Source organism: Phascolarctos cinereus, unplaced genomic scaffold (assembly GCF_003287225.1).
Source record: "Phascolarctos cinereus isolate Bilbo 61053 unplaced genomic scaffold, phaCin_HiC Scaffold_9;HRSCAF=440, whole genome shotgun sequence".
NCBI classification, from domain to species: domain Eukaryota; kingdom Metazoa; phylum Chordata; class Mammalia; order Diprotodontia; family Phascolarctidae; genus Phascolarctos; species Phascolarctos cinereus.
In genome coordinates this window covers 187,942,881-188,014,969 of record NW_027556402.1, presented here as the reverse complement: position 1 = coordinate 188,014,969, position 72,089 = coordinate 187,942,881, and the positions used below count along the sequence as shown (strand labels likewise).

The 72,089-nt window shown below is 39.4% G+C and overlaps 2 protein-coding genes across 3 annotated transcripts; one reads left to right on the top strand and one right to left on the bottom strand.

Annotated features, from left to right (window-relative positions):
- Positions 1 to 12,022: 12,022 nt before the first annotated feature.
- Positions 12,023 to 54,070, bottom strand: ZBTB49 (zinc finger and BTB domain containing 49). Its single transcript, XM_020992087.2, has 8 exons — positions 53,927 to 54,070; positions 41,481 to 41,651; positions 39,148 to 40,259; positions 36,565 to 36,611; positions 26,458 to 26,531; positions 24,916 to 24,998; positions 24,660 to 24,821; positions 12,023 to 19,068 (listed from the first exon to the last, which is right to left on the bottom strand). Exons 2-8 carry the CDS (start codon positions 41,630 to 41,632, stop codon positions 18,392 to 18,394), a joined length of 2,307 nt encoding a protein of 768 aa, XP_020847746.1. The 5' UTR covers positions 41,633 to 41,651; positions 53,927 to 54,070; the 3' UTR covers positions 12,023 to 18,391.
- On the top strand, positions 53,775 to 70,300 carry LYAR (Ly1 antibody reactive). 2 transcript variants are annotated; one of them, XM_020992089.2, is made up of 10 exons: positions 53,775 to 53,868; positions 57,653 to 57,770; positions 59,584 to 59,755; positions 60,939 to 61,053; positions 62,752 to 62,859; positions 63,780 to 63,863; positions 65,273 to 65,720; positions 65,893 to 65,976; positions 68,637 to 68,722; positions 69,813 to 70,300. In XM_020992089.2, exons 3-10 carry the CDS (start codon positions 59,634 to 59,636, stop codon positions 69,945 to 69,947), a joined length of 1,182 nt encoding a protein of 393 aa, XP_020847748.1. In that variant the 5' UTR covers positions 53,775 to 53,868; positions 57,653 to 57,770; positions 59,584 to 59,633; the 3' UTR covers positions 69,948 to 70,300. The 2 variants fall into 2 exon arrangements, with proteins under 2 accessions (XP_020847748.1, XP_020847747.1); XM_020992088.2 differs by lacking the exon at positions 53,775 to 53,868 and adding an exon at positions 54,121 to 54,308.
- Positions 70,301 to 72,089: the final 1,789 nt, after the last annotated feature.

The following is a 72,089-nucleotide window of genomic DNA, read 5'->3' as shown; positions in this document are numbered from 1 at the left end:
GACATAATCAGCCAACAAAAAGTGAGCTATCTGAGATCGAAGCAGAGAAATTATTTTTCATGAGATATCCACGTCAGCAGCTTGAAGATGCTTAACAACCAAAAAGATGCTTATTGCTCGTGAAATATCATTTCACCCATGACAAAGTCTGAGCGCAGGCTTTGTCCCCTGGAATGAAATCAGTACTTGTTCATTAAAAGGTAGGAAGCATTAGAAACAAACATTAGCTCTGCACAGGGGGGCTGCAGATCTGATGTCAGAGCTCTCTCTCACATTTGGGCGAGGTACTTCCCTTCTCTAGGAGTCAGCTTCCTCATTTGCATAATGAAAGGGTTAGATCCCGAGATGCTGATGTCTAAAGAGAGGAGGGTGGTGAGCACACTGCCAGACTTACAATCAGGAAGACCTGAGTTCAAATGTCTCTTCAGGTGCTTATTAGCTGTGTGACCCTTAGCAAGTCACACAACCTCTTCTAGCCTTTGTTTTGTCATCTATAAAAGGGGGATAATAATAGCACCTACCTCAGTGTTGTTGTGAGGATCAAATCAGATAACATATACAAAGTGCTTTGCAAACCTTCCAGCTCAGTATAAATGCTAGCAATTACTATCATCATCATCATTAAAGTTACACTCAGCTCTGACAATCTGTGGTACTTTGAAATGTAATTCACAAGCATAAAATCGAATGTGGTAGGAATTTCAAAAGTCTTCCCTGGAGAGTAAATTTGAAAGTATCTGTGCCTCCAGGAAGCCTTCCCTGACTAACCCTACCTGTCTTGGCTCACCTAGTTACATCCAGTGCTCTCTCTTTAATAGTATACTGTATACTTTAATATTGCATGTTATTATGTATCATATGTGTTATTATGCATTATATATTACACAGTATATAATATATAATTCTGTTATAAACTATTTTATAGGATACTGTATACTTTTATATTTTATATTATTATGCATCATATATATTACATACCATATATTATACAGTATATGATATATTATTCTATTATATACTATTTTATAGGATACTATATACTTTTTTTTTTTTGGTGAGGCAGTTGGGGTTAAGTGACTTGCCTAGGGTCACACAGTTAGTTGTCAAGTGTCTGAGTCTGGATTTGAACTCTGGTCCTCCTGACTCCAGGGCCAGTGCTCTATCCACTGTGCCACCTCGCTGGCCCGATACTATACACTTTTGTAATTATATATTATTTTGCTTCATAAATTCCATAGGATATATTATTATGTATTGTATAATACATAATACATTATGTAGGTATTATACGCTATTTTATAATATATAGTATGCTCTGTTTCTGGATACTTGCTTATATTAGTTTCTAATAATTACTCAGTTGTTGTATGTAGATAAAAACACAGAACCTTGCCAATGGGGTACAGCAATGGTAACAATGCTGGATGTGGAGTTAGGAAGACCTGGATCCCCAGCTGGCCTTCCTCACTCCACTCACTCCTCTGTGTGATTCCATCCAAGTCACAACCTCCAGTTGTCTCAACAATAAAATATGTTTGAAACCAGAAGATCCAGATTCAAATCTTGGCTCTGAGACTGCTCTGTGTGTGGCCTTAGGTTGCTTTAATCTCCCTGAGCCTCAGTTTCCCCCACTGTGAAATGATGAAATTGGACTTGCTAATCTTTGAAGTCCTTAAATCCTACATTGAATGAATGAATTACTTGTGTAGGGTTATAGAATCATAGTATGCCGTACAGTTCTTCCTGGTTCTGCCCTGAGGCAGAATGGGCCACCACAACTGGGGGGGGGTGAATGGAGGGGTGAAGAATGGGACAGATGAGGAATAGGCCTTTTTTAAAAAAATTAATTTTTAGTTTTCAACATTCATTTGTATAAGATTTTTATTTGTAAAATTTCTCCCTCCCTCCCTTCTCTCCTCTCCAATTTGATAAAGGCTATATATGTACAATCATATTAAACATATTTCCACATTAGTCATGTTGTGAAAGAAGAATGAGAATGAAAGGGTAAATCACAAGTAAGAAAAAAAGAAGAGAAAATAATATACTTTAATCTGCATTCAGACTCCACAGTTCTTTCTGGGGATGTGAATAGCATTTTCCATCATGAGTCTTTTGGAGTTGTCTTAGATCACTGCATTGCTGAGAAGAGCCAAGTCTATCAAAGTTGGTCATAGTACAATGTTGCTATTACTGTGTACAATGTTCTGGTTCTGCTCACTTCACTCAGCATCAGACCATATAAGTCTTTCCAGGTTTTTCTGAAGTCAGCCTGTTCATCATTTCTTATACCATAATAGTATTGCATTGCATTCATATACCACAACTTGTTCAGCCATTCCCTAGTTGATGGGCATCCCTTCAATTTCCAATTCTTGGCCACCACAAAAAGTGCTGCTATTTTTGTACATGTAGGTCCTTTCCCCTTTTTAATGATCTCTTTGGGATACAGACCAAGAAGTGGTATTGCTGGGTCAAAGAGTATGCACATTTTTATAGCCCTTTGGGCATAGTTCCAAATTGCTCTCCAGAATGGCTAGATCATTTCACAGCTCCACCAACAATGCATCAGTGTTCCAATTTTCCCACATCTTCTCCAACATTTATCATTTTCCTGTTTTGTCATGTTGGCCAATCTGATAAGTGTGATGTGGTACCTTAGAGTTGTTTTAATTTGCATTTCTCTAATCAAGAGTGACTTAGAGTATTTTTTCATATGACTACAGATAACTTTAATTTCTTCATCCAAAAACTGCCTGTTCCTATCCTTTGACCATTTATCAAGTGGGGAATGGCTTGTGGAATAGGCCTTTAATTAAGTACCTACCATTTGGCAGGCACTGTGCTAAGTGCTTTCCAAATATCATCTCATTTGATCCTAACAACAATCCTGTGAGGTAAGCTCTATTATGATCCTCATTTACAAAGGAGGAAATGGAGGCTGACAGAGGTTAAGTGACTTCCTCAGGGTCACATAGCTAGTAAATGTTTGAGTCTACATTTGAACTCAGATCTTCCTAACTTAAGGCCCAGTGCTTTGTCTATCCCCACTGTACCTAATCCACCCTAATTATCATGTCCCATATTTTAAGTTGAAGCTGGGGGCATGGGAAGGTGAGGTGGGTGGGGAAGAGTATGGCTGAAATTCTTGTTAAGGGAGATACCAGAAATGTGTAAAATCCAGAGGACAGTGGTTCTGATATGCGGTTCTGAGCTTAGGGGCCAGAAATTAGATTGTAAGCTCCTTGAGGGCAGGGACTGTCTTTTGCCTCTTTTTGTATCCCAGAGCTTAGCACAGTGCCTGGTATGTAGTAGATACTTAATAAATGTTTATTGGTGGATCAAAATGGAATTAATCAGCAAGCATTAATTAAGACCCTACTATATGCCAGACACAGTCAGTCAGTCAACAGGCTGCCTTAAATCCTGGAGCCTCCTCATCCTGGAACTGCCATCATCTCCTACAACCTTCTCTGCCCAGAACATCCATTTCTTTTTTCTTGTATTTCTATGCCCAGCACTTAGCACAGAACCTGGCACATAGTAAAGGCTTACTAAATGCTTGTTTTGCCTTTCTTTTTCAACTGCTCTATGGGGATGGAAGGAAATTTTCTACATGGATGACAGCTCCGATGCTTCTCTCTTCCCTTACCCAGTATTCCAATATTCTGGTGCTGGTTTTCTTCCATCCAATTTACTCATATATCTAGGCCTCATCATCATCAGAGCTGTAGAAAATTATCTGAGGCAAGGCTAAGGAAAACACTTGCATATGAAAGTAGGTGGCAGACCTAGAACCCTGAGCATATAAATCCCCTTGTCTCCTTTTGCTCCATGCCTGATGCTCCCCCCCCCCCGCAGGTGACTCCTCCATGTTGGAACCTGATTCCAATTCCCTAGCAATGATGCTTGGTTCAACATGGTCATAATCCCTGCATCTGGCCTCTCTTATTCCCCTAGGATAGACCTCCTTGGCACAATTCAACCAGAAGTAAGACTCTTCCCAAGTGAAGATAGTTGGCATTCTCTGAGTTACTTTTGTTGGCCTTGGACACCATGTTTCTATGAATTATTGTGAAGGGTCAGTCATCTAAATTCAAACAGTATGGTTTTAAGAATAATTTAGAGCTGAAGGACTTCCTGTCTTCTTGTTAGGTGACCGTGAAAATGATCAAACTGCAATACTGATGCAATCATACTTGATTCTTTTTATTGGCTATTACTATGACTCAGAGAAACCCAGAGTAGCTGGAAGTCACATTTTTATACTGCCCAGTCCAATGTGGCTGAAAATCTCATGCCCTCAATTTCTCTTGGAAATCTTTTTTAGCTTTGACTCATCCGTCATACCATGCATCCCTGCTGGGTGTTTCAATTATTCATGACTGGAATATTTATTGTGGAGCTCACAGTAGCTGCTTTCCGTTTGCAAGCTGAGCTTTCGCACATGATGAGAGTCAAAATGCCAATTTTATGGTTTAAGTCCTCTTTATTATCTGTTTAAGCAATCATATCATGGGATACAGCAGAGATGTAAAGGATGTAGCTTCACTGTAAATATTAGGATTCCATCTGTGAAAAGATCTTGGAATCACTGTGTCAGCTTATAGAAGACAGACTCTGTCCTCATGGAAGGTGGATGAAGGAGGAAGGAATTATTTCATAGTATTTTCAGCATAAAGTATTGTAAAACTTGTGATCTATAAAGCCAAACTCTAGGAAAGGGGTGAAGGCATGTGCGGGTGAATCAGTCAGGAAAACATCAAAAGCCAGCAATTAATGAACCCAGAAAAAGCATTCTTTGTTGGCCTGGAGGCATGTTGGTTACTCAGCTCAGCCAATGTATTGTGAGACAGGGAATTCAACAAACAGGAATATGGTAGGAGGGTTCTAACATTCTATCAGAGCTCGCACAAGTAGTCTATGTTCTAGAGTCTCTTCTGTGTCCATCATCCTAAGGTCCATTCCAGCTTTATTATTAAAGTTCATCAATCAATCAATGAGCATTTACTAAGTGCCTCCTAGGTGCCGGGCACTGTGCTAGGCCCTGAGGTTACAAGTAAAAAGCAAAAATAGTCTCTGTGCTCAAGGAGCTTGCATTCCACGAGAAAGATAAATATAACTATGCCTAATATTTGTGACATATTTATTATAATGTATTTTAAAGTATATAAATATATTTGACATGTAAATATATTACATTTTATGTATGTATGTACGTATGGATGGATGGATGGATGGATGGATGGATGGATGGATGGTGGCACAGCAAATAGAGCAGCAGGTCAGGAGTCAGGAAGATTCATCTTCCTGAATTCAAATTTGTCCTCATGCATTTACTAGATGTGTGACCCTGGGCAAGTTACTTAACCCTGCTTGCCTCAGTTTGCTCATGGGTAAAATGAGCTGGAGAAGGAAATGGCAAACCACTCTATTATCTTTGCCAAGAAAACCCCAAATGGGCTCTCTAAGAGATGGCAGAAAAACAGCAACAACAAAATTGAATGAATGAATGAACGAACAAATATACAAATCTATTAAGTAGAAACAAAGATAGCATTTTTTTTTTGAGGAGAAAGACACTAGCAGCTAGGGAAATCAGGAAAGGCCTCATGTCACTTGAATAGAGTAGAAATAAGGAAGAAGTGCACTGAAAGTCAAGGGAGTCTATTTGGTTTTGACCCCACAAATATCATGCATCCCCCAGAATGAGCTGATTGCCAGAAATCTCATCACCTTGCAGTCTGATTCAGTTTTTGACACTCAACAGCTTCTCAACAGCTCTCTGTTGCTTCTCCCTTCCAACCGCAGGACTAGAAGGTGGAGCTCTCCTAAAGCTTCCTTTATAAAGGGCTCAGAACTTTCCAGGTGACTTTCCATTTTCCAGGAGTAGTTCTGCTTAGTAGTTTTGACTCCACAGAACATCATTCTCCCAGGCCAAGCACCCCTAGGTGCCTCCCACCCAAACCCCTCCTTTCAGCTTCCTTTTATATATTTCGTTCCCCAGTTAGATTGTAAGCTCCTTGAGGACAGAGACTGTCTTCATCTTCTTTTTTTAAAGCACAGTGCCTGGAACATGGTAGGTGCTTAACAAATTTTTACTGAATTGAATTGCGTTTTGGAGCTGGAGCAAGGATGCAGACATGGGAAATGGAGTGTTGTGCATGAGGAACCAATTTGTAAAGAGCTTTGAATGCCAGGCAGGTGTTTATATTTGATCCTGGAGGCAATAGAGAGGTACTGGAGTTTAATGAGTGAGGGAAGACCTGGTCACAGCTCTGCTTTTGAAAAATTATTTTGAGGGGCAGCTAGGTGGTGCAGTGGATAAAACACCAGCCCTGAAGTCAGCAGGACCTGAGTTCAAATCCAGCCTCAGACCAAACACTTGGCACTTACTAGCTGTGTGACCCTGGGCAAGTCACTTAACCCCAGTTGCCTTAAAAAAAATTACTTTGGTAATATGGAAGATGGATTGGAGTTAGAAGAGGTGAGGTAGTAAGAACTATCAGGAAGCTGTTGAAATAGTTCCTGTGAGAGGTTATAAAGGCCTGAACTAGGGCCATTTGGGTGGAGTATACAAGACATAGGTGAGAGATGTTCTGAAGGTAGAAATGGCAAGACTTGGTAACCGATTGGACCTGTGGGGTTAGAATGAAAAGTTGAGGATGACATAGAGGTCGAAAACCAGGGAGAATGAAGGGGCCCCTCAAAAGTAGTAGAGAAATTCAGAGGAGTGGTGGGTTTGTGAAGATACCTAATGAGGTGTTCTTATTTTTTTGTAATTTTTTTGTTTGTTTTAATATACTGAGTTTGAGATACAAGCAGGACATCTAGTTTGAAATGCCCAATAAGCAGTTAGAATGCAGAACTGGATCTCAGGAAAAATACTAGGCTAAAGAAGCCTGGATATTATCTGCAGAGACATTATTTAATCTGTGGAAAGTCATAAAGTCACCAAGAAAAAATAATTGTATAGAGAAAAGAGGGCCTAGGACAGAACCTTGAGGTATACAAACAGGGGATATTATAGGATGATGAACCAGAAATGGAATTTGAGTAACTGACAGCTCTCCTTTGCTGGATCTTCATCCGGGCCACATTTGCTAACTTTGGGAGTTCCCCAAGGTTCTGTCCAGGCTCTTCTTTTTTCCTTCCTCTACATTATTTCACTTGTTGATTTCATCAGCTCCCCCAGATTCAGTTATCATCTCCATCTTTTTTCCCCCATGTATCAGTAATCAACTTATTAACTAGGCTAGCCAATAATCAATAAATTGATGGTCAGTGGTTTTTCTTCATAATCAAAGGAGACTCTGATATCAGAGGTGATATCAGGTGATGGCTCATGGAGCTACTCGTCCAGCCCTAACCTTTCTGCTGATCCCTAGCCTCAAATTTCCAACCATCTATTAGACATCTCAAACTGGAGACCTTAAGGTGTAGACATCTTAAACTCAGCATGTTCACAACTGAACTAATTTCATTTCTTCCACAAGCCCTCCCCTCTTCCTAAATACCTGATTACTGTAAAGGGGACCATCATCCTCCCAGTCCCCCAGGCTTGTGACCAGCTCCTGGTTACTACAAGTCCATTTCTCCCCTTTGTGGGGGGATCACACTGTCCCTCTTAGACACGGAGTAGCTTTCTGTTAGGCTCCTGGTAGAATCCTAAAGCTTCTTCTTCTTTCTGTTCCTAGTTTATCTTCATTTTCCAATGAAGACATTTCCATCAGCTGTTCTAGGACAATCACTGGAAGTTCAAAACCTTATGACCTTTTGAAGTTCACAAGGACATCCTTTGGTCAAGTGGAGGGAGGAGACAGAAACTCTGCTCTCTTCTAAGATCTCTTAGAAGCTTGGCTGGAACTACTTCCCTTCAACCGGTCTATATTAGACTGTTGTCTTCTCAACTGGTTTACTAGTTATCCAAAACTCATAGGGTGGGACCAAGTCTCTTCAGACAATTCCATTACACTTCCTGTGTGGCATTTAATTTTATCCAATGACTTTTACTGCTTCCAAATTGCTTAACTAGGTTGTTTCTTCTTAATTTAATCCCTTTGATTGATTGATTTAATCTCACATGATGAAGTTGCTGCTTTAGGTAGGGTAGGATGATTGATTAATTGAGTTGACCTTCCCTCCCCCCAACCCTTATGCCAATATCATGCATATATTGTGTTGTTTATCTTTTTAGATGTCTGCAAGCTCCATGAGGGCAGAGACTAAGTGTTACCTACATTTTGTATTTCCCCCAATGCTGCGCACAGTAGGTATTTGCTTAAAAAATATTGGTTGAATTAATGTTAAATCCATGATATTCCATTACATAAGGCAGAATAGAAATATAGGTCACATTACAGGAGAACCTTTCATCATTTTTAAAGGAGCTAAAATACACTGTGTATGCCTTCTTCCACGCTTTAATAGATCCATGATCCATCAAATGGATATCATGAATGCACGATCACAGGTGGAGATCACAATTGCTTCATGAACTCTCCTTTCATGTTATTTTTGCCCATGTGTTTCTGTAAACATTCCACAGAGGATCTATCCAATGTGCTTCTTCCAAGGCTTCCTCTGTGGATGGTTACTTGCAGCACCTGGACTGTCATCTGTTATCCCACGCCCCTTCTGTATGACTTACTCTCCCCCTTTTCTGCTCATTCATGCATGGCAGTAGTGATGTTGTTTGTGCCACTCTATGGATGTCATCTTGGGTAATATGGTATAGTCTCATTATAGCTACCATGCCTTCATTTCCAATTCTTTGGTCGTCATGATGTTCCACAGATCACAGCTTCATGGTATCATAGGAAAAATGAATGGGGGTGGTTGGGGAGGGGAAAAGTGATTTAGTTGATGCAGAGAACTCCTGGTGAGGAAATTCACTCTACACATTAAGATAGACCCCTGTTCTGCACTTTGTACCTCGAGGAATTAAGAAGTTATTCTTGAGATATCAGTGCTTTTGGACTGCCAATCATCCTGTCGACCAATAATACAAAAGGAGACAAATGAAGTAGAAATCCACTTCCCTAGTCCTATTATGCTCTGCCCTGGTCAAACCATATGTGAAATATCATGTTCAGTTCTAGTTGTCACATTTTAGGAAGAGCAATCATAACCACAGAATTATAGAACATGAGAGTTAGAAGGGACCTAGGTGGACATCTTGTTTTATTCATACTCAGAAGTAATCTCTACTACACCATATCCAACAAATGGTTATCTATATCCTCTGCTTGAAGACCTCCAAGGAGGGGGAGCTCATCACCTATCAAGGCAAGCCATTTTGATTTTAGATACCTTGAATTGTTTGGTCTTTGCAACTTCTACCCACTTTTCCTGGTTCTACCCCATGTCAAAATAAACAAATATCATCTCATCTCCCCATGACACTTAAGATAGTTATTATGTGTCTTCCCCTACTCCCTTCCCCACCTTCTTTTCTTCCACCTCCTTCCTTCTGATCCTTCCACTGATCCTTATATGTCATGGTCTCAAGGCTTTTCATCACCTGGTTTCTTTCAACTGAACACTCTCTAGCTTTTCATTATCTCCTTTAATTTGTGCTGCCTAGAACTGAACATACTACTCCAGAATGAGGGCTGATAAGAGCAGTGTACAGGAGGACCATCTCCTCCCTATTCCTGGAAGCTATGACTCTCTTAATGAGCCCAAGATCACATCCAGTGCTCACCATGATGCCTGGCACATAGTAAGTGCTTAATGACTGACATTAGCTTTTGGGGCTGTCATATCACACGGCTGATTTATATTCAGCTTCCATTGGTAAAGCTCAGGCCTTTTTCCAGAACAACCTCAGGGTATCCATGCCTCTGCCATCTTGTACTTGTAAATCTAGTTTTATGGCCAAGTACAATCTTTTAAATTTATCTCTCCTCAGTTCTCTCAATGGCCCAAGGTTCAGGCCATTTCTTATATGTCCGGATCCTAATTCTGTCATCCAGCTTATTAGATGTCCCTCCTAGCTTTGGTTTATTTGCAGATTTGGTGACATTAATGGTCATTAATTTCTGTAGACAATGGTGACATTAAAATGATCAAGCTTGGCCCCAGAGAAGAAATGAAAAAAAAAATAACTCCCTGCCTTCATTGAAGAGGTGGGGGACAATGGTGGGGAACATTTCACCTATTATCAGACACAACCGTGCTCATTTTGACAAAATGCCTTTTTTTCCTCCTCCCTTTCTTAATCTTTGTTACAAGGGATGGTTCCTCGGGTGCAGAAGGGATATATTCAGAAATCAATGTTATGGAAAAACAAAAGGCATCAATAAAAATTAAGATACAATTTCTAAAACAAAAAAAGCAATTGATTATAAAAGACCCTGAAGCTTAGCAAGATCCTTTGGAATCAACAGAGATGCTATGTAGAAATTTGACTTAGTCATCTCTACCTGAATTTTAATTCCTCACAAAGAGTTTTTTTAAGGGCATTTTTGGTAATTCAGGTAACTAGACTATTTAGATTACTAGCCAAAATGGCCTCTCTCTATCCTGCTGGGAAGTTACTACTGCATTTTGTATAGAGTGCAATATAGTGGCAAGTGTACTCCATTGGCTGTTTGCAAGGCCTGACTCTGATGCCTGCTAGCTGTATGAGCAAGGGAGGGACAACTTCAGCTCTCTTGGTCCTTAGTTTGCTTTTTCTATAAAATAAAGAGTTTAAAGTAGATAACATGAAGTCAGAGGACCTAGGTTCAAATTCTACATTGGTCACTTACTAGCTGTGTGACTTTAGTCATGTCACTTAAACTCCCTCTTCTTCAGGGGCAAATCATTTGCATCATTTACAAAAGGTTGGGGTTTCTAGCTCTAGATCAAGGACCTGATGACCTCTAAACCCCTTCTTGCTCTATTAATTATTTCTCTATTATTTCATAGTTCTATGAAAACATTTGAATAGCACACACCACTACTCATTATTCAAGGTTATACTGCCACCTGGTGGCCAAAATCAAGCTTTACAACAAGCCTTTCAGTATTTGTCAATTCAGCTCAAAAGTTCGAACTGCTAGAAAAGACTTTAGAGCTCAGATGCTAAATGCTCACCTAGTGTAACACACTCATTTTACACATGAGAAAACTGAGTCCCAGAGGGGGAACCATCCTCTCCAAAGGCACACAGCCTAGCACGTAACAGAGCCAAGTTTTAAACCCAGAACCTTTCATCTTCAGAGCTGTTGTTTTTTCCCCCCAATTCACCACTAGATTTCATAAAGCCTTTGAGCTGAAAAGTCTGTGAATCCATACAGTCAACTGTATAAATATTTCTTCCATCAAACCAATTCTTCAGTAGAATGTGAATTTTTTAAAAAACTCAAATTGTTTCAATGTTTTTGTCATGTTCAGTTCAATTCCATAAACATTTATTAAGTGCCTACTATGTCCCTGGCACTCTGCTAAGTGCTGGGGATACAAAAAGAGGCAAAAGGCAGTCCCTGCCCTCACAGAGCTTGCGATCTAATATCCCTAGGCCAGTGTCTGGCCCAAGATAGGCATTCCATAAATAACTAAATAATTATTTAATGTCTGTGATCCCTGCTCTCATGGAAATTAGTCTAATGGGTGCCATACAACACACAAATAAAGATAATACAAAATATTATGCAACATGTGCTTGAAAATGGGATCTAGAAGGGCCTGAGGACTTTCACAAAGGAAACTTAGTCATAGAGTCATTGGATACAGTATGAGTACTGCAGGAGCCCCCCTTGAGATGAAGGGATGAAACCACAGACCAAGTCAGAGGAAGGCAAAGATTGTGTTTGTGGCAGGGTGGAGTAGGGGGGTGAAGGGGGGTGGGTGCAACTCAGCCTTTCCCCTCTGGTTTCTGGCATGAGAGGCTGTTGACTTGCTGTTCCATTCCATAGGGTTAGAAGGAGAGAACAAGTAAAGAGCTGCTAGCCCCCTGCTATTTGCTGCTGATGGCAACCAATCAGAGTGTGCCCTAATTGCTAAATTTTCTGTGTGAGCATTTACACTTCAGAAATAGGCAAAAGGATCCGTTTATTGTTTTCTTGATTGTCTAGACTTAAGAAAATTATGGAGAAAATGTTAATAATGCACATTAAAGTTAAAAATGTGTCCTGAAACATTTTTTTCCCGAGGAGCTGGTTGTTAAATATTTACCATCATACCCCTAACCACCAATAAACTTCTTCAGCCCCAAGCTGGGAGCCATGAGAGAAGGATGGAGACAGATCCTGTAAAGCAGAGGTTCTTAATCTAGCATTCATGGACTTGCTTTAAAAAAAAATTTTTAATAAACATTTTTCTAGTATAATTGGTTTCTTTTGTAATCCAGTATATTTTATTTTATGCATTTAAAAACATGATTCTGAGAAGGGGCCCTCACCCAGAATGCCAAAGGGGTCCATCACACACAAAATGATTAAGAACAAGAACTCTGCTTGAGAACATCATTGTGGAGGCAGAGAGACCCTGGGGCAGAGAAGAGACCAAGGCATTTCAGTGGGAGGAAGACCATGGAGCAGAGGCTGGAACTGAGGAAAGGCTGGGACTGAGCAAAATCATGCTTGTAGCTGCTATGAAACCACAACAACCAATGGGATTGGTCTGGGGAACCGATCTCAACTCCTGGAGCTTTGCCCTTCTGGTTTTTATTTTTGTTTTTGTTGAGCTAAGTGAGCAATCCCATTCTTTCATCTTTCCTAGGTGCAGGTGAAAGTGGGGTAAGGAGATAGAGGTAGGAAATGATTGGGTGATGTGATCCAGGAGAGGGGAGTGCTTGACAGTTTCTTTGAAAGTTTACTTTATTGGGTTTTAATAATTGACTGAAAAGCCAGTTGACTGAATCTTAGAAATGAGATTTCTTGGCAAAGAGTGGGGGATTTTCTATGTTAGGAATGGGGGGGGCTCTAGAAAAATATATAGATTGTCCTGTCTTTTAATATTTGAAAATGGCATTTCCTTTCCATACAGACCATTTGTAAAATCTAGGCGCCACCATGGCAAATAGAATGGAGCACTGGGAAGGAGATGTGGGCAGTGGGGATATGCAGCCTTTGGGGAGGTTTTCATTTGGCTTTAGGCTTGAGTGTAGCTGGACAAAGGATTTATTACATTCTTTTTCAGGTTGGTTTGACAGCCAGCTAACTTGGAAACTATGTCATCTGGATACACACCAGGTATGTGCCCTGGGTGTATACCCAGCCTGAGCTACTGTGACAATCAGATGGCAAGTGCACTAGAAGGGTGAAAAACAAAATATGGTCTGGAAGGAAAGGTCATTACCAACTATGCAGATCAGAGAGGACTTCACGGAGAAGCTGGCATCCGAGTTGGGGCAGTAGAGAAGAGGTAGGGAATGGGGTGGAAGTGGGGCATCAGAAGCCGTGTTTGGGGCACAATCATTTGACTTGGAGTATTGAGTCTGTGAAGAGGGACTCGAGATAAGAGCAGGAAAGCTAGGGTGGTTCCCAATGGTAAATGGACCATGCTAAGGAAAGGAATCCAAAATGGACTTATTGCAAGACCTGGGTTCAAATCCTGCCTCTGACCCATTCTACTTGAGTAACCCTGAGCAAGTCACTTAACCTCTGAGCCTCAGTTTCCTTATTTTTAAAATTCTAGGCCTACATCTATGATCTTTCAACTCATCTAAAGGTCTGCATTAGTTCTGTGTTCCTGGTTTGGGAACCTCAAGAGTGACAGCATGCACTCATAATTACAGTCTATTCTGTATACAGCTTGTTTGTATATAGTTATTGGCTTGTTGCTTCCCTTATTAGACTGTGAACTCCTTGTGGGCAAAGATTGCCTTTTGCCTTTCTTTGTACCCCTAATGCTTAGCATAGTGCTTAAGCTTTGGTATGACCTTGGGCAAGTACCTTCGCTTCTCTGGGACTCAGTTTTACCATCTGCAGCACTGTATAGACGAGGGCACTGGGCCATGATGCGGGAGACCAGGGTACTTTTGTCCCTCCTCGGCTACCTTGGGAGAGTCATGTATAGTATCAGAGATTTGAGAACTGGGAGAGATCTTTCAATACTCTCATTTTATAAATGAGGAAAAGGACGCCCAGAGAGAATATACTTTTCAAGGGCAGGGCTTTTCATTTCTTCTTTGTATCCTCTGAAGCTGGCACACAGAATGTTTGCTGAATAAAAATGAAGAGAAGGAAAGTGATTTGCCCAAGGTCATTCAGATCCCCTGACTACAAAACTAGAGATCTTATTATTGCACTATGCTGCCTCTCTGGTCCTCAGTTTCCTCATCTGTGAAATGCAGCTGTTGATCTATGATCAAACATACCAAGGAAAGCCAAGAGAAGCAACTGCGGAAGGGCTGGGGTGGAGGAGAGACGAGGACACAGCAGTGTCTTGGAAGTCAAAAGAAAACGAGGTATTGAGAGTGGATGGTTGATAGAGGCAGATCCTGCCAGAAGATCCACACCACTGAATTTTGTGATTGAGAAGTCCCTGGTGCTCTTGGATACAGTACCGAGGACAGATTCTAAGGGGCTGAGTCACTGTATGAAGAATACAAGCAAAACATTTATTAAAGACTAACAGCAGACTCTGCTCCTGGGGAAAGGGGCTGGGGTTTGAAATAATAATGGGCAGATGAAGTGGTTCTTTGGGGTGGTTCTGTCAACGTCTGGTTGTATGGGTCCTCTCTGAACCTCATTTATGCTCAGCTGTACAGAATCGTGACCTATCTCACAGTAAAGTCAAAATGCTTAGATTAGTTTCTAATTCTGGGCTAGTACCACCTTCAAGAGGCAGGTAATAAGGAAATATACCATTCTTTTTAACCCAATGAACATCTATTAAGCACTTATTAGGGCCCATTTCAGGTGCTGCAGGAGATACAAATATAAACATGACTTCTTCACAGCTGGGATCTTAGTGCAAAATCTTTCGACTCATTCCTATGCCTGATCCTATAAAAAATAAGGGGGGTTGGAAGAAATCTCTACAGCTCCTCTGATCTCTAAACCTGTGAACCTAATACTTTGGGTTTAGCTACTGCCCTGTGACATTGTGCTGCAACATCATTTAATCGCCTGGTTCCCGATGCCTTGTCCTTATTCTTCTGGGCTCTACAGGACCCTGGCAAGTGGCTTAGGCCTTTGTCCTAGGCTTTTGGCCATGGCCAGGAGAAATTATCACAAGGCATCTTTATGCAGACTTAGCACTCAGTAGTTAAATAGCTTTTATATTCCTGGTAGGTCTGAGGATTTTGACAGCCTTAATGGGCATCATCTAACTTGGTCATTTCAGAAACTCATAAAAGGTAACCTGAACTGCTGAGCCCTGGGAGGAAATGCATTTTTGTTTCCCATTTAACCAAAATAATTTGCATTCCTGATCTTTTGTTAGAGTGATGTCTCTTTCAAACAGCTTGGCTAGTCATGAATCACTCCCATCATCTTGAGCTTATTTTTAACATTTCTGAATGTGCCCTAAAAGCAAATGCTGTTAAGTGAGTTGTCTATACTATTTTTGCACATAGACAAGCACTGAAAATGAATTCACAGGAGGAAATGAAAGTCAAAGTTTCAAAAATTAGATCTGCTGATAGTTGCTAGATGCCAGGCTTCTCCTCCCTCCTTAAACAAGAATACCTGGAACATATAGTTCCTGTTCTACGGATTCTCAAAAGGCATGCTTTTTTTGGTATAATGGAAAGAGCATTGGATTTGGGAGTCAGGAGACCTACCTTCAGACTCCGACGAGCTGTGTAATCACACAAGTCACTTAAATTTTGTTTCATCTGCAAAATGTGGACAATACTACTTAATTCATAGGGTTGGTTTGTTATGAGGATGAAATGAGAAAATATATCGATGCACATTATAAATCAGAAAGGACTATGCAAATGTCAGTTATTACTAATGTGGAATAGCTCTAGAACAGAATCCATCCATTTGCAAAGCTCTGAAAAACCATTTACTTCTTCTAGGAGACCAACCATTTAAATCTTGGACTTAGTATCGGAATAGCCATTTTGGCAATGCTTGCACTGAATGCCTTGCCAGGAGACCTGTCACTAACAACTCAGGGAATGGTATTTCTTCCTAAGTAAGGAAGACTCCAAGCTGTTATAGGAATAGAACCAGAGGGTGAAATTTTCCACTTCAGTGGCAGTTTCTATATCTTTCTGGAGAGACCAAGTTGGAGAGACAACAGTGGCAGTGGCAGTAGCAGCAACAGAGGGAGGACACTCTTCAGTAGACCTGCTCCAATCCTTGCAACAGCATACAGAGCCTTTTCCTTTCCTTGGTTCCACTCTTGGCATATTGAGTCCAGCTAAGAATGACTAAATTATAGCTTCTCAGAAAAACCAATGGAACATTAGTGAATTTATACTATTATTTCTGTTTTACTGATACATGCAATGGGTGACATGGCTCATTACTAAGCATCTTAACGCTATTTTAAATTTTGTTTACTGGTTATTTGCATTTTTAAAAACCAGTGATTTACTAGAGAAAAAATTTTTTTATTGGATACTGACTGGGTTGGTGCTTTTATTATAGAGTGATGGTGGATGGGGTGGTCAGAGGAACCACCAAATTCAACTGGCTGGGAGACCACCTTCTCATCTTGGTGATCAATATTGACTGCCTGGAGTCTCAAAAATTTTATAAATCTTATTTACAACCTGTATTTTTTAAAAAGATTTCTAGCCTTGCAAAGAAAGGGAGTCACATGGAACTGGGACCTTGGCCCTACAAGAGGGATCCTTAACTACTTTTGTGTCATGGATCCATTTGGCAGCCTGGTGAAGTGCATGGACTACTTTTCCAAATAATGTTTTTAAATTCATAAAATACAGAGGATTACAAAGGAAACCAATTGTGGTGAAAGTCATTAAAAAGTTAATGGACTCCAGGTTATGAGTCCCTGCCCTAAACTAAAACCTTCATAAACAAAGCTCATTATCTCCAGACAGGTCACTTTGCCTTTGGGTTTTTCTCCACGTCTCCTGTTATTTTTGGGTTTCTTTTCTCCTTGCCTCCAATCCATTCCCTCTCAATCTGTCTGCTACATCAGATATGTCAAAACATGAGGGCCTGGCTGTATGTGGCCCCAACCCTCCTGAGTGTGGCCTGAACTAGATTAAAATGTAATTGGGAAGTATTTAACAAAATAAAAATGCATTTTACACTCCAGAACAACTGAGTTAATTTTTGCTTCTTCTTCATATCCAGCCTTGTTCTGCCCCCATGAATCTGCTCTTTCCATCCTCTATACCTGAAATGGATGCCCCTCTGCCCAAATACTTCATCTGTGGGGGCCTCTCTTTTTAAGTACCAGCTCAGATTCCATACCTCCCCTCACTCCACAAAAAGTGAAAATGTCTTTTCTCAAATTTCTCATAGACTTCTGGCATTTATCTCATTCTCCCTTTTTCCCATTATTTGTGTACATGTGTTATATAGTGTACATGTCCTTCGGCCCATCCCATTAGACTATAAAGTTTTTGTACAAACATCTAACAGTGACATAGTAAGCACTTAATGTTTGCTGAACTGAATACATATACATATAAAATATAGTATTATATCCTACCACACAGAAAGACAGTTTCCACTTATTAAATTACAGTATATGAGCTACATATACAAATAAAATCTTCGTGTAAAATATTTAGGGTTTTAAAAAATATATATGTATATAAAAATACTGGAAACGCAAGTCTTATTTTTTTACAAATGTAAAAATAAAATTCTGGATACACAACTTTTACCCTGACTAGGAAAAAAATGCACAGTAGTTATCAAGTGTGTAGTAACATATTACCTAAATGTTTGCAATTATCATGTAAACTGAAAGTTTATAAAAACCCTCTGGGTTTTCTGACTCAAGCTATTATCTAACAACATGTAGCACAGTGAAAAGAAAACTGGATCGGTAGTCAGGCAAACTGGATTGAAAAGGCTCTGTGTAGACCTGGGCAAGTTTTCTGACCTTCAGCTTCCTCTTCTGTAAAATGAGAGGGTTAGATAAGGTCTCTGAAATCTTTTTCTATATCCGACATTTCTGCTCTACCTATGAGATCATGGACATGTCATTTCTCTGGGGCGGGGGGAGAAAGAGGTGGGAAGGGAAAGACTATTTCAGTTGTCTTATTTATAAAATGGAACAGAGCACTTCTAAGGTCCCATAGAGATATTATGGTCTGTGACTGTGATCTGTGCTTTGCCCTAATGATGGGCCAAGGCTGATGCTACAACTTGCCTTCTCTCTACTCCCAAGAGCAAGGAGTTGGTCATTTTCTCTTACAATGGTTAGAATGGGGCCTGCAAAGTGAAAAGTGATTAAAAAATCTGGTCATGATCCCAGTCTGGCAAGTTCTAAGCTGAACGAGAATTAATAATAGAATGTGTTACTGATCTAACTCATTTTCATTTTGTAAAGTCTTCATAGCTAAACCCCAAAGAGTCATACTAGAAAAAAAAGGTCCTTCCGAGCTCCTGTAAGTGGCAGACGATGACCGGTTGCTCAGTGCATCATTACAATGATTGTCAAGAGCTGCCACAGACGAGCGAATCATGGACATACTATCAGACTGCAGGGGCTCTTCAGCAGCTGATGTGGCTACCTCTGGGAAAGCATAAGACTGATGAGGTGTCTGCTGCATCTGAGGTTTGGGGAGTTTAGCAGCATCGAGACTCAATTTCTCCTGGTCAGTAACTTCATTTTGTTGAATCATGGACCTCAACTTGCAATAGGAACCTGATGAAGTGCCACTAAATTCCACTGAAGAATTCCCTACTGGACGGACAGGGAGCTTCACAGATCCTGGCAACAAAGTAACTGACATATCTTGGGAAAAAGAGTCCGAGCTCTGAGACTTTTCAAGATCAGATGTTTCATCGACTCGCGCAAACTCATCGTGTGCTGTTGGACTCTCAGCGCTGGCCTCACAGTGCATTTTTTTGTGTCGCCGAAGCACAGCAGAGCGAGAGAAGCATTTGTTACAAATTTCACAGGTATATGGCTTTTCTCCAGTATGAGTTCGGACATGCCTGCGTAGGTCACCTGATTCCCCAAAGCATTTCCCTAAAATTAGGACAAAAGAAAGAAAAATGTTTTTTTTAAAGAAAAAGTGATCATTGAAAAGATTTAACTTTTAGAAAACATTACCCAGTCACATTCATATGGTACTTGAAGTTTATAAAATACTTTCTTTGTCTCAATAACCTCACCAGCTACAGCACCAGTAGAGTACAAGCAACATTCTCCCCTTTTACATTTGAGCACACTGTGGCATGAGCCAGCTGGAACTCCCAGCCTGGGGCTCCTTTTTCCTCTACCATCCCACATCTTAGCAGTCCTATCAGAGAATCTAAAGAAGCAAATAAAACACTCTAGAGGAAATGTCTTATGTTTAAGAAGAAAAAACCCTTCCCTTTTTACCAGCTGATATGACTATCATTCACAGACTCCTCTGTCCTTGGGCCTTCATGGATTTCTAGTTGTTCATGTGGAACAATCGGTTTGGACTAGACAGTCTCTATGACCACACACCACCACTAATGAAATCTCACTGATGGGCCGCCAAGGCCAGCGGGCTGCCCTGGAGAGTGCTTCTAAGAGATGTTTGGTGTGAAGGCATGGTTACTCTAGTACACAGTCACATATGAACTGCCTGGACCTTTATGAAAATGAGCCTCCTTGAATAGCTTTTTCTTCCCTTTCAAGTCCATCCTCCACACTAATGCCAGATAGTCTAACTTATATAGATCATGTTACTGCTCTGAACAACAGTAATAATAATAGTTAGCATTTATACAGCACTTTAAGGTTTTGCAAAGCACTTTATAAGTGTGATCCTCACAAACATGCTGGGAGGTATGCTATCATAGTCCCCATCTCATAGGTTAGGAAACTGAGGCAGAGAGAGGTTAACAGTGATTTTGCCCAGGGTCACACAGCTAGAAAAAAAAAGCCTTCAAAGATCCCTATTCCCTTACTGATTAAACTTCAGATTGTGGATAAAGGCCCTCCATAATCAGGCCCTATGATAACTTCCCCATCACATCTTCTAGACTGTACTACACACTCCAACCAAGCTGGACTGTTGTTTCCAAAAAATCCCTATGCTTTCCCAGATGAAGAAAAAGTAATGGGAAGTGACTTACCCAGGCCAAACAGGCAAATCAGTGGCAAGATTGGCATGAGAAGTTGGGGTGTCTCATGGAAAAATGTTCTTTCCAATGAGCAGAGCAACCTTCAGCATGTCTAATGTGTATAAAACCTCCTTTATCTGGAGGCTGCTTATCAGTCAATCTCAATTATCCAAAACAGTCAAGAGCATAAAATGTTTAAAAAAAAAAAAAGAAAGCTCTTCTGATGTGCTAAAACAGATGTCACAAAATTTATGTTCTAAAACTTGTGAATTTTATTCATTCAGTACATATTCAGTCTTATTTTAGGATCCCTAACTTCTCAGCCCATATATGATTAGAAATGGCAAATTACAAAGAGGCAGGGTGAACTGTTAAGAGACACGAGCACTGACAGATGGAAGAAGTGGCAATAAAACTACAAACCCCCAAAAGCCAAGTAATCTGGAGTCATTTACTCTGGGGATGGTTAGCCTGGCACACCTCAATGGCCTCTGAGACACGATAGTTTCATAAACTAAAACAGTATCTAGTGTTCATAAAGATCTTCGGTCATCAAGGTAAGGCTGCCTTTTGTTCAGTATCTTCTGTTTGAGAAACAGATGGATTGTCATTGGCAGAAGACCAGCCTTGGGTCAGGAAGATCTGGTTTCAAGTCCTGTCTGATATAAGCTGCTTGTGTGACCCTGGACAAGTCACTTCATTTCCCATGCCCCAGGCAGCTCTCGAAGGCTTTAAGCAAACAGGACCTGCAGACCTGCATCAGAGGGAGTTTCTACATCAGGGGTGATGTACACTGAATGAAATCATTGGTTTGGCTCCCCACTCCAAATCCTCTGCTTAAGGAAGTTGGAAAGAATCTATTACATCTTAAGAAGAAATTTCAAAGAAAGCTAAAATAACCAAGGTTTTGGCATTTAATACGGGTATGTTTCAGTTGGCCAGAAAATGCCTTTATGTGAGACAGTTCATTTCTAGAAGGTGCCAGCTGAATTACAGTATAAGCAATATGAAGAAAAAATACGTAATTTCAGTGAAAATTCTGAGCTCTGTACAGAGGTGGTAGGGAAGCTTGAAAAGAAAATTCTCTCAGAAGTCATTACTGAGAGGCTTATTTGTAGCTTTGCACCTGATGATCAGAGAGATAAGAATGGGGAGTCCTAAAAAGAGAAGATAAAATGGAATCGAGATGATTCATTAGGCATATACCTGATTAGGAAATTTTGCCTTTATTTCAAGAAAAAAGCCAGCTGCATTGCCTCACCTTACCAAACAGGAGATGTCATAGTCCTCTTCGAGAAAGAAGGACAAACAACAACAATACTTCCTTGAAGAAAACCAGGAGTGTGTTTTTTGTGTTTCATTTAATTAGCAAATTTAAATCTTGAAGAAGGAACAGAGAAAGGAAAACAGAAGCAGAGGGAAGGAACTAGAGGAAGAAGGAAAAGAGTAGGAAAACAGGGAAGCAAAGGAATAACGACTGAAAGGCAGTACAGAAGGAATGGGGAGAGGCAGGAGAGCAGGATGAGACACCATGGCCACTGAAACACATGGGTGGCTACATCCCTGCCAAGTGGCTCTAGCCTGTGCAGGAGATTATTCCAAAGCAGATTTAAGTATTACAAAGTGGGATAGATTATACTGGAAACCAAATTAAAATGCCCAAAGGCCCCACTTTCAGTCTGGACTCAGTGTCTTTGCATTGTGAAAATTTGGCTAATTTGCTATAAAGGAGTATTGAGAGAAGTCAAGCATTTATTGAGAACCTATGGGACGGGGAGTTATTATAATAGCTAATATTTATATAGTTTTTTCTTTTTTTTTTTTTAAAGCAGTTGGGGTTAAGTGACTTGCCCAGGGTCACACAGCTGGTAAGTGTCAAATGTTTGGTCTGAGACCGGATTTGAACTCAGGTACTCCTGACTTCAGGGCCGGTGCTCTATCCACTGTACCACCTAGCTGCCCCTATATTTATATAGTTTTGAGATCTGCAAAACACATTACATATCTCATTTAATCTTCATTACAACCCTATAATGAAGATGCTATAATCCCCATTTTACAGATGAGGAAACTGAGGCAGAAAAAGGTTAAGTAACTTGCCTAGGGTCACAGAGCTACTAAATGTCTAGGGCAGAATTCCAGCTCAGGGCTTCCTGACTCCAGTTTCAGCCCTCTATCCACTGTGACATAGTTGCCTCTGAGAGGAAGGGTATAAGAAATATTGGGAGAAGGATAAGAGTTCCTATCTTCCAGCAACTCCAAGCATGAATCTAGACTGTTCACTGAAACTGAGGCCCTCTGACGAGGCCAAGGTTACCTAGTTTGTACACTTCATCCTACTTTCCAGCCGTAGACTAGCCATCTTTCTTCGGCTCCAATTCCTTCTTCCTGGACAGCACACCACTTGTCCTATAGCCTTAGCTTTGGCCTCAACCCTTTGTCTCTCTCTAGCCCAAGAGGACTTCTCTACTCAGGATGCAACCACTGCCCTCCCCTCTTCTGCCTATGCAGTTTCTAAAACTTCTGGCTCCAAACTCTTCCTCTTAAGGACATACCTATGGCAATGACAAGGTTTATCAGGGGTGGGGAAGGAAGAAAAAAAGTAAGAGGTAGCAAGGAAAAAGATAAGGAAACCAAAAGTCCCTAGAGGTATCACCACCTAAAAGGCAACTTTTTTACATTTCCATTCATTTAATCCATGGCATTAAATTAATTTCTGACACTAATGATCGGATAACTCTGGGCAATAATAACACTTACCTTACAGGAGTACTATGAGAATACAATGAGATTTAATGTATATACAGACATTTCTCACTTTATGTTAAGTGGATCATTCTACATAAGGCAATTTTTACAAATGCAAGTTTGCCCATAGACACAACGAAGGGTGAGAAGGGAGGCAGGAAGGGGGCCTATGGAGGGAGGGGGCTGGCACGGGGTTCAAGGCCACGTGGGGGCCAGGGATAGAGAAGTGAGAGCAGGAAGAGGAACATGCGGGGGTGGGGAGGGGCAGCCATAGGGGGCCTGACTGGAACTGAAAAGAACATTTTGGGGGGTGGGAGTCGTACAAACACTTGGGAGACCACACCCAGACACAGGCAGGAAAGGATGGGGAACACGTGGGGGCTGAGGACAGGTCCGAGAGCAGATGGACAGAAGATAGACACATGGGCGGGAGGAACAGGGCTAAGATTTTCTCTCTGAGCTCTGCACCTCTCCTAGTGTTCATTCTTTTGCTTTCACTTGGACTTTTTTTTTGGGGGGGAAGGGAGGTCACAGACAGCTGAGGTAAGGGGCAGAAGCAGAGAGCAAGAGAGAGCATAGTACTATACTGTAAAGTTAACATAGGTGTTTTTTTGGGATGTGGATTTCTTTCAGAATTCTTTATGGGGGGGGGGCAGCTAGGTGGCACAGTGGATAAAACACCAGCCCTGAAGTCAGGAGGACCTGAGTTCAAATGCGGCCTCAGACCAAACACTTGACACTTACTAGCTGTGTGAGCCTGGGCAAGTCACCTAACCCCTACTGCCAAAAAAATAAATAAACACATAAACCAGAATTCTTTATGTAAAGTTAAAGATTCATAATGCAAATTTACATAAAGTAAGAACTGTCTGTGTATGCACATACAGCAATGAAAGCAGAGACACACACACACACACACACACACACACACAAATACACGTATGCAGCACTTGCCAACCTTAAAGCACTATATAAATGTGACAATCCACTATCATCACTATTATTCTTGCCAATCAACCTCTCAGGGCCCCAGACAATCCTCTATGTCTGTAATTTGGAGAGAAAACGTTCACCTGCATTGGTGGAGGGATCTCCACTCAGGTAGCACACTCAAGACTAGGGAATCTGCTGTTGTTTAGTGGCTCAGTGGGGTCCGACTTTGTGGCCCACAAACCATAACCGTCCGTGGGGTTTTCTTGGCAAAGACACTGGAGTGGTTTGCCATTTCCTTCTCTGGTGGATCCTTTTGTCAGGCAATGAGCAGTTAAATGACCTGCCCAGGGCCACACAACTAGGACGTATATGAGGCTGGATTTGAACTCAGGCCGTCCTGACTCCAGACCCAGCCCTATATCCACCACCAGCTGCCTCCCATACTAGGAAATTACAGGCCTGGTAGAAATAAAACATTAGTTTAGACACAAGAAGCTAATATTCTCTTATCAAATTGCTAAGTAATTATTTACTTCCACATAGTAACATCTAACGTTTGTGGAGAGTTCTCATATACATGATCTCATTTAATCCTTACAACAGTCCAAATAAAGTACTGAGAAAGAGGCAGTGTTTATTCTATTTTTCTAGATGACAAACTGAGAGTGAGAAGTCAAGTGACTTGACCAGTATCACAAAGTCAGTGTCAGGACTCAGAAAAAAACACAGCACTCCGGACTCCCAGTGCGGCGTTCACTCTCCTGAACCACGAAGGTGACTTGAGCCTCAGGGAAAAGCCTGTGCGTATGCACGCCGCCTGACCGGAACGGCAGTACTCACCACACGCCGAGCAGCTGTACGGTCGTTCGCCAGTGTGCCTGATCCTGTGCTTGACCAATTTGCGTTGCATGTTAAAAGATTTCCCGCATTCGTCACAGGTGAAGACTTTATCAGCGGTGTGAGTCTTTTTGTGTTCCTTTAAATTGCTAAAGTTACTAAACCCTAAAAAAGGATGCAACAGGAATGAGCTCAAGATGGACCCTTTGCATTTTAATCAGAAATCTTTCAGAGAGAACAGTGAAAATTCTGGTACTACCTCGACCACAGATGTCGCACAAATGTGGTTTTTCTCCTGAGTGAATAATAATGTGCCGTTGGACATCACCAGAGGCTGCAAATCTGTAATGGAATATGAAAATTCAATTAAGGGTGTTTCAACACTACTATGAATCTTCATAAGTGCGTGTCACTGAGGGAGAGGATGTACTGAATTCTTAATCAGACTGTGATCAAGAGTGTGTAGTCCATCTTTATCTAAAGTACCTATTCTAAAACTGGCTTTTAAAAAAGAAATTAGGACTTGATGTAGGCAGGCATTACAAAGAAAAGAACTGTTTCATAAATCTTTCTTACCCTGTTTTACAGACTACAGAACCAAGCATTTTACTATTGATCATCATTATGCCAGTGGTTTTATTCTTATTAACTATAAATAATAATATTGATTACATAAATTATTTTTCAAAGAACTTCAAGAATTTTACGGGTCAAAATGCAGTATAAAATAATATATTCAGAAATAAAATAGAACAGAGAGGAGCTAAAGCAGGCTGCACAATCTGTGGCCTGCAGGCTCTAAGTGGCCCGGGGGCACGCCAAAAGATTTTGGGCAACCCTCGAAAAGCGTGGAGGATGTTTTCCTCCACATTTTTTGAGGACTGCCTGAAATCCTTTGGCAGGCTGCCGGTTGTGCAGGCCTGATCTAAAGGAAGTAAATAAAAGCAGATCCTGCTAGGAGTCCGAGACGTGAGGCAACGCACAGCGACGAGGAAATGGCAAGGGGCTAAGTTCTAGACCGAGCTCTGATAAATGTTTTTTATCTAATTTTATAAGGTATAGAACCAGATGTTGTAACATTTATCATTATATAAAGTGCCTTTCCTAAAAGAAAAATGAAAATTAATTTTTAAATAGAAAAAAGAACCTTACTGGGCAAGTCACTTCCCTTCTTTGGGACTTATTTCCTAACCTTTAAAATGAGACATTTGGATTACATATTCCACCTCTAACATCCTATGATTCTATGAATAAACTATTACAATTGGGTACTGAATTTGGTTGCGAGTTTTAGAGGGGCTAAGACAAAAAAAAATTTTGTTAGGATATACTACTTTTGGTTTTCTAATAAGAAAATATATACAAATTTAATTAAATGCAAGAGTTGCTTAGAGCCCTGAGAGAAGAAGCGTCATGCTTAGGGTCACAAAGCCAGAATGTATCAAAGGCTGGACTTGAACCCAGGTCTTCCTGGCTCTAATGCCAGTTCTCAGTGTCTATGACCTATTGCTTCTCATAAACAGGAATAATATTTACATTTACATAATTTCACAAAAGAAACAAATACATTGTTCATAAAGATGAATCTTATATTAACCCTCTATATAGGAAGACATTTTTAACACTGTTCCTATGGAACTTGCCCCTTCTTACTAACATTTTTTTCATCAAACATCATATTTTAAGGGAACCAAGTAAGGATATTAAATGGAATAAGCTCATATGTTGGTTTTCACGGGAATACAACCTATGCTTAAAGAGTATATTTTTGTATATGCATAGGAATAAATCCAGCACCAACCTTTTCCCACAGATTTCACAGATGTAGGGCTTTTCGCCAGAATGCCGACGTAGATGAGTCTGTAGATTACCTGCCTGCAAAGAAAAGAATGCAAGAGTTTTAGAAGGACTCCATGAATTCAGAAGGATACTTACAATTGATGATGGAAAAAAAAAATCAAAATGTCAGCTCTAGCTTCTAGTCTAAATTATGGCCTAAACACAGAAATTGAGAAAGGTCCCTTGCTGCAATTACCAAAGAGCAGTATAAATTCTACTGGAGTAGCAGTAACTCATTAACTTGCTAAACAAGTGGCATAAGTTAGATTCTTGATACTTGGTCAAAATTTTGCAAAGTAACTCCTTGCCTAAAGTATATGGCAATGTATGAAATACTGGGGATCTATAGATACAAAGACCCTGCTGTCAAGGGGCTTACAATATAATGTGATAAAAAAAATATGAAACAAGAGGCAGTGAGAAGTGCAAAGGACAGGCTTATGTAAAGTTTTATTAGAAATCTGAGAAAAGAGACAAAGCCCATTTAAAAAGGTGAAAGCTAAGCTGGGGACCTGAAAGGGGGGAGGCACTTCAACAGATGAAGTTTGTTTGTTTTACGGTTTTGTTTTTTTTTTGTACTGGAAGGAAGGGGTCCACTGTAGCATTAGGTAATGGTACGAACAAAGGGTCACATGGGGAAAGGCACGACAAGAAAAGAGAATAAAATCCAGTCTGGCCGGAGCCTAGAGTACACGTGAGGATGAGACTGAGTGGAAAAGGTAGGTAAAGCACTGTCATGGGCATCTCTGAATGTTAGGATTAGTTCATACGTTAAACACACAGTGAGGAACCATTGAACAATTCTGAATAGTAAAGAGCATTCCTGGTACATTATATGAGCAAAACTGTAAAGGACGGATTGGAGAGGAGACAGAGTAGAAGCAGGAACACCAGTAAGGAAACCACTACAATTGTGTAGGAGAGAAGAGATAAGGGCTTGTATCAGATTAATTTCAGTGGCAGCTGTAAGGACGGGACAAATATAATAAACAGTATGGAGTAAGATATAACAACACTTGATTACCAGTTGAATGTATGCTCTGAGAGAGACGGAGGAGTGAAAAGATGAATGAGATAATAAGCCTGGAAGGACGGTGATGATAATGAGAGAGAGACAGAGACAGAGAGAGAAGAGAGAGAGAGAGAGAGAGAGAGAGAGAGAGAGAGAGAGAGAGAGAGAGAGAGAGAGAGACAGACAGAGGGAGGTACAGATTTGGCTGGGGGTGGGGAGAAGAGTTTGATTTTGGACGTATACAGTTGAAGTATGAGCTAGAAATCTATTTCCACTCTGGGTAAGAGAAACAAAGAAACCTCTATTTCTCTGAGGCGCAAGCACAGGGGAGGGGAAAATAAAGAGAGGAGAGACAGAATGCCTCATCAGACCACATCTGGAATGTCGTGCTTAGTTCTGAGTAATATTTTAAAAGGGTCTGCATAACCAGGAGGGTGAAGGTAAATGATGTCATATACTCTTTGGAGAAAGGAACTGGAGCTGTTTAGCCTGCAAGGGAGAACTTGGGGGAGCTAACTTCAGGTACCTGAAGGGCTGTCTTGTGGAGGACAGATTAAACATCTTTTGCTTGGCTCCAGATGACAGAATTAGGATTAGTGGGCAGATTGAGGGAGGCAAATTTCAAGCCAACATCACAGAACTAGCTAACAGTTCGAGCAGCCCCCCAAATGGAATGGACTCCCTCAGGAGGCAGTGGAGGTGTCTGTGCAGAGGCTGGGCAGCCAATTGTCAGGCATACTGTAAAGAGCGAGTAGGGGTCAGATGCTACAATGACTCTTGAATCTCTTCCATCTGAGACTACATAGTTCTAGATTCCTAAGTGGCATTTCAACTTTTTTCTCTAATAGGATATTTTTAATAAAAGAAGCTACTTTAATTTTAACATAATATTTCCTTGATAAGCGCAGTTAGTTCCATTAGATGGGTTTATCATTTTAACTTTTCTACTAATCTACAAAATGGCAGTTAATCAGCCATGCAGCTATTTATATTTGTTCCCCCAGAAATGTTACAAAGTATAATTCAAGTCAGTGGAGATAATAATGTTCACGTAAAAATCAACATTAAATTGCAAAAAATACAGTAAAAACAATACTACAATGGTATCAAGAGTAAAAAAACCAAAACCAAAAAACAAACAAAAAAACACGCTGCACCTCTTTTTTGCCTCTAATCACAATTTAAATGACTTCAAAAAGATATCTTGTCTTGGCACACAACTGTCATAATTTAGCAAAGAAAGTGTTCTGAATGGATCATCTTCCCATTTTAAAAAAATTTTAAAATTACTATTCTGTTGCTGAGAAATCAACCGGAAAAACAGAATCCAGAAGTCATAATGCGCAGGTAGTTATTACCAGAGATGATTCACAATAAGTGGACAGTGGAACAATAGCCACAAAGAGTCTGTTTCAACTGTAATGTTCGTTAAAGATACGTATACAATTCATATGTATGTTAAATGTTAGCAAAAAAAGTCTAAATTTACTCTGAGTGGACATGCACACATTTTTAAAAAATACTTAAATATTATGTAATGTATATAAAACTCGATAAAATTCTGTAAGATGCTTTTTGGAGAGGAGAGGAGTCTGGACCTCTGATTCCATTGGTATGGGAAGCTCCAAATGTGGAAACTTCCTCTATCAGTACAGACTGACAAGCTATTAATGGCTTTGTAGTTAAAGGGTAGTCTGGAAGTAGGCACTGAAAGGTTAAGTTGTTGTCCCATCAACACATAATCAGAGTATGTAATTTTTATAAATGCCAGGAAATGTGTTTTGTGAAAAAATATAGCTGGCCTGCATAGAACAGTATTACAAGGAATCTTTACAAAAATACGTCGTTTGTCTGGAAACAGAACATTTAATGAGTTTCTATTAGTAAGAGGATGTGATATTACATCTGGAAGATCAATCTTTTTTGTATTAAATTTAAGAAAAAATTAAGCAATTATAACTATCTATGAAGCGCCATCTGGTCAGCTATTATTTTATATTACCCTGTATTTTGAAAGCCAAAAATTATAACATAAAATTATGAAATCTGCTATGGTTTTATTGAATCTTTTGATTTGTTTTTAACTGTCTTTTTCTCTTAAATAAATTATATAACAATTGATTAAAAAACCCACATCTTCCATTTAAAATTGTAACATGATAATATCAAAAGGGCTTAATTTTTCTTAGCTATTTAATACTGGAAATTTATTATGAATTTTCTTAATTTGTGAAAATTATCCCTACAGCTATATCACATACCAATTGTATTGCTACATTACTTCCTTAGTGCACAGATTTTATACTTGAGTGCTCCAAGATTCTGGAATTTCATTAGTGTGGACGTTCCCTCCACTGATGCTGATAATAAGCCCTCTAGGACTTTAGTCTTCCAAAGTTACTGTGGCTAAAACCATCCTGAAGCTGCAGCCAACTTGGGGAGCATCTCTAAGCACATCTGGGCTGTTCTCCGACAACAGAGTGGCCGTACATCACTGGACCTAAAACGGAACATTTCTAGCTTGGGAGCATCTTTCAGGACTTGTGTTTTGTCTTTATAATTTTTGAAAAACCATAGTCACCTCTCTGCCACATTGAAAGGTTAGTCAACATAAAAATCCTATCATCTTAGGAGTTGGAAGGGACCTCAGAGGTGAACACTTAGCCAATGCAAGAACCGTTACTGTAACTTTCTAACAGGTAACTTGCCTTCCTGCAACTTCCACCCAATGGTATTAGTTTTACCCTCTACAACGACACACAAACAACTCCCTTTGAAAGATGGCAGCTCTGCAAATACGCAAAGACAGCTCTCTTGTCTCTCATTAGTCCCCTCTTGTCCAGGCTAAATATAAACAGCTATTTCGTCTGTTCCTGATGTGCCATTACGGCCATCATCCCTTAATGGCAAACTCCCATTTGCTAATGTCCCTCTTAAAATATGGTTGTTGTTGTTCAGCCATTTCAGTCATGTCTAACTCTCCATGACCCCATTTGGAGTTGTCTTGGTAAAGATACTAGAATGGTTTGCCATTTCTTTCTCCAGCTCATTTTACAGATGAGGAAACTGAGGCAAACAGGGTTTAGTACTTGCCTAGGGTCACACAGCTGGTATGTGTCTGAGGCCAGATTTGAACTCACAAAGATGAGTCTTCTTGACTCGAGGCCCACCACTCTATACACTGTACCACATAGCTGCCCATAACATACGTTACCCATAACTAAAGACTATACTGCAGATATGACCTGGCCAGAATGAAACGGGATTATTATTAGCTCCTGTGAAACGGACATTATATCAACTAATGAAGGGATTAAACTTGCTGTTTGAGCCACTGAGAGTAGAGCAGGAACAATGAGTTGATGGTAAGGGACATATCTTTTCTCAAGTTAGGGGAAAATGTTCTAATAATAAGCACCATCCCAAAACAAAATGGACTACCTCAATGCATAATGAGTTTCCCATCACTGAAGGATTTCAAGTAGAAGCTGAATGACTACTTGTTATGGATGTTATAGTAGCAATTCATGTTTCAAATATGGGCTGTACTAGATAACCTCTGTGGTCTCTCCTAATTCCATAATTCTATGATGCCAAAGATTGTGCCAGCTGCATCATATAATGACTTTGTGGTTAACTAAAAACTCCAGATCTTCAAGTAAAACAAAATTAGAATTTTAAAACAACTTCCAAAAAAACAATTAGGATCTTACCAATAAAGCCATTTTTCTACCTTTAAATTTAGCAATGCAGCCAGAATCCATTCTAAGTCATTGCTACCATAGCAAGCCTTCATGCTAATCACGAGGGAGTCTTTAAATCCATTAAGTTCATACAGATTTACTTTAATCCATAAAAGACTGTTCTGGTTAAGTTCTTAAGAAATTGATTATTAGATGACCACATTTATTTTATCCATTACATGCACAGTTCTTTATGAGAAAATTAACAGCTGTACCTATAAGGATTGTATAATTTAACTGTAATTTAATTGTATGATATAATTTAAAGAAAATAGATATGTAGACAATAAGTGTAACTATGAAATCACAGTCTTCAGAAATACATAGGTATCCCTACAAAGAAAGGGCAGGCAAATTAGCATAGTACCTGATGTTCTTAGGTATCAAGGCCAGTAAGGCTATCCTGGGAGGGCTTCACAAAACTGAATTTGGAACATGATCTGAAGGAAAGGAAGGGGATGGCCAGGTAGAGAAGAATTGAAAGGACATTTCATGAAAGTAATGTCTTGAGAAATGTCTCTGGCTGTCATGGAGATGTTAAGTAGGTTTAAATACCTGAGCTGGCTCTTGAAGGAGAATAAAGATAGCAGTTCACATTTCTATAGCTAGTTACCCGGTATAGTGCACTTTCCTCACAATGGCCCTCTACAGTTAGATAGCACAGGTATTTTCATGCTCATTTTACAGATGAGGAAAGAGAAATGTACAGAAACTTGTTCAATGTCACCTAGTTAGTGACAGAGCCAAGAATTAAACTCAGATTTTATGACTCCAAGACTCAGTGTTCTTTTCAGTATCCTATGCTGCCTGCCATCTAAGAAACAGAATTTTGATGGGAAGAACCACGAGGATGTCTGCATTTCAGGCAGAGGGAATGATGCGATCGGGAGGCAAAGGTGTCAGGCAAAGAGAAGTTATCTGCTGTGCTTGTGCAAGTGAGTGGTGTGACCTGGCCTGGCCTGGCTAGAGCACTGGCTTTCTACAGGCAAGCGGGGAGAGACGGTTTGGTTGGCTGAATCATTCCCTCAACACACAGTTACACAACACACATTGTGCTAGGTGCTATGGGGAATACAAAACCCAAATTAAATACCTTCTGTCTTCACAAAGTTTATTCTGTAGCAGATGTGATAAAGATACATATACACATACACAAAAAATATGAATTAAAATGTGGTAAGGACATAAAAGGAGTCTAAAGAGATATGAGATCAAAAGAGAGAGAGACAGAGAGAGAGAGAGAGCAAGCGCTTACTTCAAGCTAGAAGGATCACAGAATATTTCATTAAGGCAGCATTTGAGCTGAGATTTGAAAGTTAAGTATGATATCAACAGATGGAGCTGGAGAGACTGACACTGTAGGCACAGGAAGTAACCAGAGTCAACAAAATTGCCAAAGCAAATCCCAGGCAGACACAGGGATTCTATTTGGTAAGTAAAGAAGACTCACTAAGGCTTTTGTAGAGAAAGTAACTCGATCGTTACACTTTAGGAAGATTGCCTCCACACCTAGAATGTGCTTCCTTCTTAATTCTGCCTCTCAGAACCCTTACTTTCCTTAAAGATTCATCTCAGGGGCCATTTCCATATAAAGCCCTTCCTGATTCTCCTGGTGGTTAGTGGTTTTTCCTTCATTCAATTGCATTTGCTTATCTGTACACATGCTGTATCTTCCCCAGTAGAATACAAGTTTCTGGAGGATGAGACATTTAATTTTTGTGTCTGCATCCTCAGCACCTACCATAGAGCCTCTAACACTGTAGGCACTAAAAAAAAAATGTTTTATTGAATTTAACTTAAGGAGATTGGAGGGAAGGCAGCCAATTAGGAGGCTATTATGGTAATACAGGAATAGAATAACAAGGGCCTAACTCCTTCCACTAAGACACACTGTGTTCTCTCTATAACTTAGTGGGCATCTTCAAGAGTTGCCCAAGGTTCACAGAAGTTTCATGGCTTGTCCATAGTCACACAGCCAGGGTTAGATGTGTACTCTGACTCCAGGAGCATTTCATCCTCTACACCACACTGACAAACTGTAAATGGCACTATATTTTTCTGCATACATTTTTCTTCCTCTGACAGGCTGTAAGGTTCTTGGGGGAAAGGACTCTTATCTTATTTACCTTTTGATTTCTTCCAGTGCCTAATGCAGTTTTAATTCAACAAGGTTAGGATCACAAATTCAGAGCTAGAAAGTAACTTAGAAGCCATTTTGCAAAGAGGTAAATGAGGCCCAGAGAAGGTAAGCAACTCACCTGGGGTCACCCACGTAGTAAATAATAGTCTGGAAGTAAACCTAGGTCTTCTGATTGTAAATCCAGTGCTCTTATGACTAGACCTCACTGCCTCTCTAACAAGTGTGAAAAAAAATAAAAGATAAAAGGTTTTGAGCTTCAGTACTGACAGAATAGAGAAGAGGAAAGTCAGGAAAAAGATCAAGGTGGAGAGGGGTTCTTGGAGAGGGAAAAATGACAAGGATGATTTTAGACACATTTGTTAGGTATGAAGTAATATTAGGACAACCAGATGAAAAGGTTCAGCAGACAGATGAAAATGAGGGATGAGAACTAGAGAAAGTGATCAGGGCTTTATCTGTAACATCTTAGGTGTCAGCTTCTTTTCCATTCCCACTGTCCCTGTCTAAGACAGGCCTTTGTTATTTCACGCCGAGTCATTTCAAGTGGTATCCTCCACACCATCAGGCACATCAGTCATCAGACTGATCTTCCCAAAGTTCTGTTTTGGTCATGTCAACCTAATGCTCAGAAAAGTTTTCACTGTCCAGTCCAAATTCCTCTGGCACTCAACTTACCTTTCCAATTTTATACCTGTGCTACTCTCCGATATTCTAGCTAAACCAACATATTCATTATTCCCCAAACTAGCCTTCTACTTTCTTGCCTCCACACCTTTGTTCAAGCCATTTAAGTCCCCTTAGAATGCTTACTTTTACACCACCTTTTTATTCTCCATCTTTTGAAATCCTACTCTCCTTCAGGGCCCAGTTCAACTCTTTCTCTGATTACCTTTGCTGAAAGAGATCTTTCTCCCCTGAATTCCTATAGCAATATTTTATACCATTGATATAGCACTTATCACACACGGTTTTGTATGAGTCATCTGCATACTGTTATCTCCAACTAGATCATAAGCTTCTTGAAGGCAAGAACTGTGTAGTCTTAACTGGAATTACCCCAGCTCCTAACAAAGTTCCTTGTACATACCAGGAGATCAATAAGTATTTCTCAAATGAAAGCAAGATTTGGAAATGCCAGCTGAAATTATGGAGACAGAGTAGGTTTCTGAGGAAATCAGAAGAGAGGAGAAATGATGAAAGAACAGAAACTTGATAAATGCCTTAGAGGCAGAAATGGGTTTAAGTTAGAGGACTCAGGTACAAATCTTGGCTCTGTTACGTCTCTGGGTCTTGGGGGGTGTGTTTGCGTGTGTGTGTGCACGTGGATATTTAGATTAACTCTCCAATGTTCCTTATAGCTCTTAATTTATGATTATACAATCCATGTTTAGACAACAGAAAGAAGAAGGAGACAGAAAAAGAGAAGTCAGCATAGAGGAATATTAAGAAATCTGAGAAGAAAGGAAGTGATCAAATTGTCATATGTCAGGGAGATGTCAAAGTGTTTCTATCTTATCTCCTCAAGGAGAATGTAAGATTCTTTTAGGACCTGGATCTCTTCTGGATTCCCCCACAAACATACAAAAGAGCTTAGTGAATAGTTGGTTATTTAATAAATATGTGTTAATTTGTTCTAAAAAAAGTCACTGGCTAAGGAGTCAATTGAAGCCAGAGCTTTAATTTGAGGTGAGAGGCAATCACATTTGGCAGTCTTTCAAGGAAAGCGATATTAATGAAATGATATTGGAAATAAAGAGGTAGGAAAGAATGCTGTTGCCATAATGGTTGCCTAAGGTGATCAGGACATGAATGAGCTCTGCAGCTATGGAAGGGAAACCAAAGGGAAGAGAGGAAAGATCCTAACAGTAATGTTATACAGGAAAAAAGTATCTTGGTAGTGACCTAGATGTGAAAGATAAAAGAAATTAAGGGCTAATTGAAAGGAAGTTATAAGACTGGGGGCCAGGAAAGATACAGGAATTGCTGGTGGTAACAGACAAATAGAGCAGGGAATCTGGAGTCTTACTGTCAGGTGTATGAATGTACATATACCCTGCACCCTCCAGCAGTGGTTTTTAATCACTCCCCTGATTCACCAGACTTGGCTGCAAATAGCTTTTGGGTGTTTAAAAAACATCTACCCTTCGAGGACAAAATGCATGCCACTAGCATACTGAGAGGCACATGCTTCAGGATTCATAAGGAATACCCAAAGAGAAGTTTATGAAATGTTTTCAGCAGTGACATCTGTTTTAAGCAGTGACACTATGACATAAGCATGCTCTGTTGCAAGGAAATGACTTTGTCAGGGACAATACCCATTTGTCTGCTGAAGCACCGATATGTTTAATACAAATAATTCTATTACCTAAAAGTCATAGCTCACAAGAATAACATGGATTCACCAATTAAATAATAATTTAATTAGCTATATTTAGGATGTGTCAACAATGCAAAGAAATATATTAGGTACTGTGCTGATGAAGGAGAGGTTACAGTGAAATGACAGACTCAATCCTTTAGCTACAAAAAAGAGGAATGAAAATAAATAACAAGAGCTCCCATTTACACAGTGTTTTAAGGTCTATAAAGTGCTTTACATACATGATTCCATTTGATCCTCATAACAATCCTGCCAAGGAGATGCTCAATAAAGCTAACTATATCTCTATACTCCTCTAAAATTCCTTGGGTCCCTCTGTGCAGTAAAGAGGATATTCTGGTGCTAGAAATCTGTGCTATGAGGGCACAAACTCTAGCAGGTTCTACACTAAGCTGAAAAGGTGTTCAAGCATGGACCAGCAATGGGCTATATGCCTGTTTTTCAAAGACAACCCTAAACTGCTTTTGGGTATATGCACTACTGGTTTTACTGGGAACTCTGCAAAGAGGGGAAGGGAAAATGAGCAAGATCTAGCCCATCTTAGTATTATAAAAGTTCATTCACTTGAGAACAAATTTTCCCTCTTATCCCTTATAAAGGGAAACAGAATTTTTTTCCCTTTAAAATTATTTTTTATCCTGGCTAACTCTTAAATCCTTTAAGCAAGATTATACAAGAAAAATGCAAAGCCTTGTCTCATAAATACTATGAAGATAATTGTTTTACTTGTACTAAAAACAAGCAATTCACTCAGGTTTCCAGTAATTAGCTATAAATAAAATTTTTCCCACCTGGGAGAAGTGTTTCCCACAAATGTTACATTCAAAAGGTTTCTCACCTAAAACAAAAACAGAACATGTAAAACTGTTAGTAGTGACTGTGTAATTAGTGATGTCTTTGAAGAAGTAGCTCTTGTAAAAAGTAACACTACGATCCTGAACCTATCTCTGATGGGAAAACATAATAAAAATTTTTGTAATTGGTTGTTTCCCTCTAAAATAAATATATCTAGTCCGAAATATGTCTAATTATCATAGCCAAACAACTCATGCATTAAATTGAAAGCCCCATTAACACAAAGCACAAAGCTATTCTGCCTGGGACCCCTATTCTGAGCCCAAAAGCGGAGGTGCTCCTACCACCATGCTATCCTTGCAGTCTCTTCACCTCTTCTTGCATGAGCGCTTCCACTTCTACCATTTGTTTCTAACAAAACACTTGACTTTTCTCGAGGCCTTGAAGGCTTACAAAGCATTTTAGATACAGATCTACAGATACAGTTGGATTGTTACCATTCCTGGAGGATCCCATAAATATTCTCCTTATTTTACAGATGAGGAAACAAGCTCAGAGCAGTGACTTGCCCATGGTGTAACCCAATGGGTGAAATAGGCATTTAAGTCTAGGGCTGCTGAACCTCTGCCATTTTCTATGCATATGACAGAAGGGGGCATGGAAGGAAAAGAGAATGGACCAGCCAGAGACTGGGGTAAGGGGGAAAAATTGTGGCTTCCTTGACCTCAGTCTGAATTAACAGATTATTTTTAGTTTTCATTATTAGCTGTGGCCTTTTGCTGGTACAAAGTACTGATTTTAAATCATGCTGTGTGGATAGCTGTGGGGGACAAACAACATCCTATTTCTCTCATTGCCCTCATATTAAGTTATAGCTCATCAAAATATATTGCCAGAGAAAAGATGGTACATTTCCTATAATGTGCCCTCATCTTTAGAATTAAATTTTTTTCTTCCTGCTCTGGTAAAATTGTAGTTTATTGGTCTAGTAAAACTACAGTTTACTGACCTAGGTTTATGATGGAAATAATATGTTTTTATTTGTAGCTCTTCCTGAAAGTATAGGTTAGCTTTGTAGATGACAGAAAATCCTTGATCTTTGGCTATTTTCTATTCATTTTTAACTCTAAATTTAATTCTACAGACATGGCTGGGATAATGTGATAATAGGTTCAAGGATAAATTAAAACTCTATTACCAGAAATATAGTATGAAAATTGGGGTCACATATGGCCCAGGCTCATAAATGATCAAGGTCAATGACCATTCTTAATAGAGTACCACATATATCAAAAGATTTATTTCCTTTTTGACAAGACTCTTTGCATTAATTTTGATCACACTGCTATTGCCATTCAAGAGATATGCCTTCAAAATACAAAATAGAATTTTTTGCTGCTTCTGCAACTACAAAGATAAGGTTTTCAAGATCGTGTGTGTGTGCATGCGCGTGAGCGCACATGTGAGAGAGAGACAGGTAATTAGGCCTTTGAATTTTTTTTTAATAATTTAGAGGTACAAAAGCAAAAGTTTTTAGGACAGAACCTAGGGTTAAAGACAACTTTGCTTTTCTTTATTTTTAGGATAGAGTAATTTCAACCTAGTAAACAACAAAAGAACTAAATCAAGACCTGAGAATTCTAGGGGATAACAGGAAGAGAAATATCATATCAAGTGATGTTTCTTGTATTGACCATAATCATATACTTATTTCCATAATCATTGTCATGAAAACATCCTAAACACTTAACACCTCAGAAGCCCATAATATGCTCGTCATATCTTTTTGAAATGTTTATCCTAGGGGCAGCTAGATGGCGCAGTGGATAGATCACTGGCCCTGGAGTCAGGAGGACCTGAGTTCAAATACGGCCTCACTCACATAAACACTCACTAGCTGTGTGACTCTGGGCAAGTCACTTAACCCCAATTGCCTCACTAAAAAAAAACAAAAAGAAATGTTTATCCTAAAGTAATCAACTTTAGCTATAGGAAGGCAAGGTACAATTTATACAACTATTTCATAACACTTTGTTTTTTAAAAGATCAGACCATTTTGAAAAATAGAAGTGGGAAATTATATCAGTTGGCCAGTTTCAATCTGTATATATTAGCTTATAATAATTTTCATTTTTAAATTAAAATTTAAAAACTGGTCCATCTAACCAAGAGTTACCAAGATATCTGAAATGATCAGATTTGACCATGAAGAAATCAAAAGATTTTACTTTTTTCATGAGTTAATTGTAAATTAAACAATTAAAAATAAATATTTCTTTTTAAAACTCAAAAGGTCTAAATATTAACATGGAACAGAAATCAAATACGATAAAAAGATGCCACCTTTTCTGTTCAGGGTATGGAGAACCGTTTGTAGAATTCTAAGATTTAGGAACTGTACCTGCAAGCTAGAAGTGAAAAAAGGAAAAGGTGGCCAAAATGCTCCTCTGAGACGCCTCTCAAATAACCTTTGCAACCATAAGCCTCATCAACAAACAACAGGAAAACCTCTCTTAAAAAATGTGAGCAAGTAACACTAGCTAGCGAGCATTCACCACTGTGTGCTGAAGGCACTGTACCTGTATGTGACCGTCTGTGAAGCTCCAACGTGCTGGGATGTTTGAAAGGCTTTCCACATAGCTCACAAGTGTACTGTCTTTGCAGCTGCAGCGTTTGTGTCTGGTCTTTCAAGACGACAGTGCCCTCAGTCCTTGCAATTTCAGCAACACAATCAAAATGCTCTGAACTGATGATTTCTTCACTTTCTTTTTCTTCAGTACCTTGACTAATAGCTTTCTCTACGGTGCTTTCACTAACTAAAGGTGACTCTGCTATTCCTTTTGCTAAACTATGATCTGCTTTAGCTTCAGATGATTCTTCTGCAGACTGTTGTGATTTTAGGAAGCTTAGTTTCTTGAGGTGGATAGCTTTTTTCAATCTCCTCTGTTCAGCAGGCAGCAATGATGTGCCATCGGACTCCAGATCTGGGGCGGCTTCATTCAAAGGCTGGGCAAGGAAGTTAGAAGGGAGGTGTTCAGAAGACTCCAAGATACATTCAGAGGGACTGACAGTACAGTCATGGTTTTCTACTGGGTTAAGATCTGTAGATGCACTGAAAGCAAAGGGCTGCTCAATGACTCGTTCGTGACTGGAACAAGAAGTTTGTTTATAGAACTGTTTACTGTAAAAGTTTCTAAGTTTGTAATAGTAATGTGACTGCTTAAATGGAAGTTCTGTACAGGTGCCACCTATAGCATCAGATGTCTGTTTTGGTCCTTCACCCGAAGAATTCTGAAGATGAACTGATTGTGGTCCGTGGGAAGGCTGGCCATCCAAAACCTTATGAGGCTGTGTACCTGCTGAACACTCTTGTAGTAGGTGAGGAGGGTAGTTTTCACTCATAATACCATTAGAATCAGCAGCCAGAGCACTGTGCAGGGAGAACGCACTGTTACAAGGCAAGCCGGGTGACTGCTCGATAGCAGTAGATTTCAAAAATGCGTGACACATGTTCAATACATTTTGTACTTGTAAACACTGTGCTATGTCCAACATCGTCTGTATGTTATCTTGGTTAAGATCCAGGTGAGAAGTGTACATGAAGTCCAGTATCTGCCCTATGCCTCCTACATTTTTTATATTCAAATGAAAAACATCATTCTTCTGGCCCGAAGAATTCTGAAATAAAGTCCTGATGAAAGAAAATATATCTGTTTACAGTGTAAAAGAACACATCTACACTAACAATCTTTGCTTACAAATAATATCCAAATAAGCCCATGTTAATAATTATCATCCTACAAACACCAGGGTTGAAAACTTACTAGTTTTTAAAAATCTCATCTTTCTAACAATTCAGGCAAATTAACATAACTATCAAAAAGGAGGGAGAAGGTATCACTGTGAAGGACACATTTTAAATTTGCAACTAGTTTTTAAAAATCAAACTATAATGTGAATCACCGACAAAAAGCACGAGATGATGGTTAAAGCCAGTCCTGGAGTCAGGAAAACCTGGGTTCAAGTCGTGCCCCAACACATCTGGGCTAGGTGACTTTAATCCCTTAACCTTAGTGCCCCAGGCAATTCTCTAAGATTATAGTTTACAGAAGATCCTTAATCCTCACTGTAGAGGAAATCTGCCTCATTAGAATAGCTCCCTAGGCAGATGATATAGGTTTGGACAAAAAAAATATAGATGACATTATCAATAAGTACAGAAAGGTTTGAAGATAATTTCTAAGGAAAACAAAATCTACTTAGTATCTACATATATAAAACTGTCTCATGTAGCATAAATTTTAATGACAGTACACAATATCAAAAAATATATTTTTTTCCTATTTAGTAATCACATGAACTTTCAAATTACCATCAATTATTTCAATGTACAAAATACAGATACACATATTTCTATTTAGAACATCCTACTGGAATGCCTTAAAGAATATATTTTCTTTAGGATATATGAGAAACAAAGACTAAAATGTTTTAATTATGTTTTTTAAGTACACAACAAAATTTCCACTGGTCTGTTATTGAAGTGACAGTTTATCAAAAAAGCACCAGTGACAGGTGTTCAATTATTAATCTATTTATTTCCAAAGAATATGAATTGTTTTTCGATCACTAGAATTGTTCATTAGAATAGAAAACTTTATAAAGCATTTCACAATTATTTTTATTAATAACTGAATACTACTTTTATGACACCATCTTAACTATTGAAAAACATTTTAGGTAAGAAGCTCACAACATTCTTTCGGACAGATTTGTATAATTTAAAAAGGAACAAAGTTGAATGTAATTTAAGTAGATAATGTTATTAAAGTGAGAACTCACACCTAGGTATTTTGGTTTTAAAACTGGTTCTTGCATATGATCACATATGAATTAAGCCCAAAACACATACCTAAAATACTGACTGAAAGAAGCTAACACATTTTTATGTGCCTTAAAGCAGACTCCTTTCACCACCAGCATACAGTCACAAAGAAGGCCTTGAATACGCTGCTCATGAAGCTGCTGAAGAAGGTGGCAGCTGTGACTAGCAACAGGGTCCATGCTAAATCATTCAAAATACCTAAAATAAAAATTAGAGTAAAAATATGATTAATTCACAGGAAAAAAAATTCACATGAAAGCTCCAAGAAAGAAACTCTTGAAAGGCATTAAACTCGATGCTTATTTATTGGAACAATCTCCCTTCACAACAGAAGATCAAATGTTTCTGTCACAGGAAGTTGCAATAAGAGCATGTTACCATCATTTCAATTCTTATATTTAGCCCACTTGAATACACAAGAGAAAAATGTTCAAATATTTTAAAAAATCTACTCTGTCCTAAGAAGGTGATTATGGTTAATTTTTTAAAATTGAGTACCTACACATCTGTCCTTGTCCCTGCTCTCAAGGGGTTATAATCTTATTAGGAAGACAAGCTATTTAGTTAAACAGCAAGTGAACATTTAAATAATATGAATGAGAAAAACAGAAAACATCACACAAAGCAGTATGTAACTATCAAGTGAGCTAAAAAGACAACAGTACTTTATGAGTTAGGAGATGAAAGATCACTTCAGGTTGGGGTACTCAAGTAAATAATTTTTTAAAGTATTGCATTGAACTGGGTTTTCTCTATATTTTAATTTTTAAAATTTTTTAAAATTAATTTATTTTGATTTATCAACAATCACTTCCACAAGCTTTTGAGTTTTAAATTTTTCCCTCTCTCCCTCCCCAAGACGGTGCGCAATCTGATATAGGCTATACATATACATTCCTATTAAACACATTTTCACATTAGTCATGTTTTAAGGAATAATTAGAACCAATAGGAGGAACCACCAGAAAAAGGAAACAAAACAGAAGAAAAAAAATAGCAAATAGTATGCATTCAGACTCCATAGTTCTTTCTTTGGATGTGGGTAGCATTTTCCATTGTGAGACCTTTGGAGATGTCTTAGATCCTTGCATTTCTGAGAAGTGCTAAGTCTACCAACGTTAGTCATCGCTCAAAGTGGCTATTACTGTGTACAACGTTCTCCTGGTTCTGCTCTCTTCCCTCAGCATCAGGCCATACAAGTCTTTCCAGGTTTTTCTGAAGTCCTCCTGCTCATCATTTCTTATAGCATAATAGTATTACATTACACTCATATACTACAACTTGTTCAGCCATTCCCCAATTGATAGGCATCCTCTCAATTTCCAATTCTTTGCCACCACAAAAAGAGCTGCTATAAATACTTTCGTACATGTGAGTCCTTTTCCCATTTGTATGATCTCTTTGGGATATAGCCCTAGAAGTGCTATTGCTGGGTCAAAGGATATGCATGTTTTTATAGCTCTTTGGGAATAGTTCCAAATTGCTCTCCAAAATGGTTGGATCAGTTCACAACGCCACCAACAATGCATTAGTGTTCCAATTTTCCCACATCTTCTCCAATATTTATTATCATTTTCCTGTTTTGTCATGTTGGTCAATCTGATAGGTGTGATGTGGTATCTCAGAGCTGTTTTGATTTGCATTTCTCTAATCAATAGTGATTTAGAGCATTTTTTTCATATGACTATAGATGGCTTTAATTTCTTTCATCTGAGAACTTGACAACAGCTTTCTAAGTGGTCTCCCTGCTTCTAGAGTCTCTATTCTTCAACTTGCCTCCAGTTGCTATAATAATCTTCCAAAGGCACAAGTCTGACCATGTTGTTGTAGCCCTGCTCAAAAACCTTCAGTCAATCTTCATTGCCTATTGAATAAGATGAAAACCCTTCAGTCTAGTTTAAATGTAGTCTTCCACAATATGGCCCCTGCCTACTTTGAGGTTATTTTAGGCTATTCTTCTTTACGAACTCTGCATTCCAGCCCAAACTAGATTAATAGCTATTCCCTGAACTACTACTCCACTTTCCACCTTCTTCAACTCTTCCAAGTTGTTTTTGATGTCTGAAATGCACACCTTCCTTACCTCTGCCTCTCAGAATCCTTGTCTTCCTTCGAGGCTTCTATGGGTTTCTCTACATGAAGTCTTCCTTAATCCCCTAGTTGTTGATGCTCTCTCTCCCTCTTTAGTTTTCCTTGGAATATACTTATTTGGATGTATCACGTTCCTCTCCTCAGTAGTAAGAACTGCTTCGCTTTTATCATTATATCCCTAGAACTTAACACAGTGCCTTGCACACCACAACTTAATAAATATTTACTAAGTTGGACTGATATCCAAGTGGAAATGTCCTAAAGGTGGTTGGAAATACAGGCCTGGATCTTACATGAGACAGAACAAGAGATATAAATTTGGGAATCAGCATACAGAAGTGACAGTTGAAGTCTTGAAAGCAGATAAAGTGTCTGTAGAAGTTAAAAAAGAAAATAATAGAAATTTCCATGGGAGTAAATGAAAGATGTGAAGAGCATCTCTCCACTGGCTTCTTGCTATCTATTTACAAAATATGCTGTTTTCCCCAATTTCAAAAACACTTCTTTAAACCCTTCCATCACTCAATTATCATCCCAGCTCCCCCTTCACTACAGAACTTTTGAAGTTTTCCATCTCTCCACTAGCTCTTATCTTAAACCCTTGTAATCTGTATTCTGATCTCATACTCTCTCTCAAAGGTCACCTTAGGCCAAATCTAGTAGCTCTTTTTCATGCTTATTCTCTCCAAAGCATATAACACTGTTGATCACTTCTTCCCGCAGGATACTCTTTCCTCCCAAGCTTCAGATTCTCCTCTCCATTAATCCTTTCCCCATCTCCTTGGCTCTCATTTGATCCCTAACCCCTAAGGTATGTATTTCCCAAGGGTCTGATCTTGGCACTCTTCTCTTTCTTCATAATCTCATTTACTCTCATGGATTAATTTACCACTATCACCACCATCTCTGGCCTTGACTTTCTTCGGAGCTCAACTATGCATTTTGAACTGCCTAGAGAACATTTCTACCTGGATAGATCTTCACACCAAAATAAAGATATCCAAAATCAAGTTCATTCTGATCCACCCTCTAAACCTCCTAACTTAAATGTTTTTGTCAGTGGAACCACTAACCAGGAGAAAAAGCGCTTATACAGTGCCTATTATGTGATTTCTACATATATTATTTCATTTGATCCTTGCAACGACCCTGGGAGATAGATGCTATTATTACCCCCATTTTACAGTTCAGGAAACTGAGGCAAACAGGTGAACAGTAACTTGCCTAGACAATGGTGGAGGCTGGTGTTAGTTCTTCCTGACTCAGGCCCAGTGCTCTATCCACTATTTCACCAAGTTTATCTTCCCCTCAAGACACTTAAAGTTTTAAGTTCCTGGCATTTCTATCAGTGACACTAACATTAAACTAGTCTCCCGTGTTGGAAATTCTGGTGTTCTTTTTTTATATACTTCTTCCTTCTCCCTGACCTCTCATATCTAGCCACCAAGACCCATCAACTTCGTCTTCATAACATGTTTTACAACTTGCTTTCCCTTTATTTTCCCCTTTGCTACTGTCCCAGCATAGGTCCTCACTGTTGTGGCTCAGTAGTTTGGGGGTTTTCTTGGCAATGATACTGGAGTGGTTTGCCATTTCCTTCTCCAGCTCATGTAACAGATGAGGAAACTGAGGCAAGCAGGGTTAAGTGATTCACCCAGGATCACATAGCTAGTGACTGAGGCCAGATATGAACTTTACAAAGATGAATTTTCCTGACTCCAGGTCCAGGCCTCTATCCACTGTGTCACCTAGCTATCCTAGGCCCTGATTACCAACTCCTTAAACTGTTATATTCTAATAGGTCATCCCACCTCTACCTTTTTCCATCTCCAATCCTTCATATTACTGCTAGAAAAATCTTTCTTATAGAAATGGTCATATAATTTCTCTGCTCAAGATTTTTTTTTTAAATTTGTTTTATTTTTAGGCAATTGGGGTTAAGTGATTTGCCCAGGGTCACACAGCCAGTAAGTGTTAAGTATTTGGTCTGAGGCCGCATTTGAACTCAGGTCCTCCTGACTTCAGGGCCAGTGCTCTATCCATTACGCCACCTAGCTGCCCCCTCTGCTCAAGATTCTTTAATTGATGTTTACTGCTTACCAAGTAGTTTTCAAATTTCTTTTCAGGCATTCAACTAGTACCACCCAACATTTCTAGCCTAACTTCATACTATTTTCCTTCACGTACACTGCATGACAACCGAACTGGACTACTTATTGAGTCCCAAGCATGCCCTATGGTTTCTCAGCTTTATGGTTTTGTTCCTACTGACCTGTATACTTCAAATGCTCTTTCTCCATGCTTTTTCCTTTAAATACTCATCAGCGTGAGCCTTGCCTCCACACAAACCCAACCGTGATTTACCCTATGTGATTGTCTGTTTTCTCCCTAAGAACATCCTTGAAGGACCTACCCAATGTGCTTTTCTTAGGCCTTCCTTAGGTGTTTTAATAGTATAGCACTTGAATTGTCCTCTTGTTATCCCTTTCTCTACAAGACCCCCTAACCATGTATCTTTCTCCATTGCCACTTGGGTTACCTATAACTGTGTGTTTTTTTGTTTTGTTTTTTTGCTTTTTGGTGAGGCAATTGGGGTTAAGTGACTTGCCCAGGGTCACACAGCTAGTAAGTGTCAAGTGTCTGAGGCTGCCTTTGAACTCAGGTCCTCCTGACTCCAAGGCTGGAGCTCTATCCACTACGCCACCTAGCTGCCCATAACTGTGGTTTTTTTTAGGGATTGTGTTGTTATAACAATGTTACCATATAGAATAACTGGGAGAACATTTACGTTAAAGATAGTTTTTATGTCAGAACAGCTTGAATTCCTAAAAAGCACTGTGCAGTTTGCTAAACGGAATCCAGCCTACTCTTTTCCTCTTATTCAACGCTAGGTCAAATTTACATCTGCAGTGCTCATCCCAGACATAAAGACTGCCTTCCAATTGTGTGTCAGTCTAGACAATACACATTTTTCATCCAATCAGTTTACTTATGGATTGCTAAATCCATCTTTAAAAAAATTTTTTTTAAACATTCATCTTTTGAATAATCATAGAACACACTGAGCAAGCACTATAAAACTTCTTTGGCTTGATGAAACCAGAGCAGTATTTTCCACACGCATTTTCTAGAGTATTTGACCATCTATCAGGAAACCTTCTTTAATTTTATCCTTACAAAGATTATCATTCATATCAGTACCAAATGCCTTTGAAAAGTACATATCTATCCATTTCACACCTTTGACAATAATCCGGCTACAATTATCTCGTATTATTTTATCATAAGCATGAGATTATACCGTAAAAAAGTCTAGAAGGCTTTGTCTTCCTTCACTGAATCAATTTCTTTCGTAAACAACAAAAACAAAGCAGGACTTTGCATACTTTGAACATTTCAGACAATTATGTAACTATGAAGATGTAGTCTCCTATGAAAAATTGTTTATGAAGGCCACTTACTTTCATCTCATATTTCAATCAAGAATATCTTTGAATGTAGATTATTCTCAAAGATTTTATAGAGATGAGAAAGCAGACATACAGATCTGCAGTTACTGACGTTCCTCCCACCTCCCAGAAAGCAATCAATATAAGAATTTAAAAAAAAAGAGGAAGAGAAAAAAACCCAACAAAACCAAGCAATACATTATAAACCTCTGACAACATATGCAATGTCCCATGCCTGTAGATCCCCTGCCTCTGAAAAGGAATGGGGGGAAGTGTCTTCTCATATCTTTGTTTTTGGAGCCAAGTTTGTTCTTTGTAATTTTGCAACATCCATTTTCAATTCTTTTGTAGGGATTATTTTTTCATTTATATTATTTTAGTTACTGTGTATATTGTTTTGTCTCTGTTTACTTCACTTTGCATCAGTTCATGTAAGTCTTTCCCTATTTCTCTGTACTTGTCATACTCATAGATTCTTATAGTACAGTAATATTTCATTATGTTCATATATCATGATTTGGTGTATATAGGGTTTTTCTTCTTGTCATTCTTCAGTGACACTGCTGGGGTATATGCCTAGCAATTGAATCTCTGGGTCAAAGGGTAAGGACATTTTACCCACTTCATTTGCATAATTTCAAACTGTTGTTCAGAATGGTTACACTAATTGACAGCTTCACCAACAATGCATTAATATGCCTATATTGATAACTTTTTTTGAATACTAATATCACCTGATTTTTAAAAATTTTTTCCTCTCTGAGATATCCTATAAATGATTCAATTCAATTCAGCACTTACTACACTCCAGGTACTGTGCTAGGTACTGGTAATAAAACGAAAGACAAAAATGAAAAAAAGCCTCTGTTCTTAAGGAGTTTACCTTCTACTGGGAGTGGCAGAGTTTACTTACCCAGATAAGTAAATAAAATGTGTGTGTCTATATGTCTATATGTCTCTCTCTCATAATAGGTACTTACTTATTTATGAATGAATGAATGCAAACCTAATTGGAAGTGCTAACAATTGGAAGAAGAGTCCAGGAGAGGAATGTTTTTGGAGGTGGGACAGGAGAGGAGCACTGAATGGTCCCTTACTGCTTCCCAAGATGGCATCTTCTTGGTCTACCTCTAACATCATTTTCTTAAGTGCTTTTTCCACTTCCTCTTATCTAAATGAACAAGATTGTGTAAATAACTGCGTCCTACAGGTAGAATGTAAGCTCTCATGAGGACAGAAATAGTTTCATTTTTATCTTTGTATCCCAGCACCTAGTACAGACCTTTGCTCACAGCAAGCCTGATAAACATTTGTTGAACTAAAATAATAACCAAATGGGAATGACTGATGGACAGGAGAAACACAGGGCCTCCTTGTTCAGCATATTAGAAACTAAGTTGTTTTTTGAGTCTAAACTTGGCTATTTTACTAGCATTTATAATGAAAGTAAATCATTATAAAAACTTTGAAAATCTATTTTCTATTTTACATCTACTTGTCCTCTTGCTAGCCTCATTTACATTTGTTTTTGGGATGATATGGCTTAGCTGAATCTCACACCAACTAGTTTTTGAATGAATGAGGAAGTCTTTATTAAGTGCCATGCCAAGCACTGTGTTAAGCTTCGGGCATACAAATACAAGGAAGCAAGACAGCTCCTGCTTTCAAAGAGCTCACACTCTTATAGAGGAAGACAACTTATAAAGGGAGCTGGAAAGTGAGTTTTTTCCATGTGAAGCAGCATAGAGCTGGAACTCTCTCTTTTTTTTTTTAAAGGCAATTGGGGTTAAGTGACTTCCCCAGGGTCACAGAGCTACTAAGTGTCAAGTATTTGGTCCAAGGCTGCATTTGAACTTAGGTCCTCCTGACTTCAGGGCTGGTGCTGTATCCAAGGCGCCACCTAACTGCCTCTGAAACTCTTACAAACACTAGTAATTTGCTGCTATCCTCCTCTGCAGTGTTTTACAAAAGAGTTTGTATGCTAAAGTTGTATTGTTCTTTGTTGCAATGTCTCTTTAAGAAAACCATAAGTGTGTGGTTAAGATCTTTTCTGAGGTTCTTTAGACACTGTGACCACTGCTTTATATCAGTTAAGCTTTTATAGGTCAATTCATTATTCTCTGGACAAAGAGCTCACCTTTAGACTGCTAACTGCTAATGTTTATAGAAGGTCTAAAAACTATGTGATTCTTAGCATGTTCTGCCCCCTTGTGGCCACTGCCACTACATAAGGGCCATACTGGGATGAGTACCATTTAAAAATGTTTCATAGGTTTTAAAATTCATCAGCTGGTTGCTATCCTACCGGTGATGCTCTATGTTATTAAATAAGTTAGTTTTAAGAATGAGTTTATGGTCAGGACCACGACAAAAAGTCTTTCCAGGTCAGCAGAACCTGCCAGAACTTATGTTGGGCTGGCATACTTTTCAGGAACCCAGAATAACTTTCATACTATAATCAGAATAAGAATTTGTGGAAAAAACCTAGTTAAAGTCTCATTCAATCCTCTCAATCAAGCTTTTCTGGATTCCCTGTTGGTAATGACCAAATAGAGTGCCTGTTTTTCACCCCTCTAATGTACTTACTGTGTAATATTATTATTAATCTGTTTTATCTCCCTACTTCAACACAAGCTCCAAGAGGTTAAGAATCATGCCTTATCAAAATTTGATATATTCCCCAGTACCTATTTAACAAATATTAATAAATCTTTATTGACTGGCCAGAAAGAACCTAGGTGAACTACCTTTTAGGTGATGAGTGGGAAAAATGTTTCAGAATATAATATCGCCTAGAACCAGAAAAATAGGAACTTTGAAGAAGGAATAACACTAAACCTGTAGAGATTAAACATATTTAACTCTAGCCTGTAAAATCTGAGCTAATCTACTAATTTATTAGTAAACAATGTGGAACAGAAAGTAGAATAAGGAAAAATGTTGGTTCAGATTTCTCCTTTGACATTTTAGCTGGGATAACAACACCTGTAGTGCTAACTTCATAGGGTTATAGTGAGTATTAAGTGAGATCATGAATCACGCTTTGTAAACCTTAGACTAATCATTAGAGGTAGTTTGTCTTTTTGTAAGCCTGAAAGCCAACTATGAATAGTATTTATGCTTCCTAGTTCTATGTAGTGTCTTGGAGTGGCTAGTGGAGAGCTATTCACAGGCATGAAAGAAGTCACTGATGTTTCACGTTGCCTCAGTGAATCTCAATAGCGCTGGCTGCTATTCAAAGCAAGCACACAAATGTTTATTGGCTAAATCATGCCTTCATTCAGCACTTACATATCCAGTTCATACCTTACAGTATTATGTTTCAGTTACTCATATGCCGCTTTGTAATTACTTTCCATATGTTTTATGTTATGTATACAGTTCTTTCTATTGTGAATTACCTGAAGGTCTTTTCTATTTGTATGCTACCAGCAGTGACATAACACACGGGCCATGGAGGCCTATATGACTTGTTTCGACAGACTCTTTGGTGACACAGGATTGTGTCTTGTCCCTCACTGTTTCTTTCTTTGCAGCTGAGGTGTTCACCCATTCTACTCTGATTCGGTTGTTGCACCCGTCAAGCCTTAACACTCTGCCAAATGCGTCACATTGCACAGCTTGATCTCCACTGATGCTATGAACGATTTCCTAGTATCGTTTGGATTTTTTTTTGGTTCACTCATGTTGCTGACAATATAATACAAAGAGTATGCAGCATCAGGCATCCTTTGAGTAACTAGTCAGGGCTGTCAGGCCCAAAGCACTCGAGGCACTATCCTGCTTGCTGGCTGTTTTCCATGACCTCTGTGTCACTAAACATCTCATTCTGGGCATCCTGGGAACTGGGACTATCCATGACACTGTATCCTCTGTCTAATTATCAAACAACCTGATTTGACCTCTTAGTAGTATTAAGACAGATGTGTCTTCCTTCACTCAACTCCAAAATCTGAGGAGCATCAGCCAGTCCACAATATACTACCAAAGAATTATGTATATAGTAGGCATTAATGATTGTCTACTTATGGAGTTAATCTGTCAAATATTCAAAATTTCTGCTACTAATGCAATTCACATCTGAAGAAAATTACTTGCATAGTACTTTTCCCCCAGGCTGCTGATGGCACAGTGGATAGAGCACTAAGCCTGGAGTCTGGACTACCTGAATTCAAATCCAGCTTTAGCCTCTTTATTATCTATGTGACCCTGAGCAAGTCCCTTAACCTGTTTGCCTCAGTTTCTTCAACTGCAAAATGAGAATAATAATAGAATCTACCTCACAGGATTGTTGTGAAAATCACATGAGATAATATTTGCAAAAGGTGCTCAGCACAATGCCTGGCACAAAGTAGACACTACATAAAGGCTTATTCTCTTCTCAATTTGTAAAATGAGTATAAACTACCTTTATGCTTACTGCATGCACATTTTATTACTTACTGCTGCTTTTACTATTCTATCTCAGTAAAATGTCAATTTGTCACCTTATCTAATAATTTCTATGGTCATTATAATTTTTTAGATAAAAAGTCTAAGTAGAAAACAAGGTATTATCACAAGTTATATCTCATTTAAAATATGAACACTATTCAAACATCTTGATCTTCATAACCTGGACAACCTAGCAGGTATAACAACTACTTCATTTGAATTGTCTGTTTACTTCAGTTTATTTCCTTGAAATCTGAACTTCTCCTCCCTCAAACATAGGAATTCTAAGTCACTAAAAACTACAAGAAAAACAAATCCTCTTTGGAGCAAAAAAAAATGGTACCTATCTTTGGCAAATATTTTAACACTTCTCTTTTCAAATGCCAGAAAGAAACAAACTTTTATTTAGCACTTATGTGCTCAAGGCTTTACAAATACTATCACATTTGATCCTCACAACAAACTTGGGAGTTAGGTGCTATTATTATCCTCATTTTACAGTTCAGGAAACTGAGTTAAACAGAAGTTAAATGATAGCTAGTAAGTGTCTGAGGCTGCATTTGAACTCAGGTCTTCCTGACTTCAGACCCTGTACCAACTATCTGCCTCTATGAAGAAAATAAGATCATAACATGATCCTTTCTCAAATGTGAAACTGGTACTGATAATGCAAACTTCTTTATGTCAAAAAAAGGACTTACTATTGTTGCTATTCTCTTGTATATTCAAAAAGAAAAACCCTTTTTGTTTCTGATTCTGGAAAATCACCAATTAACTCTTAATATGAAAAAAGCCTTTAAGGAAAAAAAAATCATCTGTCTGTAGAAACTATCAATTCACAATAAATCAAACACCTCTCACTGTACAAATTCAGTTACCTGATAAGAGTAAAAACAAAATATTTTTTTTGATTGGACCCTGATGCCATCATTACACAAAATTACAAAGCATTTGATATTTTTAACTTCTATAGCACTTATTTATTAGGAAAATTGACTGGCAGAGGAATCAGGCATTCATGCTCTTCCACCAACTAAGTGACTTTCATAGAATGTTAGAATGGGAAGAGCTCTTGGAGATAATCTAGTCCAACTTCTTCATTCTGCTGGTTGAGGAATCTGATGAGCAAAGACACAAAGTGACTTACCTAAAGTCACATAGCTAGTTATTGACAGAGCAGGGACAAAACCTCTATTTCCTGACTTCTTGTCAATCAAGTGTTGCTCTCTCTACCCCAGTATTTCAATCCTGTGGCTCCCTACTGTGGCTAGGATGGGACATAACTCCTCTGGCATTTAAACACTGTCACAAGCGGGCCCTTACCTATCTTCCCAGATACTGTGGTTCAGCCAAAATGACTTTATTCTTGTTCCTGAGACTAGCTATATTCCAGCCATCTACTTTGGAGCCTTTCTCTACGGCTCTTCTACCTGTTTGGACTGTCCCCCACCCCCCACCTCACTGAATCCCTAGTTTTTGCATATTTGTTACAAGAGATACGTTTTCTTTTCCCTCCCAATGGGAGGGACATGAAGTGGGAGATAAAAATACTTTTATTAATACAAAAACAAAATTTAATTTAAAAAGCAAGCCAGAATCTTTAGTTTCTTTCAATGTTCGGACCAAGTGCCACCTTCTCCATGAAGCTTTCCCTCCAAATCACCTTGCAACCATTGTGTGTGTGTGTGTGTTGTGTGTGTGTGTGTGTGTGTGTGTGTGTGTGTGTGTGTGTGTGTGTGTGTGTGTAAACGTGTATTGTCCTCCCCTCCAATTCCTAAAGTCTTTGGGGACAGGACCATTTTTCGCTTTTTTTTCCCCAAGGCAATTGGGATTAAGTGACTTGCCCAGGGTCACACAGCTAGCGCTTTTTTCTCTTTGTATCTTTAGTGCCTAGGAGTGCCTGGTATTATAGCAGAAGCTTAATAAATGCTAGTTTATTGATCGACAGTTACGTGCAGCACCTTGTAATGCCTATTCCCTAATTTCAGACACGTGGAGCAGCCACGAAAGCAGATCACGTGGTACACACGATCCAGAACTCGGCATTTCCTCGCACGCAGTAAGGCTTTCTGAATTGAGCTAATTTGAAGGACCTGGGTTCAAATCTGTGACCTTGGACAAGTCACCTAACCTCTCTGGTCCTTAGTTTCCTAATCTATAAAACTTAGAAGGTGGCCTAGGTCAGCCCCTCCGATCCGGTGCTGTATCAGTACCCCTCTGCCTCGGATCGGACACGGGCTGCCCCACCGGCTCCCTTCAGGCGGGAGGAGCTCTCCTGCCTCCCTCGGGCCCGCCCACCCAGTCCGGGGGCGGCGCCGGCCGCGAGCTCCGACGGTGGCCGTGAAGGACCCTTCCTGACTCGCAGCGGTGTCCCGGCCTCCCTCCAAACTCTGGGTGAGCCCAGAGGGACCCTGCCGAGGATGCAGAGATCCAGAATGGCGGTGAGCGAAGCTTCCTCCTTCCCGGTCCTTCCAGCTAGCGCCCGAGGGGCTTCCTTACCCGTTCGAGCGGGCGCGTGCCCTCCTCCTCCTCGGGCTCCTTCGGCTTCCCGCCGCTCAGCGGAGCTCCTAGGGCTCCGCCGGCGGCCGCTGGGCCCGGCGGTTTGACATTACCCTGTATCCCAGAGCACTTCCGGTAACGTCACTTCCGCGCGGAGAAGATGGGGCCGGAGGCGGGGCTGAGGAAAAAGGGAAAAGCGAAGGTTGTGGCGCACGCATGCGCGCGTCTTCCTGTGTGCGGTCTCGGCCACCTTCCCCGAGTTGGGGATCCCAGACAGTCGGCGTAGACTGGAGGCGGGAGGCGGACTCGCGGACGCGCCGCCCCGGGAGAGCCCACGTGCCGGGCGCGGGCGGTTGAAACGGTTCTCCGGCGCGCGGCGGGGGTGAGTGATGGTCCGGTGGGGCGGACTGAGGCTGCAGAGGACGGGGCCGCCGCCGGGGGAAGGGGGTGGCTGGCGGCAGCCGCCCGGGTCCCGCCGAGGGGCAGCTGAGCCGGCCGCCGCCCTCGTGGGGCAGTGCGGGGCCGGGCGGGGGCCGCTGCCCGGGAAGTCCGGGGGTGGACGGCTCAGGCCCGGCGGTCAGAGGACCTGGGTTCGAGTCCCTGCCGGGCCGTGAACCACCCGGGCGGCGCCGGCCAGTCCCTGTTTGGTCTTGTTTAGTTAAGGGCTAGAGGGACCTCCGGAGGCTCCTGCGTGTGGCCCGGGCTTCTGTGATACCTTGTTAAGAGTCAGACGGTGTCAGGGCGGGGGAGAGGGGGGACGCACCGCACAAAGCGAGATGGAGCCGTGGAAAGACACAGACGTCTGTCTGTCTGTGAACCCCCGCTCCATGGCTTCGTCCGGGTGTGATCGTGGGCAGCAGTAACAGGGGTCTGCATTTATACAGCCCTTTCCCTGTGCCAGGCTCTGGCCCAAGCGCCTTAGAATCATTCTCTCATTTCATCTTCGCAACAACCCTGGGAAGTAGGTGGCGTTATTATCCCCATTTTACAGATGAGGAAACTGAGGCAAACGGGTTTTGTGACTTGCCCAGGGTCACACAGAACGTGTTTGAGGCCGGATTTGAACTCAAGTATTCTGGGCTCCAGGCCAGGTGCTCTGTGCACAGTGACACCTAGCTATTCTTGCAAGACACCCCCACCTCTCTTGGGGGGGACCTTGTGACCCGCAGTTCTATTCAGCAAACAGTTAAGTTTTTGAGACTGAGGTGTGTAGTTGAAGTGGACACCAAGATAAAAAATTACTTCTGTGCTCATAAAGAGCTTACTATCCGAACAGGGCTGGGTGGGAATAGGATGTATATACAAACATGACATAACGTAGACTGTGATCCCAGAAGAGGAGAAATGCCAAGTAGCCTGAAAAAAAATTGAACTAACAAGACAGTGGCTTTTGGAGGGTAAGAGTACATATTGTAAAAAGAGAGTGTTGGAGCAGCTTGTGACCCTTTCACTTCTATTGTGCTGCATGTGTAAATTAATTTATTCCTTGAAGGTTTTGATAGGGAGCAAGACAGAGAAAGAGGCTTGGGGCACTAGGCTACTAAAAGATGAGTGATGAGGTAACTGCTGCCAAGAAGGGAAAAGGACATCGAAAGGAGGCAGTGAAAAACAACTTTCAGTTTTGTTTGCAAACTGTACATACATATGTGTGTGTATGCTCGTGTGAGTTGGGGGAAAGGTTTGGAGCTTTGGTTTCATAGGGATTCTGGATGTAACTACTCTATAACTTTGACACCAAGAGGTTAAGTGACTTGTTCTAAATTACAGAACTAATATGTGTCTGTGGCAGTCCTTGAAACTCACGTTTCCTAACTACTATCTTGGACATTACATTACAGCTGCCTCTCCTACTTTATCGATGTCCCTTTTATATAATAAGCACTGAATAAATGTTGAATTAAACTGAATTTTGAGAACTCAGGAGTACCTCCTTGACATAATGAGACATTACCACAAGATTTTAGCAGAGGAGAGACAACTTGCTTGTGACATAGCTAGAATTAGAACATCTCCAAATTCTCAACCTGTGCTTTTTCCAGTAGGTCACACTACTCTGTGGGATAAGTCCTTATTTCACTTTTTAAGTATAGTACTGCATAGTCAAGAGGCAGGGTGGTACAGTAGAGCACCATCTTGGATCAGTGTCCTACCTCTGATACTGGTCCCTTAACAAAGCTCCAAGCAGCTCTCCAAGACTGAGTTACAGAGATGGTGCTTACCTGCATTGGCACTGGGAAAAGGGTGACACGTAGTGTGTCCCACTCTTACAAGGGTCCACTGCATTAATTTTGCCTTTCTTTGTATCCCCAGTGCTTTGCAGAGTCTGGAAAATAGGCTCTTAAAAATGCTTATTGGGGCAGCTAGATGGCTCAATGGATAGAGCACCAGCTCTGGATTCAGGAGGACCTGAGTTCAAACGCAGCCTCAGACACATAACACTTACTAGCTGTGTGACCGTGGGCAAGTCACTTACCCCCATTGCCTAGCCAAAAAAAAAAAGTGATTGTAATCCAACAACAAAAGGCATCAATAAAACAAAAAGAAAGGAAACGAAAGAATTTCACATCTTAAAAAAATGCTTATTGATTTGTACCACTGGGTATTTTTACTTGGTAAGTTCAAGTGGATTTTCTTTATAGAGTTAATACTTGGTTTGCCCAGCCATAAACTGAAAGAATATTGTTATTCTTTCCTGCAAGTTTACAGTTTTACAGTGTGAAAGACAGTCAAGGTTATTTTGATGGTTTATATTAATATGTGCACTGAGGCTTCTAAAGGAGAAGTAAGCTGATTATGAGCATTATCTTATTAATCCATGTGAATAACAAGCAGGTGATATAAATTGTTCTCTCCACTAAGTGTAAAGTACAAAAAAAGAGTGCAAAGAGATCCTGTACTTTACCCAAAGCTCCAGAACATGTCTGAAATTATTTTCTAAATCAGGAACTCCTAATTTAGGAATGGATCATTGTGCAAAAAACCTCACAAAAATTTTTTTTTAATAATAATGATGTCACACATGGTGTTGAGGTTCCTAGGGCAGGGCACCAAAACCTATATAACTTACAGTAGAACTGAAGTACAATACTGTTGAGCCCAAACATCAAATATAATAGTGATTCAAGAGAAAAATACATTCAGGTTCTAACTTGGGATACCAGGAATGCCTTTCCTGTGAAGACTTCATCTCTTGCAACACAATTGGGAGCGTCACTCTCCCCTTACCTCCTATCCAGTTGGTTAATAGAAGAGAGAACTCTCTCAGCTCTAAAATCATTGGCCTGAGGCAGAGATTCTAGGGTGGAAAGTATATAAACAACTGAGGAAGGAACTCTGGAGTGAGGAACAGAAATGGAGCTAGTGGCTGGAGGATGTATTGCCTTTCCCATTAGTAGTGCTGAAAACCTTGGGCTGGAACAGGTGGTAGGAGGACAGGGCTTGTAAGACCACTGTGTCCTCTTCTCATCTTCTTCTCTGGCTCCCCCGTGATCTTTCCTGTTACTTTACCACTGCCAGGGTAAGGGAGAAGAGGGAGGAGTGTGGAATAGCAACAGGAGGAGGCAGGATGGAGTTTGCTTCTCTCCATCTTAACCTCTCTTAGTCATCCTGAGTTTGGTAAGTTGCTTAGTGTAGGGGTGTTGGACTAGATCGTTACCAGGATAACACTTTATGCTCTGACGTATATTTTAAGTTTCTAAGTCACTTGTTTATCTTCTTCCCTACCAGAGCTCCCTGGCCAATTGATTGTGGACAGCAACATAGTTTCTGGTCACTTGCCCTCCCTTCTGGCTGGTAGGACTTCCCTATCAAGCATCCCCTCCCCCATAGGATCACAAGACTTCAGGTGAGAAGCAGAGTACTTCCTTACCACAAAAGGGTTGGACGATTCTTTACTTATGTTCCTGGGATGCTTTCCAATTGTGGAATAGAAATATTAGCTATATTATAGGAATAGTAAATAAATGATCAGCAAGCACACTGCTATACCTAATGTATTTATTATTTCTTTAGCTTTTGGCCATGATTATGACATCTTCCTGGGTTCATACTTATAATATGATTTTAGTCCATTTATTGGTAGTTGACTGTTATACCTAGCATTATGTTTGTCATCATTTGAAATTAGATATAAAATAGAGCTATCAAAACAGATCAAGAATCTGATGTGCCACCTTCAGACTGGTTTCAATTAATGGCTGTCTCCTGTTAAAGTAGAATTACTGCTATTGTCATCAATAATTAACATTTACGAAGTACCTCTACAGAGGTATCTGGTGGTGATAGGAAAAGCCTTCTTTTATTTGTAGATTTCTAAGTGTTAAACCCCCTCCTCCATTAGGCTCCAGCTACAGACCAAGTTTATGGTCTTAGCAGTGGACAGTTGGGGTTTTGTTGTTGTTGTTTAGCAGCGCAATTGGGGTCTTGCCCACGTGGGACTTGCCCATGGTCACACCATAAGTGTCAAGTGTTTTTGAGGCTAGATTTGAACTCAGGTCCTGACTCTCTCCTGTTGACAGTGGATACTTTGACAGTGAGACCAGGGCCCAAGCCATGTATTTGGTATAATATTCTGTTGAGCACTGTAGACAGAACATTACATTTTAATGAGAGGTGCCCATAGTAAAAGAATCTCTAGGTCTGTCCAGAACACTTTAATCTTAGGGGACATGGGCCAGGCATTATACAGTTACAGAAGTTTGAAAGTATCATTCTTGAACTGTCTTCGGTCACTAGAGTGAAGTCCCATTCATCAGTTAGACATCTGGAATAAGTTTAGAGGAGGTATATTGATTATATAATATGTATGCAGATACAGTGAAGACCAAATGTTTGCCCAGTTCCAGGGACCTTGGAGGAAGTGATTGATTGAAGACAGTCCTACCAGATTAGTTGTTTATTCCTCTGTTTTTCATTATGGGTTGCTGGTGTAAAGGATTTTTTTTTTCGTGATCTTTTCTGGCTCACTTGGCATTCAAGGACAAAAACACTAAAAGGTTCTGGGGTTATTAAAGGAGGCTCAGTAAGCGAGTTGCAGTATTGAAGCAGAATACTGTTATGAGTGACATATTTTGACAAAGAGCTGTCATCACCAATACATTTATATTATTTTCCTTGTGTTTTTTTGGGAGAAGGTATTTCTTTTCTATCAGCAATCCTGAGCCTTCTACATGCCATGCACCCACACATCTATAGCTACCTTGTTATTTGCATTATCATTTCACTTGGTAAGCTACAGTCATTTGCAGTGCAAACTTAAAATCATCTTTCTATGACTTTTATACACATAAATACCAATCACTACATATGAATGATACTAGATAGGTAGTGTAAATTGTTATCTTATTATTTTTGCTTATGGTTTAGCCGTTCTAGGGGGAAAAGCTTATCCAAAAAAAAAAGAAAGAAAGAAAGTCTAGGCTTGACTGAGCGCCATAGTAATTTTATTTATATTGTTTTGACTTTTGCTTGTACTATATATTTTTCTCTGTAAAATACATTTAGAAAGTTAGCCATGTAACTCATTCAATTATGAGTGAACTATTAAGTTTATAGTTACTATTTCTTGATATGTGTCTTTCTTGATATATTTTAAATGTGTATGTGTGTGTTCTATAAATTCTTGAGGCATCTAAAATTAATCTCATGTATTTTTTTAGGTCAAGAATTTTCATCTGTTTGGGGTAAAACAAAAAAAGCATTTACTAAAATGGTATTTTTTACATGCAATGCATGTGGAGAATCAGTGAAGAAAGGACAAGTGGAGAAACATGTGAACATTTGCAAAAACTGTCAATACCTTTCTTGCATTGACTGTAGCAAAGACTTCTGGTAAGCTTTTTAACTATAACTGATTTTAAAGGTGTTCTAAATGACCATGCTCTTGTGTAGCTTCCCCCATTGAGCTTGAAAATTAGGGTTGCTGTTATGATCAGTATTTGGGAAAGCCTAACAGGGTGCTTGAGGCAAAAAGAAAGGCCCAGCAACAGTGGGGAGATCCCAGCAGGCACACGTCTCTTGTTACCCATGAACTTAGTATGAGGTGCGTAAGTGTACTTCCCAAGAGCCTGCCTTGGTGGTCTTCCTGTATGTATGCATCCACACTGAAGCTGATGTCATCTCTTAGCACTGCTTTTGTACCTTACATCTGTACTGTCAAAGGCATATTGGAAAGAGGGCTGGTCTTGGAGTCAGGAACACCTGTCTCTGACAGGTATTTTGTGACCACTGGCCCCAAGAACCTTAGCCTCTTGGCACCCTAGCCACCATTTAAGACTGAGTTACTGCTTTGCATCAGTAGAAGAAATTAACACAGCATTTATGTCAGCAAAGACATCACAGGTCCACAAAAAAAGGCCAAAACAAACCCTAAATATCTGTCTAGTACTTTAGTGCTTAAAGACTGCTTTTACATATTATTTCATTTGCATACAGATGCCCAGTATACCCATAAAGCATTGCACTGTTGTAGTGTCTTTGTAGGTTTGGTATTAAAAGTGGCCCAAATGTAAGGAATAGGCAAAGAGTTTGGTAACAGCATTTTATATATTGGACCTTAGAGGAGAGAAAGTGGTGAAGTGAACCCTGATGGATAGGGACATATGTGGTTTGAGCACTTGACCTGCTGTGTCAGAAAGACTTGAATTCAGTTCCATCCTTAGACACTTAATAGCTGTGTGACCCTAGGCAAGTCACTTAACCTTATTTGCCTCATTTTCCTCATCTGTAAAATGTAGATAATAACAGCACTACTTCCCAGGGTTGTTGTGAAGATCAAATGAGATAATAATTGTAAAGCACTTAGCGCACTGCCTGGCACATAGTGAGTGCTATCACTGTTAGCTTAGTATTATTAGTATTATTATTAGTATTATTACTACTACTACTGAGAAGTATAATAATGGAATTTTAGAGTGAATGATTGATATAATAGGTAATATTTTGTGTGTTTAATATACTGAGATAGGACTTAACATTTCAAAACTATTAAAATGTGTTACTTTTTATATTTAAGGGGTGATGAATATAAAACACATGTAAAGTGCATCAGTGAAGATCAGAAATATGGTGGCAAAGGTTATGAGGCCAAAACTAACAAAGGAGATGCTAAACAGCAAGAATGGATTCAGGTAAAATATTTGTATTGTATAATTTTCTTCAAAAAGTTTCCGTGTTCATTGGATGATATTGAGATTAGCTTTGTTGTTACTGTTGTTATACCAGGAGTGCAAACATGTCTGATTTTAAGGCAAAGAATACTTCTTGACAGGGGTAGGCTTTGATGGGGGGAAGGAGTAAAGAAAGATAGAATTAGTAGTCACATCATACTTTTCTACTCAATAGCATATTGCTCCAAACACACGTTTTCCTTAAAGATTGTCAGTACTGTAATGGGTAGTAGAATCTGATACACTAGCTCTTTGAATAACTAACTATTTGCTCTTTTGAAAGAGATGTTTATTGACAGATTTTTATCACCAGACAGATTTTCTAAAACTTCTACAGGAAATGCCAAAGTTATTAATGGGATATGTTCTAAAAGTTTATTTGTAAGTCATTTATTTGAAACATAATTTATCCATAGAAATATTATGTTATTATTAACATAGAAATGTTAATGTTATTAATTATTAGATTTGCAGGATAGCCCCCAAAAACTCCACTTCATAAAATTTAATAGACACTAGAGATCATCTAATGCAGTTGGGAGGAAACTTACTACCGACTTTGGTCCTTAATGTAACCAAACTAATTGTATTATTCACTCATTAGGCATTTGTTGAGCACATGCTATGGCCAAGGTACTTTTCCTTCCAGTGGTGGGGGGGTATAAAAATAGGATACCATAACTACCCTTGTAGAATTTTACAGCTTACTAGGGGGAGAAGATATACCCAAATACAGATGATACAAGGGTGATTCTTAGATTCACCACAGACTTCATAAAATAACTATGTGGGAATTAATAAATCACGTAGCAGAGGGTAGAATGGGTATATAAAATAAGAGCTACAAAGTACAATGAGAATGCAGAAGAAGCGTAATAATAACACTCTAATAACATTCCCCCAAAGCAGTTATAGGAATGGAAACAGGAACTTCCTCTCACCCTTTCCTATACTGGGTCATTACAGCCCGGTGCAGTGAAATTAGCACTGGAGATGGAATTAGCAGGACCTAGGTTCTAGTTTCCTCAAGTGTGAAATGAAAGAGCTGGACCAGATGACTTCTGAGGGCCATTCCACCTGTAGAAATAGGATCATATGATCCCTATGAACTAATAAACAATATTGTCCCCGTATCTTCCACAGCAATAGGTCTTACTGATTATGACCTCAATGAAGCCAATTTTGAGTTTGAATCAAGTTACTTGAAGTTATCACTTACCACTTAAAGCAGGGGTTCTTAACTTTTTGTGTGTTATGGACCCCTTTGGAAGTCCAGTGAAGCCTAAGGACCAAGCCTTCTCAGAATGGTGTTTCAAAATGCATACATTAAAATGCCTAAGATTATAAAGGAAGCCAATTATATTGAAATAAAGTTGTAAAAAAAATTTTTAAGTTTATGAACCCCAAGTCATGAACTCTGGACTTAAAGGATACTATATGATCTTACTGTTTGTCCAGGTATTTTATTTTCTCATGAGAGGGAAGCAACAGGTTCATAGACAGACCTTTCTGACCTTGGCAAAGTTGTAGACTAGTAGTACCAATTTGGTTGTTGAATTATTGTGTCATCATGAGTTCCTAGTTGGGTTTATGTTTGGAGTCACTGGTTTTACACCCCTACTCATCTTTTCTGGCTGTCTATAATTTCTTCTTTTGCAGAAGATTCATGAAGTAATGAAGAAACCCAGTATTAGCCCCAAATTGCGAGAGATTTTAGAAAAAGTTAGTGGTTTTGACAACATTCCAAGAAAAAAGGCCAAATTTCAGGTAAGTAGTTGAAGTCACTTCCTCACAAAAAGAGGTTTCAAAAGGATCATTCTGTAGTCTCCAAAAGTTCACGGGCATGTTGTTTTTTAAGTTTGAAGCACATTTTCTTATTGAAATAAACCTGGTGATTAGGTTCCCAGGCTAACCTATAAAAACTTATTTAAACCACAATGTTACACATGGAATTCATTCTACAATACAATGTTTCAGTGGGGAAAATGCATTCAGAGTTTTAACAAAGTCAAGGGGAGTCCTGGAAGGGCAGGAGTAGAGGCGTTTCCATTGATTAAAAACTCAGAAGGGCATATTCTCTGGCATGGGTTTGCCAGACTTGCCTTTGCCCTGCCACGATCTGCTGTTTCTTTGCAAGGACTGCTCTTTTGTGGACCTATAAAATGTTTAAAAGGCTTTCTCCTAAGTCATTCTCCCTTTCCTTTGCCACCTGCCTTACTTAGCTTGTTTTTCAAATAGGTATTGATAGGGACTTTGAATGACAGCAAAGGCTGAAATAAAATTTCATCTGTATTGGGAGTTATTATGAAATCATCACAGGCCCCCGTTCTGAGATGAAGAGCAAGATAGGGACTCGGGGTTGGGGTAAAGATATTATTTAGGAACTGGGGCTGCAAAACCCAACAGTCCAGTGCAGGAGGAGAAAGCCCAGAGTGACTGTATTTCTTCAACTTTGCCATTCCTGCCCCCTTTCACCCCTGCCCTATTCATGAGGGGTTGAAGACAGGGATTTTACAGCCATCTGCAGTCTGGGAACAGAAGACCCAAACATGGTAAGCAATAACAGGGAAAGAACAGGAGTGGCCTTCACCATTGGGTTTGCCTTTCAAGGGTAGAGAATAAATTAGGCCTCTTGTTATTTTTATTCAATAGATCATGCAAATAATCTGAACTTCTTTTCTTGACAGAATTGGATGAAGAACAGTTTAAAAATTTATAACGACTCTCTTCAGGAACAGGTGTGGGATATCTTTTCTGAAGCTACCGGCAATGTGAGTCCTATCAAACTTAAGTTGAAGTTAAAATGAGTAGTGGTTATAAAATGATAGTTTCTGCTTTGGAGTGTGACGGTTTTCCATATAGATTCTTTGTATCTTATAATTTGTGGATCAGACCAAACTTGACAGTGTTACATAGTATTTTCCTGTTGGTTTGGGCAAGGCTTTTTAAAGTCAAACATGTACATGGTGTTGCTTCAGTGGGACAAGCCACAGACGGGAAGGTTAACATAATTAAATTTGTATGATTAAATACACTGAACTCTCTGAAAGGCTACTAGCAGGCCTTGATGATACACACTATTTTATTTAGCACTGTTGGCTTACCTTCCTCATATCTACCTTCTGAAATAGAAAGTGCAGATATTATTAGCTCCATTTTGGAGGTATAATATGCCTTTACATTAACCAACTTATTTGAATCAAGGTGTTTTTTTTTAAATCACTGGCTACAATATTAATGGAATGACCACTCTTGTCAGTTATTTGTTACCTTCCTCTCAGTAAATACCCACATTATTGATAGTCTACACATTTTTATTTTTCTCTGTCAGAATGGTATTGGGTACTCTCCTTGCTTTTTGCTGTTTGAGACAAACTTATATGTATTGTTACACGTATGCTTTTCAAGCAAAATACATCTTCAGTTGACATTTACCAAGTCATTTTGCTCATGGTAGAGTCTTCAGAACTGGAAAAAAATCTAATGTTTGATTCCAGAAAAAAAAATTGGGAAGCTTGGAGTGTATGTCGTACTTGACAGCTTTCTTGCTTAATACTTAGAATGAGTCATTGTGCACATGTGGTTTTTAGCCCTATCGATTTTTTCCTGGTTTCCATGATCTGAAGGGATAGTTGAGGAAAAGAGATTCATTAGGCTCTTTAGCAGGCACCAAGGGGAAGGATTTAGACTAAGTAAAAGAGTAGCAGAGATCTGAAAGTCGTAGCCTGCTAACATAGGGGGCAGGAAGCTTACTCCTTCAGTGGCAGAAGCAAGCGATTGTACGAGATACAGCCCCATTTGGGATTGTCACTGGCTTTTTTTTGTATTTGTTGCTGCTTTGTTGTGCTTCCTATTGTAGTAACAGCTTACATATAAGAATGTTTTTATGGTAGTGTGTAATCTCATTTGATCCTTGCTAGGGCCTTGTGAGGTAGGGATTTCTAGGATTATCCTGATAACTAGTGAGTGACAAAACCAGAACTCAAAGCAGGTCTTTGGACGATATATATCGGCTGCCCTTTCCACTTCACCAGACTAATGTATAAAAATACATAGACTCTCTTCCTTTGAATTAGTAATTCATCACATGTTGGTGATGATATAAAAAGATAGATCTTAAATTAATGTTTGGGTGGAGGGAGGAAAATAATGAATTTTGTATTTTCCCCCCAATAACAAGGGACCAAATACAAAAGAACAAGAGAAACAGCCTCTCAACCAGGTGGAGAATCAACATTCAAAAAACAAAGTTAAGACAATGCCCACTGAAGTCAGTGAAAAAACAGCCGGACAACCAGAGGAGAAGAAGAACAAACGAGAACATAAGGAAGAACGACAGAAGAACAGGAAAAAAGAAAAGAAAGAACTGAAGTTAGAAAACCATCAAGAAAATTCAAGTGATCAGAAATCCAAAAAGCGCAAGAGGGGCCAGGGAGAAGAACTTGATGCCATAGGGGAAGAAATGCCAGAAATGAGCAATGCAGAAAAAAAGAAAAGTAAGAAGAAAAAAAACAAGAAGGAATATGCAGCAGAATCAGAAGTGAATAGAAATGGGAATCACGTTGAAATGATGACAGAAGAAGAGACGAAAGCACCTGCAGAAAAAAGGAAACATAAGCATTCAGAAGGTAGGTGGCTCATTTGTGTACCTTGTTTTCTAATAATGAAAAAAAATGTTGTTTCTTTTCTTGACAGAAGTATTTTGAATTCTAAATACAAAACTCCAACAGGAGTATTTTCCCTTCCAAATTATGGACAATAGTAGTAATGATGTTGTACTTTAATTTTCTAAATACTTAGAAGAAGCTGATTCTAAGAAGAAAAAAATGAAACATACAGAAGACACTAATGTGGAGACTGAAGAAAGTGAAGCACCTATAAAAGGTATATTTCAACAAATTTTATTTAAATTTTCTCTGCATTTTCCATATTCAGAGTAATATACTGTCACATGAAATTTAAAAGAAGGGTAAACTGAGGCAATTCTTTGAGCAAGATAACATTTGTTATCGGGGGATGCTTCCTATTGGGGGTTAGTGACTTACTTCCGTGTATGCCAAAGACCCTGAATAAAAGGATAATTCCCCTTTTATAAGCTTTGGGGAGAACAGAACAAGGTAAGTGACAAGGTAGGTAACATGATTGTTTACAAATAAGAGGCACAGGGAACAACATGATTGGTTGGAAGTTTTGTAATGGGGCTAGCAATGACCCCCCCTCTTCTGCTATGACACTAAGAAGTGCTCATTATTTGAGTGTAGCTGCAAGAATTAGAGATAACAGACTGACCTTTTTGGACAGCAAACCAGACATCCTTGAAAGATAGCTTGGTGGTGTAAAGATTCTAGGCCTGACTTTCTTGTGTTCACATGCATTGCCCAAGGTCAACTAAATTCCTTCAGGCAATAATAGATCAGTGATTAGCAGGAGAGCTAGATTTCTAAACCTAACTCATTACAGGCCAGCTGAATTCTGAACTAAGTTCAGAGACAAAGAACCATGACTTCAGCAATTACAGGATAAAATCAATTACTTGTAAATAATATCAATAAGAAAATGATACAGAATTGATATTGATCATTTCAGTACTTAGCATGGGGCAAATCCCAGGAAAAAGAAAATACATTCTTCACTTTATGGAGCTTAAAATATATTGAGGGAGGATACCTAAATACCAATCAGGCATGTACTCAAATATAAGACAAATACGAATAGAAAGGCCTAAAAGGAAGTACAAGGTGATATAAAAATATTTTTTTTTTACTGACAGCATGATATAACTTATCTTGTGGATTTAATATATTAAACGTGTAAGCATCCAAAACTTAGCAGTAATGATAATATAGTTATTTAACCTATCAAATCCAATTGGATGTTGGGGCAGATATTTTCAATACCTTGTTGTTGTTCAGTTATTTCAATTGTGTCTGATTCTTCGTGACCCCATTTTGAGGTTTTCTTGGCAAAAATCCTGGAGTGGTTTGCAGTTTCTTTCTCTAGCTCATTTTCCAAATGAGGAAACTGAAGCAGATAGGGTTAAGTGACTTGCCCAGGGTCTCACAAGCTAGTAAGTGTCTGAGGCCCAGTTTGAACTCATGAAGATGAGTCTTCCTGTTTGCAGGCCTAGTGCTTTATCCACTGTACCACCTACTTGCCCTGTTTTCAATACCTTGCTCTTTAGGAAAAAATTGGATACTTTCTACTTGTCTTACTGCTCCTTGGTCTGTTTTGCTGGATCTTCATCCTTTAACTATAGGTGTTCCCCAAGTTTAGTCCTCGACTCTTTTTTCTCTATATGCTATCTCTGTTCACTCCTCTGGGTTCCATTATCTCTAACTTGTAGATTTGTATGTCCAGCCCTATCCTCTCTTCTGAGCTCCAATCCCACATCTCTAGCTGCTTTTTGGATCTTAAAACTGGATTTTCTGTAGACAGGCACCTCAAAATTAACCTCATTCTCTTTCCCTCAAAAGTGTTCCCCCCTTCCAAACTTCTCTGTTATTTTTCTTGGTGTTACTAGTCTTTCAGGTTCACATCATCAATGTCATTGTCTATTTATCAGTCTCATCTCATACATTCAGTTGGCCTAGTTGTACAATCCTAGCATTCCTCATATAGATCCCTTTGTCTTCACTCACGTAGTCACCACCCTGATTCAAGCCCTCATCACCATTGCTGCAATAGCCTTTGAATTGGTTTGTCTGCCTGAAGTCACTCCTCTCTCCATTCCATCCTCTATCTAGCTGCCAATGGGATTTTCCTAAAGCAGGGGTCTGACTATGTCACCCCCATGCTCAATAAATTCTACTGACTCCCTATTATTTCCAGAGTCAAGTGTGAATTTTTGGCATTGAAGGCTCTTTTTACAGCTTGGGCCTTTCCCATCATACGCTTTACCTCCCCTTCATGTACTTTATGGTCCAGCTATATGACACTATCTCTTGTCTCTTACCTTTGCCCCATCTCTCCTCATGCCGTGGATATTCTCGCTTCTCACTTTTGCCCCAGTATATACCTGGTTACTTGTAAGACTCAGCATAAAAACCACCTTCTGCAGGAAACCATCCCCAGTCACCCGTGCTTTCCCATCCATGTCTGTATCTTTCCTCTATCTGTGTATTTACATATTGTCTCTCATATTAGGGTGTAAGCTTTTTGAAGTCAGGAACAGCTGTTGTGGTTTTGAAAGTTTCCGGTGGGCAGAGAGGTAGAGGGAGTGTGTGCTAGGCATTTGGGGTGGGGGGGGGTCCCTGCAGTAATGCACTGAGTTGCCCTGAGTCGCTAGAATGAATGAAGAACAAGATTGGGGAACAGTTAGTAGTCCCACTTAGCTGGAATGTAGCATGGTAGTAATGATAGCTCATTCAATGGAAAGAGTTTATCCATTTCCCAAAGTAGTTAACTTGTGATAACTATCTTATTCACCCAACTGGTGTTGTTTTTATGTTTATTTTTATAAAATTTTGTAACAAGTATTTATTATATTTATGTGTGTATATATACGTGTATGCATATTATACCCTGTATAATTCATCACATTTTAGGGAAATTCAACTGGAAAGGAACTATCAAGGCTGTTCTGAAACAGGCCCCCGACAATGAAATATCAGTTAAAAAGTTAAAGAAAAAGGTATGGAATGTTAAATTGGTATAGTTGATGAAATTGTTTCCTTATTGTCAAATATTCAGGCATTTTATTATAGCAGTTTATATTTGTATAATCTGCAAAGCACTTTCCTTATAACAATCCTGTGATGTAGGGAAGAAGAAATAAATAAGCATTTATTAAGGACCTACTATGTGCCAGGCACTGTGCACTTTACATTTGGTTTCATGATAACCATGTGAGTTAGATACTATTAATATATCCCCATTCTACAGTTGAGGGAAGTGAGGCAAAAAGAGGTTAAGTGACTTGCCCAGTGTCACTCAGCTAGAAAATGTCTGAGGGCAGATTTGAACTCAGATCTTTCTGCCTCCAAGCCCAATTCTCTATCCTCTGCTTCACCAAGCTTATCTTCCCTGCATGTCCTTGGTGTGTCTATCAGTGGTAGTACCATTTAGCTAGTTTCCCATGTTGGAAACTTTGGTAGTGCTTTTATAGGACTCTTTTCCCTCATCTCTCATATCCAGCACCAAGGCCGATCAATTCCACTTTCATAACATGCTTCATAATTTGTTAGTTTTCCATTTTACAGATGAGGAAAGTGAATTTTAAAATCTGTACATGATTTGGCCGACATCACACAGCAGGAACTAAGTAGGACTCAAGCCGAGGTCTTCTGACTCCAGGTGCAGGTGGTACAGTAGATAGACCGAGCAGGAAAACCTGAGGTCAAATGTGACCACATTTCCTCGCTTTGTGACCGTGGGCAAGTCACTTAACTTCTGTTTGCCTCAGTTTCCTCATTTGAAAAGTGAGGATAGCAAAGCACCTGCCTCCCAGGATTGTTGTGAGGCTCAAATGAGATATTTGTAAAACACTTAGCACAATGCCTGGCACATAGTAAAGACTATATAAATGCTTATCATCGTTATTATTATTATTACTAATTCTGCCTCTTCTGTCTTTCCTACTGTGGAGAGTTATTTTCTTTCAATATTTTACTGTTATTTTGTTGTCCTAGATTCCTAGTCAAAACACATCTTTTTATTATTGAAAGATAAACTTTGTCCATTTTTTCAAATGTCCATTTGACATTTGTTTTCTTTACATGAAGGTTTTAGCACAATACTATGCAGTGACTAACGAACACCACAAATCTGAAGAGGAGCTGCTGGTCATCTTTAACAAGAAGATCAGCAAGAACCCCAGCTTCAGACTCTTAAAGGAAAAAGTAAAATTTGTGAAATGAACATTTTCCTACTGAGTTAAGGAATGCACACTGTTCCTGACTTCTACTTCCACCATCCATCACTATTTGTAAAACAGTGGAGAATTTGACAGCCACTCAGATTTTGTGTTGTTGTTTTTTAAATGTTAAGGAAAATGTATATTTTTGGTAGAGCTTTTAACTGAAAATAAAGATAATTGCTGTCCACTATTCTAACTTTATGATACAGAATATTACTGGAGCTGAGAAAGTATGAATTTATTTATTAGAATATATTGATATCTTGGCAGCAGTTAAACACAATAACATTGACATGTCATTCTTTATACAGTGAGTTGGGAATTTTAATTAAACTTAATTGAAGTACATTTTAATCTTTTGTAAGCATTTTTAATCCAGCAGGAATTCTGTGTGAATTTGGTTGGGAGGTTTTGTTTGTTTTATTTTCCCCTCGTATGTATATAAGGGAGTTGCAGAATTTTGTCTAGGAATGACAACAATATTTTATCTTCTATATATTTAAAGAGTTGCCTACCCACCATCAGTAGGTACTTTGGATAATTATTTCTATCAATATTGGTAGATTTGTGTTCACTCATCCATGCACTCTTCATCCAGCTTATGATGAAAGGCACAGATTTAAGATATGATTGGATAGAGTTAGATGTGAAGGTTAATGGCCCATTTGGGATTGATTCCATGACCTTTGCATCATTTCTCAGAGCCAATATGCCAAGACTTTTATTTACTCCTTAGGTAGAGAAGGGAGGGGATAGTAGCTCTAAGTTGTTGGAGGTTTTGGGTATAAATGGCCACTCACACTCAGTGGGTGTCAACAACTCATTTTACTTCAGAGAGAGATTCCACTTTAAGCTGTTATCAGCTGATTTAGTAAATGGCTGATTAACAGCTAGTCAGAGCAAAAATGGGGTAGTAAGTACTGGGTTGATTTAGTAAAGTTTGGAAAGTTCAAGAGATGAACTTTTTCTACTTCACACTGAGTCCCTCAGAATTATCTCATGTTTCAAAAACCAGCTAAGATAACCAGAAACTAAAAGGAAGAGTTAAAAGGAAGCTCTAAAATTTATAAGATTTTATAACTTATTGCCATAGTAGTACATATTGGTATACTTTGATTTGCATACTAAATACATAACTAGAGAGTTGTGAAGGTTAAATTCTATTTTATACATACATTGAGATGCAACTATTTAAAAGAATTAACTACCTTTCTGATAACTGCGGTTTTTTGTCTTGGGTTTTTCCCCTTCAAGTATTCCTCTCCTAAAGTTGTACATGTTTGACTTATTTTTGGCATGGATTGGAAGAGTTGTCATAAACAGATTAATAATAGGTGCTTTTGGCCATTACTTAAAATTGAACAGAACTCAGAAGAGAACCTTGTTTTAGTGTGGGGAAGAAGCAAACCCTTTAATGGATAACATCATACTGAACTGGAGCTACTTCCAAAAGGGAAGATGCCCCAAAGCTAGTCCCTAGCGGAGAGAATTCTCCATTCTGGGCAGGATAAGGGCATTCATTTTTTAGGTTTGGAGGGCTGCTGAGCAGCTGGAGAGAAGTGAGTCTTTGGGTCATCTCTTGGGCTATACTAGAAAAGTGAGTGATGGGACTCTTTACCCAGATACCTTGGGGATGGGATACTATGGTTGGGTGCATCTGAAAAGGTAATACCTGAGAGAGCCTGGAATTAGGGACTGAAGGGCCCCTCTCCCCTCCCCCAACACAGTTAGTGTGACCCCGGGCAAGTCCTTTAATCTCTGAGTGCCTCTGGCAAATCAGAGCAGGTGCTCTTCTGCACTAGTAGGAGGAGTTTCCTCATCTACACAAATCAAATCATAGGTCAGAAATTTTAAGAAAATACAATGCATGTGAAAACAACCTTGTTTCAGCTGGTTCTGTTAACTTTTATAACACAAGGCTTCTTTGGCTTATTAGGATAAGCAAAATGACTATTTTCAAAAAACTAGACTTGTGCTTATGTCTACTTTTTGTGAAATAGAAATATTTAAAACCCCTCCCATGGTTGTTAGGGAGGAAAACTGAGATAAGCAATCAATGACTGTAAGTTATTATAAGATAGTCAATACTAAAGATAGCATCGAATCGTTTCCTCCTTTAATCGTAGAGTACAGAATTTTGTTC

Excerpts from the sequence above, each read along its gene's own strand:
- ZBTB49 (XM_020992087.2), bottom strand. The coding sequence starts at position 41,632 with ATGGACCCTGTTGCTAGTCACAGCTGCCACCTTCTTCAGCAGCTTCAT. Across the intron at positions 36,612-39,147 it reads TCACAGACGGTCACATACAG|GTGAGAAACCTTTTGAATGT; the intron begins GTACAGTGCCTT and ends TTTTTGTTTTAG. Across the intron at positions 26,532-36,564 it reads GTGGGAAACACTTCTCCCAG|GCAGGTAATCTACAGACTCA; the intron begins GTGGGAAAAATT and ends TTTTCTTTGCAG.
- LYAR (XM_020992089.2), top strand. The coding sequence starts at position 59,634 with ATGGTATTTTTTACATGCAATGCATGTGGAGAATCAGTGAAGAAAGGA. Across the intron at positions 59,756-60,938 it reads GACTGTAGCAAAGACTTCTG|GGGTGATGAATATAAAACAC; the intron begins GTAAGCTTTTTA and ends TTTATATTTAAG. Across the intron at positions 63,864-65,272 it reads TTTCTGAAGCTACCGGCAAT|GGACCAAATACAAAAGAACA; the intron begins GTGAGTCCTATC and ends CCCAATAACAAG.